The sequence below is a fragment of the Gymnoscopelus braueri genome (genome assembly GCF_963280865.1).
Source record: "Gymnoscopelus braueri genome assembly, chromosome: 2".
Classification (NCBI taxonomy): Eukaryota; Metazoa; Chordata; class Actinopteri; order Myctophiformes; family Myctophidae; genus Gymnoscopelus; species Gymnoscopelus braueri.
In genome coordinates, this window is record NC_137604.1 from 24,352,854 (window position 1) to 24,424,942 (window position 72,089).

At 40.9% G+C, this 72,089-nt stretch overlaps 4 protein-coding genes across 5 annotated transcripts in view; all 4 read right to left on the minus strand.

Moving 5' to 3' along the window:
* mast1a (microtubule associated serine/threonine kinase 1a) overlaps positions 1-7,042 on the minus strand; it is an 84,403-nt gene extending 77,361 nt beyond the window's left edge. For both annotated transcript variants that reach the window (XM_080451724.1, XM_080451723.1), the window contains exons 1-2: positions 6,926-7,042; positions 5,855-6,166 (exon numbers count right to left, since the gene is read on the minus strand). In XM_080451724.1, coding sequence (XP_080307850.1) covers positions 5,855-5,893 — 39 coding nt within the window. In that variant the 5' untranslated portion in view covers positions 5,894-6,166; positions 6,926-7,042. The remainder of the gene's footprint in view (positions 1-5,854; positions 6,167-6,925) is intronic.
* Positions 7,043-17,717: 10,675 nt separating this feature from the next.
* Positions 17,718-26,586, minus strand: rnaseh2a (ribonuclease H2, subunit A). Its single transcript, XM_080451173.1, has 9 exons — positions 26,487-26,586; positions 25,439-25,586; positions 24,374-24,445; positions 23,757-23,883; positions 22,637-22,724; positions 21,186-21,323; positions 19,249-19,336; positions 18,807-18,930; positions 17,718-18,264 (listed from the first exon to the last, which is right to left on the minus strand). The coding sequence occupies exons 2-9, from the start codon at positions 25,563-25,565 to the stop codon at positions 18,099-18,101; spliced, it is 930 nt and encodes a 309-aa protein (XP_080307299.1). The 5' UTR covers positions 25,566-25,586; positions 26,487-26,586; the 3' UTR covers positions 17,718-18,098.
* A 2,352-nt stretch (positions 26,587-28,938) lies between these two features.
* LOC308074868 (transcription factor SOX-10-like) lies at positions 28,939-33,531 on the minus strand. Its single transcript, XM_080414368.1, has 4 exons — positions 33,427-33,531; positions 32,254-32,983; positions 31,601-31,872; positions 28,939-31,226 (listed from the first exon to the last, which is right to left on the minus strand). The coding sequence occupies exons 2-4, from the start codon at positions 32,712-32,714 to the stop codon at positions 30,442-30,444; spliced, it is 1,518 nt and encodes a 505-aa protein (XP_080270494.1). The 5' UTR covers positions 32,715-32,983; positions 33,427-33,531; the 3' UTR covers positions 28,939-30,441.
* Positions 33,532-49,097: 15,566 nt separating this feature from the next.
* LOC308099631 (ATP-sensitive inward rectifier potassium channel 12-like) lies at positions 49,098-59,869 on the minus strand. The gene is made up of 3 exons (XM_080448368.1): positions 59,664-59,869; positions 51,706-51,884; positions 49,098-51,251 (listed from the first exon to the last, which is right to left on the minus strand). Exons 2-3 carry the CDS (start codon positions 51,795-51,797, stop codon positions 49,583-49,585), a joined length of 1,761 nt encoding a protein of 586 aa, XP_080304494.1. The 5' UTR covers positions 51,798-51,884; positions 59,664-59,869; the 3' UTR covers positions 49,098-49,582.
* Positions 59,870-72,089: the final 12,220 nt, after the last annotated feature.

A 72,089-nucleotide genomic window follows, 5' to 3' on the forward strand; every position in this document is an offset into this window, starting at 1 on the left:
GTTTTCCTAGACCTGGTTGCTTATTTCTCTCACAACATCTGGCAACGCTGGTGCAAGTCTGAAGTTGAACTCCGCCTCGTCTAAAGATAACAGATGCGGCTTCGCATCGCCTTGACAACTTACTGTTCTGTCTGGAAGCGGATCACGTAATAAATGCTCTCATGTGTAATGAGAATAAAGAAGTTTACAAGGTTTAACCCCATTACCAAATAAAAGGCTAATAAAACGTGGAAAGGATATATAAGCCTTTTCTAATGAACATTGCGCACCTTTACCGAGGTAAAAAGATGATGTTGAAAATAAATCCAGGGCATACAAGTGGAACGCTTCTTATCCGATTATGGACCAGAGCTTATTGATTAAATTAGTTAATTTTGGATATCACTGTCCTACGTCGGAATGGGGAATGGATCTTCTGGACACAGCTTTCATCCACTTTAGTTTCCTCATCAGATGGTAATATGTATTAGGCTGTTGTGTGTGGCGTTCATGTGATCAATCTACAGTAGCCTACAGTAGCTTTACAAATTAATACCGCGGCACGGACACTGATGCAAGTCAGTCCCTTCGCAGTTTCATTAAGGCATGATAGCCTATTTTCATTATTACATGACACTTTGTCTGAGATGGCCCGCTGGCAAACACTGAGGGGGACCTAATAATTCAGCTCTAAATGCGACTCATAGCCTAGAAAATAAATAAAAAGCGGTGGAATCTACATCATGTCTATATTATGCATAGGCTACAAGCAATACATCGTTTGACATTTATTTTTAATTTTTTATATATATGTGTTGACAAATGTTGGGCACATATATATTTTATTTGAGGTTTGCCACTGTTGTAATTGATTTTGGCATGAAGAATAAAGCATTCTAAAGACATACGCACATTTCAGCCCTGGTAAGACAGCCTCGGGGCTGACCTGAGAACGTGCGCACCTGACGCACAAAACGCAGACCAAAAAACGTTTATGAATCCGACTGCTGGTGTAGGATTTGTCCTAAATGCCGGTACGTACAAAATATGGCCGTAAATCCCTTTATGAATCGGGGCCATTGTACCTACATACTGCATATGTGCAACTATTACAGTTCATGTTTCAGCTTGAAAACCACTTAAGCACCAATGTTATACTTCGCCGATCAACAAGTGCACAATACATCGCGATGTGATGCGTTGTGAAGTTTTAGATCTGCTTTTTTTCATTGTGAACATTTTAGAATGTTTTAAATGTTGCGACACCAGGGTGGAAGTGGTTAAAAGAGTGGAACAACAGTGTAACTCACAGCATATAGTTACATACTGCATAGCACAGTCATGAAAGGAGATGGTAATTGTTATTGTATTAAGAGAGTCTGGGATTTCTTTATTGGCACTAAGCAAACCTTTAAATGAACTGCTTGATTTAGTTATTTACACAATGTTCCTCAGGTGATACCTCATTCCAAACAGGCCGTGAATTATTTAACTGTCAAAGGTGACAAATCATAGAAGTATTTGACGTGGAAAATAACTGTCGCTGTATGTACCATGACATATATGTCAAGCAACTACATCATAATGTGAAATGATTGTGGGTGAGGTGATAGAAAGTAAACAACAGAGCAATAGCAATGCCTGAATAATGGTTATTTAATGGATGGTCCTCTTCTGTTTTGCTGGAGTTGTGCCTGTGTGTGCCTCTCAATGATGGCAAACTGTGAAAACCATTTCCTGTCCTTCAGATTACTGATAAAAAGCCCATCACATTCACAGGTTTCCTGCTCTGTCTACAAATCACACACACACACACACACACACACACACACACACACACACACACACACACACACACAAATATGTGCATGAGTACACACAGGCGTACACACTATGACAATATCCATCTATGGGAGAATGGCTGAGCAGGTAATGTTGGATGTAGGTAATGTTTAACGCATCACCCTTTCTCTCACACGCACGCACGCACGCACGCACGCACGCACACACTTTTCTATACAACACAACAGAACACACCACACACACACACACGCACGCACGCACGCACACACACACACACACACACACACACACACACACACACACACACACACACACACACACACACACACACACACACACACACACACACACACACACTTCCTTGGAACACTCATTCTGTTATTCACATGCTCTGTGCCATTATTTGCAACTGCCAGTGTGTACAAATCATTCCTATGCTCCACAGTGCCCATTCCTTCATGAAATGACAAGGCCATTCCAAACAAATGAACACACTGTACAACTAAACTCTGTGAGCCAGGGAAGTGGACGTGACCTGAGGCATTTTTGTTTCTTTCCATGACTTTCTTGGCTTATTATTACACAAGGAGAAAACAAAGGCAATTTGCATAAAGGGCTCCTTTAGCATTAACCACATTAACCCTGGCATCCCTCAAATGTTTGAAAATGTCACACACAAAATATAGTTCAAACCCCTGTCATAGTCAAAAAGAGAAACTTTTGGTGAAAAAAGGCAAACATTCTGTGAAAATAACAGATTTGCAAGCTGAGCTTGTAGATCTGTTATTGCCTAACTGCCCAAAGGCCCGAACAAAGTAAAATAAGAAAATACAGGCAGAGGGAAGGGTTTCTGCAGATACAGACACCACCACATACTTTCTAGTGGGTCATAAGTGATGATGATTGAGATGTAGATCATTTGTTTGTTTTCTTTGATTGATATCTCTTCCCTCTTCCCCCCCCCCCTTCTTCTTCCCTTTCTTTTTTTCTATGGAAATAACAAAACGTTAGAACTTGCAAAATAACGAATTTCACCCACTTTTTTACTACAGTAAATCTGTGATGTGACAGTAAAGCTTATTCTGATTCTGCACCGAAAATGTCAATAATATTTGTAGGTGTAATAATCTGCTATCAGGTTTAACATAATTCCTTGAATTCAATGTTGATGACTTAGACCAAAAATGTATGGGGTGTTTTCATGTTATATCTCTGTCAAGAAGTTAGTTATTGAGTTGTAGCCTTTATTGGGTTTCTGTCCTGAGCAAATCAGCAGAGTGAATACACGGTGAATCCTCAAAAATAACGAGCTTCATTTGTCAACTGTGTCCCTCGTTTGAGTCAGATCTGTTAAATATAGCATTCACTGCTCCACTACAGAAATGTTGAAAGAAAGCAGTGAGTGAATGACAGTACTTGGCAAAGTGAGACGCTCCTCCTGGACTGATCACACACTTTCACTACCACTTACTGAAAATGGGCATACTGCCCAGAGCAAAATAGTAGAGATGCTAGTGTGTGTGTGTGTGTGTGTGTGTGTGTGTGTGTGTGTGTGTGTGTGTGTGTGTGTGTGTGTGTGTGTGTGTGTGTGTGTGTGTGTGTGTGTGTGTGTGCGTGTGTGTGTGTGTGTGTGTGTGTGTGTGTGTGTGTGTGTGTGTGGACATACACAGGTTGTATTAATATAACTTGATTCTTCTTCAGCTGAGAGACATCATGAGTTATGATAACATATGTAAGGCAAGCGTGTGGGTACAGTAATTGGGCACATGGGACTACGTACTGTAGTGTATGGTACCAGGGGATTATTGTATGTTGATTTTAAAAAAATGTCATCTCAAATGCTCTCTTCAAAAGAAAAATGCATTTAAAGTTTTACAAATGCACGGCATAGACATGCTACAAATAAGTGTGTTGCTACATGAAGTACACACTTGTCACAACAAAATGCAACAGACCATGAACAATTTGAGTTTAAATTTGAAAAACTAAAGAAAGAAAGAAAGACAGAAAGAAAGAAAGATTTAAATGATCACAGTTGGAGGCTGTAATTCCCTCATGAGCTCAGTTAACTGAAACTTGATTCATGCTTTGGCGACAAAAGTGTGTTGCTCAACAGAAATATATATTTTAAACTGAAAACAAAACCATTTTTTTCTAGTTGGAAAATATGTTATTTTGTCACATGGCGCTTTGTCGACAAAGCATACAAATACAGGCTTAAGCTTAGAGGAAGAAGAGTAGAAGCAGAGTAGACACAGTCAATCAAGTCAGACTCAAGCTTTCATACAGTAGCTCAAGAGTCTGACAGAGTTATAGTGAGGATGACAGCTCAAATACCAAATGCCATGCTGTCACAGACAGACAGACAGACAGACAGACAGACAGACAGACAGACAGACAGACAGACAGACAGACAGACAGACAGACAGACAGACAGACAGACAGACATAACAGAGAAGAGATAACTGCTGAAGGTGATCATGACAGAATGGCTCAGACTAGAAAGAGGTAAAAGTGACACTGACACTGAGTGAGTTGCTGTGATAGGAAAAGGATATCAAACGGAACACAACCACCCTAAAGACTAATCATTGTGTATATTCCGGCACTATACCTGCACCCAGTGATCTTGGTACATAGAAATTGACCTATCGAAGATTCTGACGTTCAAATGTACATATTTTTTGTTTTGATTGTATTGCTGTATTGTTGTATTATGCTTTCTGCTTTGGCAATGTAAACGTATGTTTTCTCATGCCAATAAAGCCCTTTGAATTGAATTGAATTGACACTGACATCGAACACGATTGCGAGTATACACAACTGCACATACAGACTCACATCTACTAGGCTGGCTAAAACGTTTTAACTTGATTACACACACAGTGAACATAAGCATTGTACTCCCCCACAATGACATAAAACCTATTAACATTAATTATTTCCTCCCACTCTTCAAATGTCTCTAGTGTGAAAGTGGATCTGTGCAGTAAAAAGGATGCAGATATTCTAATAGCCACTTAAATGGGGTCTAGTATGTAGCCCACAGCTGCTGCCTGCCTCCAGGCTGGGCTGCAACCCCCCCCCCCCCCCTCCAGCCCCTAGGCCCTTTCAGCCCACCCTGACCCGACTGCTGGTGGTTGGTCTTCCTCCCTGAGGGGACCCAGGACAGTTTGTCCACCATTAGACCTACTAATGGGCCACATCTTCAGCATTAGATCTCCTCAGTCTGAGATATGGATATCGACCACCTCAGTGGAAATGGAGAGGGGTGACGGGGTTGGTGCACATGTTCGTATAAGCATCATTGTGACTGCATACACACATTTCACTTGTGAACACACATGCCGACAGCCGACTGACAGACACACAGACGTGCACAAACTCAACGCATGCACTTTGCATCCAACTAAAAGCAATTAAACTCATATGCACTCTGCATCCGACTAAAACCACGGGCGTCAGTGGACTTACAAATGATTATATCTGCTTCCTCTGTGGGTGCATGAGACTGTCAAGTAGGTAGAGTGCATCATATGTTGTACATTGAGTGTATGTGTGTGTGACTGTGTGTGTGTGTGTGTGTGTGTGTGTGTGTGTGTGTGTGTGTGTGTGTGTGTGTGTGTGTGTGTGTGTGTGTGTGTGTGTGTGTGTGTGTGTGTGTGTATTAAAAAAATCAAGGATAAAGATTCAGCATGTGCATTCAACCACACAAACTATTGCTATTTTTTTTTATAAACCCCATTTACATTTTAGAATGTCATAGTAATTCGTCCTATTCATTTCTCTGCACCGCCCTCATATGTGGGCTTAGTTGCTGTATAGCCAACTCGCAATAACGTCCAGATTGCATATAACTTGTTGTTTCAAGTCTTGGATACATTCCTGATAGTTTATAAATGTATAATACAAAATATAAATGGTTATAAAGGGTAGGTACTGTAGCAGCCCTTTGGCTGACACAAACTGTGATTTCTATTAGAAACGGCGAAAAGTAGTTTCATCCCTCACTCAATAATAGCCTATAATATACGAAACTCCACCTCTAGAAATGATCCATAAGTGTTCTCACCTGTAGCCTCCGCCGTCGAATTATTCCGGAGTCATCCATGGCAGCAGGCTCTTAACACGGTTGGAGTTTACTTTGGTGGCCCTGATGTGGTTTCCAAGTGACATGGGCGTCCCCGCGTGGCTCTGCGCTGACAAACGTCTCTCCACTGGCTTTCACTGTGATGGCAGCCAGGATCCCATTCTGCCCGACCGGCTGACAGGCAGCAGAGTATATTGGAGACTACTATACTGACTAGGCTACTATCACTGTGGGAACTGCTGAATAAGCACCCCCCGCCTGGTGGGAGCAGCGTGCTCTGAATGCATAGTGCTGCTGCTGGAACAGAACAGAGATGCAGAGAGAGGAACCCCCAGTGAGTAGAGCTGACTACAATCTCACAGTCCAAAAGTTTGTCACACCAGAGCTGCGATCAAAAAGTTTGACGACGTTATTTTCTCTCGGCCCAGTTACCAGTGGCACATTATAACATGTAAATATAATAACAATGGCTATTTTAATACTAAATGCACCTCATACACTGGAGGACCTCAAAGCCCTGGGCTTTTTAATCCTTTTAGCATCCTTTTGTATAAATCTGTACCACTGTACTTTTTTGCAAACTGTTAATAAAGTATTTAATCAATCAATCAATCAATCAAAATTGCCGTCCGTGCAGCACCAAGCCGGGGATGGCAATTATACCCTTAATTGGCACCCTTTACCAATAGGATGGCAATTATACCCTTAATTGGCATCCTTTACCAATATAATTTCATGCCAGAGCAGGTGTAAAGCATTAGGCAACAATATAATAATCCTTATGCTAAGAGTCCAGGCACGGCAGGCAGGTTTGATATCATATCATTACAAATCACAACATTCATGCAATCTACACAATCTATGGACTAAGCCAAGCAACGATGGTGCATGTATATAAACATAATAATACACTAGGACAATTACAAAGGCTACACGCATCTCCAAAGCCATAACATAAGACACGAACGAGATCAATAGATTTGAATGCGACAGGGTTGTATCGTTTCAGTAATAATAACAGGCTACTCCGTCCCTATGGTAAAAGCGACATACGTTTGGTGCTGAAAACATATTCTCTTCTTAGCGTTTTCCGTCTTCTGCAGCAGAAATGTCTCCGCTTCTCGTGGTTTGTAGGAGAGCTGTTGTTTTTCACTACGGCGTAATGTTTTCATGTCGCGGTGTGTAATATTACACGCGTATCTCCAGCTCCAGCTCCAACCATCATGTCTACTTCCTACTGAACACAATCAAACGATGTTTAACCCCTCAACGACCACAGTCTTCACAATAAATGCACATCGAGATGTTCCTTTCAGATTATGTTACATGCCTGGCTGGTCATGCTTTGGGTCTATGTGGATTTAATTACGACGTGGATTTACAACATAACAAGTGGTGATGGTCTGCTGCTCCTTCATTTAAATTATACACATTAATTGAATTGCACTAAATTAGTCAACATTTTGCCTTTCAGCACCACACATAGGCTATTCTACATTCTGTCATGCGTGGCATTCATTCAATGCCATGTCATTTAACCACTTTCAACCTGGCGTCCCTATGTTGTGCATGTCATTATAGGCGAACATAAAACATAAAAAATATATATAAAATGTATTAAAAAACTTTTGAAAGTATAAAATAGGGTGGGCATAACAGGTTCTGACCCCAGGCCATGTCCCTGCTAAACACTCACCTAGCTACTGAAAATCAAGCCAGGTGCAACAAGAGAAATATCTTTTAGCCAACTCTCTGCAGATATGACCTATTTTTCTCCCAACTTATTGTTTTTAAAAAGAGTACAGACAGTAGCCTATTTTTAATTTCTGAAACAGAACATGCCTACATTGTCTAACAAGCTAGACAGCTATAGCCTACTAAGGGGAAAATATCAATAAACAAATGGGATAAGGCAATAGATACAGAAATTACAGAATTAGAGATGAAAAGAAATACATTGTAATAAAGTACAAATAAATATTACCTATGTGAATTTACATTCAGATCCCTATGTGCTAAATTATGCCCACTTGGTAAATTGTTCACCTTGTAATCTGAGTTAACCTTTCCATGTCTCGGATTTCTTATGTTTCTTATGTTTTTATTTTAACAAATGTGACAATAGTCAAGAATACAACAGCAATACTCAGCCACTGTTCATGGGTTGGAGAGAGATTAGATGACCTCATTCATTCTTGACCCAGTCATTGAGGGTTGCTATATAAAAAAAAGTTGTGAGGTGTCCCCTCACTTTTCTAATAAGTATTAATAAAAAGTACTAATAAAAAAGTCCTTTATAAAGGATCAAGAATGACTGAATACTGTATGTAGGCTAGTAATCACAGGTAACATCCCTTCTCTTGTCATCTAAATTGGCCTGTGGGGAAGTGATCATTGACTTATTGTGGAAGTTCTGTGAAATACACACTTGACTGTTATGGCAACATTAACAAAAGGCAAAGTCCACCACTATGTTCATAAGTTGTGTCATTGTCAGGATTACATTTCACTGTTAAACATTCTCACAAACTAGAGAGAGAGAGAGAGAGAGAGAGAGAGAGAGGCCGGCCAAAGGTGGGTGGCAGGATGGATCAATCTGTAGCGAGATGCTTGTGTTGGCTTGGGCGCGCACCAACGCAAACACCACCCACTCAAAAGGAGTCCGGGGGGAGGGGAGGGGGGGTGCAGCTGGTCCAATTCCAGGTTTATAGGACAGAGGCAGAGACTTAGAGGCTTTTAACATCATTGCCTTAATGCTCTCTGTCTCTCTGAGAAGACTGGTCTGGCAGCCTGGGACCCTCTCACCCTGGGATTTACTGCTGATAGATTGGTCTTGGTTCGACCAGAGCTGCTGCCACTCCTCTGGCTCTCTCACAACCACCCACCCACACACACACACACACACACACACACACACACACACACGCGCGCACGCACACGCACACGCACACGCACACGCACACACGCGCACGCTGCCTTGTGTGTACACACACACAAAACACATCTAATTTGTCTGTCGTCTTCCTTCTCCCTACTTATACATTATCACTCAAGATCTCACACAATCAGCACAAGTACAACTTGATTAGAAAATGTTATAAGAAGCAGTGATAGAATATGTTACAAATGGTATAGGCCTATCTGTAATAGGCAACAATTAGTAAAGATAGTGATGCATATGTAGGCCTACGGTATGCTATATGGGCATTGAAGTTAGTGATGGTTAGAAAATAAAGGCATTTTGGGAATGTTATAACATTGATGTAGCAAGGCTGCAACATCCAGAACTCTGAACCACTTTATTGTAGGAATACCAGGAACTGTTTTTTTCAAGATGCAAGAATATGAAACATACAGTAAGACAATAATAACAATTTACAAGATAAATAACGATGGGCAAATTACAATGTCAATTTGCAAACGTGTGAGAAGGAAGTAAAAACACACTGTAAAATCCTCAGTGTTATAATTGATTGATTGAAATTGATTGATTGAAATCGCACCTTCCATTTGTAACTCAAAATACGGGTCCATTTGGTTACATTTATACACTCTCTGAGTTAAATTAACACTGATGCTTTTAATATATGAAAAATGCACAATTTTAGGGCAAAATATAGTTCAGCAGTATTGTGGCGGGAGGGGTTGGTGGAGAGAGGGGTAGGCTAAGCCTTGAGCCTAGGTGTTATTGTTGAGGAGCTGGATAGCTGCAGGAAATAAGCTGTAGAGGTGAGGTGTTTACCAGGGACCTGCATTGTCTTCCAGATGGCAGTTTGGTGAAGAGGTGGATGCTGGGGTGAGTGGGAACATGGGGTCCAGCACGTCACATTTCATACAGAGAAACTCGGAGACCAGTGTTTCAGTGAGTCACCCCCGCCCTACTTTTTTCTTTAGTTTTTAGATGTATTGTTGCCATTTGTTAAGCTTTATTTCAGACAAGAGAATGTAGAAACACAGGAAACCAAAGGGCTGAGAGAGAGAGGAGAGAGGTGTGAGACAAGACAGAGGGTCGGATTCAAACCTGGGTCCTCGCACTTACTAGGCGCATATGATCTGTGCACTGGATGAGCCGCCAGGCATCCCAGCCCTCAATTTCTTGTCTCTCTATAAACAAGTCTGAAAAAAATAAAATAAAAATGGAGTTTGGGAAAATGACCTAGTTATCAGGTTGTTTGACGTTGACTCCAGCAAATGCAGCACTGTTCTCCTTATTAATATTAAATAATTTATGGAGGCACATTAATATTACATGTTTTTTGTTCATTACATGGAGGGGGTGGGGTATTAAAATGGGAATGTATTGTTTGCCAAAAGAGTCTTCTCTAATGGCCTGTTTCTGAGCCCCTAAAAGTGATGTCATACCTTTCCAAGGATGTACCAGGGGAGACTGGGAGTTAACGTCAGGCAAAACCTTCGCAGTCTGTGGAGATGTTGAATATACACGCAAATTTGTGACATCTATTCTAAGTGCCCTGATAGACCATGTAAGCCTATGTCATACAAGAGCTATGTCATCTCTAATGTCTTCATAGGCTTCTGTATACAGTATAACCACCTGACCTACCCAACTGCATGTATGTTTTTATTCTTTTTCGATTTGTAGAAGTGATTCTACAAATAGGGGAAGCTCTCTTTAAGCCTATCTATGTTTAGTTCTCTATAAGCCTATCTATTATTATTTTTTAACTCAGCAATAGCTGCAATAGCAGAAAGATGATGAGGCATGTTAATTAATTAGAAAGATGGGGGCGTTATATAGGTCCATTCTACATTTTATTATTACGTTGGGTGGCATATAGACCTACTTATTATTATCCTACAATTTAGCGAGACTAAAAAGCAGCACAATTACTTAAGATTAAACTTTAATTCATTGGAAAATCGGCCAGATGAGAAAGGGGGGAAATAACTATGAAAGGCAGCAGCAAACAGAAGGGTGTTTTAAAAGGCGAGGCGTTTATGTAATATAAGTATAAATATAATAAATACGTCGCGTCATCGCCTTGATATACAACTGCGTTAGCCTATGTTCTCATAGCAAACACTCAGGACGGCCGTGGGGGCGTGTTTGGACGCATCGCCGTCACTCAAGATGGCCGTGGGGGCGTGTTTGGGTTCAAGGGGCGCGGCCTTACCGGCTAGTGCGGTGTAATTTGGACACACGCGGGACAGACATTTTAAATCCTCGCCCCATAATAATAGTATATAGGCTATATTCTAGGCTACTAGATGTGAGGGCCAGGCTATTATGTGAGGGCCGCGTAGCAGCCCGAACCTCTAGTAGGCTTACAAAGGCATACCACTCACTCACTGTTTTCCTTATTTCTGTCTTCTATCACTTCTCTTAAAATCACCCATCTTATCTCAGTTCTCTTTCCTCTCCACCTCCTCCAATAATTCCACCCAAAATGGTTCTCTCCTTGGTAGCAGGTGACTTAAGGCCATTTAACCACTTAACCTTATACTTTGTCCTTCTTTTTTTTTACCTCAACACCAGATTTGTTTGCTGAAAAAATCTAGCTTAAATCTGCTATTTTCTCAGAAAGTTTGCCCCAAAAATGTATGGGGATGTTTTTTTGATGAACTGAATACATGTCCCCAGGACTTTTTGTGTTTAATGTCTACTGTACCATGTGCCGTTTACATTTCTGACTAATAAAGTACCCTCGTTGCTTCTTATTTTTACATGCATATTCCATGTTGTTTGTCCATCCTTCAGGTTACATCAGAGAGCGTCATCAACTTTCTCCTAAACCTTACCCACCAACTTGCCTGGCCTCCTCCATTTGTTCCTCCATGCCCTCACACCTCTGACTTATTCATGCACAGACCCTTTCCTCTCTCGCAACTCTACTTCCTGGAGCGTACTCTGAGTTGACACAACCCCTTCACCTCCCTTTCTCCTCCTCTCCACCCACCACCTCCCCCCCGTTTCTTATCCTGTGTAGAAGTGGGTCACAGACTACAGCTGTGCTAAAAGCCTGTTCCAGGAGGAGAAGCACCTCTGAATAAAACACCAGACCATGGCTAGTCTCAGTGGCCCATCATATACGTATACTCTATATACATATATATGCATATATTATATATAAACTGTCTATATAACACTAACTAGAGGTGAAGAACAGAGGGGGGTTCTACATAGGAGGCCCTATTCATCTTCATTGTAAGGATTGGCTTTTCCAGCCCTTGCTGTCTGTTTTATGCAAACATATTTCCACCAACATTTATCATACTAAAACCTCAGAGTATGCATTCATAAAACATCTTGGAATATGAGCTCTCATCTGAGACCAGCGTGCTGCTTTTAAAGTCTGTGTTTCTCAACCTTTGGGTCAGATCCACAAAATGGCTTGTAATATGATCGTTCAGGGTCACAACACAGGACAACTCTAATGGAAGACTATTGAGTTATGTATCCCATTTGATCCTGACTTCATGGTCAACATAAAATGTGGTTCCCAGAGCAAAACCAGTCATTAAAGTTATAATGAAGTTTAGGTTATCATGTGGCCTGGACAGTGATTTACGCTTCTCTTTTTCTAAAAGCACTGTCTATGTTTTCACTAATGACTGAATGCATATTAAATGCATATTGGTGGTGCACATTAATAATATGAAAAAGGTATGTAAGGCTTGATTAATGTGACTGTCATGGTGGTCACCTTCATAACCCAAATAAAGATGTGAAGAAAATGTGCTAATTTCTCAGCTTTAGCTGCGACTGCAGCATGCTAGCACATGTTTCAACCTCAATCATGCTCGATCTATGCTCTCTGATGACAATTGTACACATTCTGCAGGACACTGACGTATTTATGTCCTCATTTGATCCCTGTGCTGGATACAAGCAGCAGAGTAAAATCTAGGCCACATTCCAAACTGTGATATTATTTATTTTGTAAGGATTAAAAAAAGAACATCACTGGTTATGGGACTGTAGGGACACCTGGTGGTGAAGTTTTGTTATTACAATGAAACTAAGCCACCATCTGCGGAGGACAAGTAATGACAGTCATGACTTGATGTCAGTCAAGACATGTCAACACTCCTGAAAAAGCATGACACTGAGATCAGTTAATCTTCACACCACAGAGGAGACTGGCTAATATGGCTTAGTTTGTTCATCAAAAGTCAACAGATGCAGCTAAAAACCTAACTTTTAGTCCTGATTGTGTAATTTAGAGTGAAGACACATTGGCATCACTCATCTGACACACTACATGTATGTAGCTTACATACATGATGAAACGTATAATAGCCAGGTGAAAAGATATTGCATATTAAATAAATAAATAATGGGAAAAGGTCAAATTCTACAGTTAAATACTAAAAGAATATTCAACTCAGAAAAGAGCTATGTTCATAAACCTGCGAGTGCAACATTTTAAATGCCAAGTTAAGGCTTATGCATGGAAATTAATAAAGTCTTGAAAGGTCAATTAGAAAGATGATTTGCCATCTGATACTTTTGTCAAGACACTGCAGATTATCTATTATCTGATACTCAGCAACAGAATGGAATCAGTTTTACTTATGTTATTGTTTTGTTATAAATAGGAGGCATCGATCATCCCTTCCATTTTTGGAACTTCTTAGGCAATTTCAGCACATTAGGCCTCGTTTCAGCCTATCACATCAATTTACCATTTAAATGTTGCATGGCATTTAGAAGACACTTTATCCAGTTCAGCTTTCAAGTACATGGTAAGAGAAGTGAGCATCAACACAAGAACAAAATAGGCTACACAACAAACCTGGCATCTATGATCTATACTGTAACTATATACTGTATAACATAGCCTACTTAGCATCTGCCTGCTACAAGTATTCTATGTAGATCACATGGAGGGCTGGAAAATTGAGGGACTTGTGTGTATACTACAATGGTCAACATTGCCAGTCATTAGAGACACACAGAGAACATCCTACATGTTTGTTTTACTGTCACTGTCAGTGATCCACACATTGACAGTGCTTCTCCTATCTCTGGTCCATAGCATTAGAAGGAGTTCTCTCCTTCTAACGCTATGGACCAGAGCTATGCTTCTCCCATCTAACCAATTAAGACCTATTTTATCATTTACTGTACAATGGTGTTGTGCGGCACAAATAGCCGCTTGGCTAATTTCACTATAGGGATGCCAGGTTAAAAGTGATTAAAAGTTACCAGCATTAGCCTTGTGTTACCTCTCCTTCACTGAGGCTGTTACGCACACAGGCCTATGTTTATAGGCTGAAGGCCAACATAACAGGACTCATCTCTTTCACTGGGTCAAATTAAGGAACAAGGTGATGGATGGTTAGAACAATATGTGAGAGCAAAGACCTGACTCAAGAAAGCAGAGGTCAAGTCAAATAAGAACAAACCAATCCACCATCTCCTTCTCTGCATTTATTTCAAGGACATTTGGCGAATTCCTCTGACTAGTTCCAACTGTGATGTGACACTTCCATTCATGAACAGCCCTCCATGCTCTGATGTCAGCAGTGGAAAATAAGCAGCACAATCCTATTAGTGCAATTATGAGAGACAGCGTGAAAATTAACTGGGGCTATCTACAGCTTCTACCATGAGGATTAGAGACTTGGTACTCCATAGTCACCAGGTCACCACTTAACCATGTCACCACTTTATTCCTGGTGCAGGTACGCCGTCCTCAATCGGGCAAATAAATATATTAAAGACAGACTTAATTCCCATGTGTCCCCCCCCCCTCCCCATCATGATCTTACAAAGCAATATCTACTGTATGCATGAACATCTCTCCTCCAACGTCAGAAACTAGATACAACTGTAGACCTTGATGTCATGAGAGTTTAAGGCCAGAACTAATGCATAGTTTATAGTAGACAGTTACAGTATAAGACATTGAATATAGTGTGGATTCACAGAATGTTTGAGCTTTGAGCACCAGTTGTTTGCTTTGTTCTATGGCAGAGCAATTGACTTTGAATCAGAAAATGCATGCAATGTGCAATTATCCTGCTTGTTATCCTGGGTTTTCAGGCTGGGCAGGGTGAGGTTTACAATTTGAATCTTTAAAATATAGCTTCCTTCTCCTTTCTCTGCCCATGGGAGACAGATAATGTATGAAACTCAGCACGTATTGTCCTATAGTGCTACTCTCACTGTGTTAGGTCTGCTGCTTTTATTCTACATGGGCATGAATGGAAACCAGTCCCTGCCTGTTCAATTCCATAAATACATCCACATGGCCATCCAAGTGGAAGGTGCTGGTCATAGCTGACTAAGTCCAAACATACTGTATAATGAATTAGATAGCATTCCTATTTTGGGGGAACATCCAGAGGCAATAGCAGATCTACAAGCTCACAATGCGTTGTGAGCTCGTAGATCGGCTATTTTCGGCAAAGAGATTTGGTGTAGAGGGGAAAAAAGGAGACCAAGTGCAGAGCCAACTCGGGTCAAGTTTACAAAGTATAGAGGGTTTAAGTAGTTATCCTCAATAACAATATGTGCAGTCATACTACACTCATTGAAAAATGAAACAAAAGGGCTGACGTACTCATTTTGATGATACATTTAGTCCATTAGTGCATAATCAAACACAAACATGTGCACCTCGACACTGAAACTCAACTTATCAGTTCAACCACATGAACCCAAGCATCGCTATACTGTGTGGAACATTCGGTGAAAATAGAATATCTCCAAGCTAGTGGCACATTGTGAGCATTTTTCGGCAAAGATATTTAGTGTGGAGAGGAAATGGGTTGTAGGGGGCCTAGTATAGACCCCTGGTGGACTCCAGTCAACTAAGTATAGATGGTTTAAATGGATAACGCAATTATAGTATTCTTTAATTCCAAGTTTCTATCCAAGATTCTGTTCCACAGCAATCACAGAGGGAAACACATTCTGATGTGTGTGTCACTCATGACTGACTGCATGCTATGTTTCCTTAACCACTTAAATCCTATATACTTAGTTGACCAGAGTACCCCAGGGATGTATACTAGGCCCCTAATTTCCTTCCCTCTACACAAAATAATTCACTGAAAATAGCCAATATACAAGCTCACCACACATCGTGTTACGACGCGTTGAGCTTGTAGATCAGCTATTTTCACATAATGTTTGCCCCCAGAATAGGGACTCTATGGTTCTATGGTTTATGTGGTTGAGTATAATCTATTGATTATGATGTGTTTGTGGACCACCTATAAGGTCCCTATCCCCTGATCATCCTCATTCAGCCTCTGTGGGACAATGAGAGGGTGATCTAATAGCATTAAAAGCAGCAGTCTTTGACTGAAGAAGATCCCAGATTAGCCCTCTCCTGGTTGTTTACAACCCCACTGACATAGCAGGACACTGGTCTACTTTGGGGGATTTGATGAGTCCTTGGGGACGTTATATAAGAAACTAGAGCGAGAGACAGCCCCTGGCCAAGATTAGAAAGAACAGAACAGATCACACCACATGGACTACATGTGTCTGGTCAGAGAGATCCAGACATCACCAGCAGCAGACGCTGCAGGTCTACTTTCTGGAGTATAATTTTAGATAAAACTCTTGATTTACTGAACGGACGCTTCAGCTGTCAAGGACTCTTCGGTGTCTCGGCTTGTGGATTTTGTCTTCAGATTCTTGTCACACAGGCGTTGTCCTACAGAGCCATAACCATGGGACGTGTGACTCAGACAGTGACTGTCACAGCCTCTGAAAAAGACTCTTTCCAAAGGATGGCTTTGAGAGTCATCCCTAGAGGAGCCTCATCCCACTTTGTCGGGAGCTCCATCGTCATCCTGTCCTCTTTTGCGGTATCGACCCTGGCTATGAACTTTGGAAAGAAAATGCAGGAGTCCAGGAGGAAATCCACTGTGAGCTAGCATTCAGAGATGGAGAGATACACCTTGATTCGCATTTTGGATTTAACCAGGGAGTTAATTTACCAAGACATTCTTGATCATCACTAAATTATTATTATACATTGATGGATAATGCTGCATAGAAACCTGCCTTTTTTGTTGCCATGTTTTGATTGTACATAATTAGTTACGCGGTAACCCAAAAAATTGCTGAAGAGGGAATATTAGTAAAGTAAGATGGATCTATGTTTACATCGGATGTTCGACGTGTTGCTATATCAACGAAGCTCAATGGAAGTTCTGAGAACAACAACAATTTCTCAACCAAATGACGCTTGCAATGAAGTGCTTCGTTGGATATTGTAGATTATCCCAGGAGTCAATGGGAGACATACTTTTGTTGTAAATGTGTGTCGTTTCACTCACATTAAATTATATTTGTTGAAAAGGGAAAATGTGTTCCATAGTTGATGCTAAAATGGAGAATACTATTTCACATCACGTCTACTTTAATCTAAACTATAAAGCCAATAGAGAACGGAAAATGTTTAACATAGAAATGTGGAATGCATGATATACACAAAATGCCTTATTTCAAGTAATATAATTGTAATGTAATATAAAAATGCTCAATGACTAACAATTACCCATTAAGGAAGAGATTGTTAATGTACATTATCCAATATATTCTTAGTGTCCAGGGAAGGACAATGTAATCTCAGTGCCTGTGGAACAAATTGTCATTCAACAGTCTTTGCAAAGTTGTACCCTTTGCATTGACATAATATTTCATGTTTTAAATGGGATCCAATAAATGGCTGTGAAATATTTTCAAGTGGAACATTTCATACAAAGAGTGTAATTGTCCATATGGCCACTGGAGGACAGTGTTGGTATTCTAAACACCACCATTGCAACACAATCAGTTCACACATGACTATATAGGTGGCCTGTTTCTTATTGAAAATAAGTGCTATAAAGAGAGATACAGAAAAATAAAACAAAGTATTTAAAAAGTTGCTTTTATATATAAAACAAATATAGGAAAGAATACACGAAGCTATGTCAATTCAGGTTTGGACTGGATACAAAGAATACACAATGTTTCAGGAAGCACATCCATTCATGTCTGTGCTCAAGACTTATCTGTCTGAATGGACATTAATACGGTATGCATGTACCAATTGTATAGTTCAGATGCAGATTTTAACCACAAAGAATAGAGAAAACAATCGATTATCTCACAACACAATGTGAGCTGATGGATCTACCATTTCTGCTATTTTTGAAAATGTAGGACATTTTTGAAAAGTTTGCCCTAAATAGTGATGTCAGGGTTAATGTGACTAAGTGTTTCCGTGAGTGTGTGTGTGTGTGTGTGTGTTTTTCTTCACAGTGTGTCCAGGCTCAGTAGCTTCTTCTCAGTGAAAAAGCGGTGAGTCTTGTGGGTGGTGGTGTTCAGAGTGTTACCTCCTGCTGACCGGCTTAAATAGGACAACATGGACGCGTTGTTCTTAAGCGCTGCTCCCTTCTCCCCATCCTCGTCATCATCATCCCTGAGGACAAACATTTCAAAACAAGACCCATTTTATGCTCTGGGATATTACACATTCTGGGGTCGATTCATTTGTACAGACGTTCATTTTGTAACAGTTAAACCACATGAGCCTTAGCGTCCCTATTCTAGGCATATCATAATAGTTGAACATTCTGCGAAAATAGCAGATCTACAAGATCAAAACACATCAAGATGCGTTGAGCTTGTAGATTGACTATAGTGGAGAAGAGATGGAAAAAAGGAGGGGACCAAGTAACTAAGTAAATTTAAGTGGTTAAGCATGCCCTGGAAATCAAAGGCATCAGTTTCTATGACATCGACAGCCTAATTTAAATTTTGATCACATTTTGTTTGTTATGTTTTTTGGCTTCTACAAACTGTCCACAAACATTATGGATCGCTTTTCATTATTTATTGCTAAATGGGGGATAGAAAACTAATCGAATTTCACTGGTATTGCCGTTTTAAATTCTTCACTCCATGATCAGGCTCTCCCTCTCTCTCTCTCACGCAATGATTCAAGGACAATGTTTCCTTTACCAATGGACGGTGACAGCCTTGCTGTCCATCAGGGTCTGCGCTGTACTCCAGCTGAAGCGAACAAACTGTGGGTACCCAAACACTGGGTCCAGGTACTTCAACAGCCATGCTTTAGTCTTGGGGTCTGGAAATGAAGAAACAAGAGAAGAAACAAGTGAAGTCAGTGTATGTGTACCACTATACTCACAACTCCATGGGATACTCAAAAAATGATGTACCACGTTATCTTTTTCATTGTCCAACTCTCTTTTAGGGTCTTCCTTGAGTCACAAGAACACACAACAGAAAAAGATGGAATAATTGGTCACTCTTTTAATGCTTTCTTTTTGTTTTTTTCATATTTCAACAACACATGGTTCTTACTCAGAGGACAGACTTGGATTTACAGTACATGAGAGAAATTGGGAGTACTATCAGATTATTTTTTATTTATCCTACATACCTCCTGGATACCCTGAGCCATAGTCTGAATCAATCTCTCCAAGATCTTCTGGAAAATTCCAGCCTTTTACTGCATGATCCCTGGCCACCTGAGGAACAGGGCACAACATCAGAGCACATATTAATTTAATTTGAACTGACCTAAAATTTCAGTTTTCAGTGGCAGCCATGGTGGCTCCACAATCATCTTCTGTGACATTTGGCAAGTGACTTGGAATTCTACAGTATGTCAGCTGGATTTTAAATTTCTTGGCATCTGACCACTGCAAAATTAACCACTTAAACCCTATCTTATACTTTGATGTCTGTTTGAGGGGGGGGGATTCAGATATTTCACCTATAATCATATGCCAAACAGAAGGACAGCCAGTTTGAAAGTGGTTAAGAGAACACATTTGTATAAATGTCAATTTGCCATAATTCACAATTCATGAGAAGATGGGGGAGGGGTGACATGATGCTCACAACACGACCTCTTGTGACTAGACAAAATATATATCTATAGTGTACTGTAGGAGGACTATAGAACTGGAAATCTAGACAAAGAATTATAAAACTAAAAAGGCAGAGTGCTCTACCACTAGTCAAGTCACAGTACCATATACAGTATACTGTAGTGATACTATGGAAAACTTCTTAGATCACTGTTCTGCAATTTACACTGGGTAAAAAAGAAAGAAAGAAAGAAGCTAAAACAAAGCAATGTTTAGCTAACTTAATGTTCATTTTCAGCCACATTTGTTTTTAAATTAGACTGCTGGAGCACCGGGAAATTGAGTTTGGGGATACGGTCAACATTCAGGATGTCTTCAGCGCTGTTGGGAGAGTGCAACAGGAACATGTGCCTATAGAGGGAAAATAATGTCTTCTGCAAAATAATAACCAGATTTCAGAATTAAAATAGCCTGATACTGATGCATCTTTTAAAAGTATTACTGAAAGGTTCACATTAACAGGACCTTACAAAGCATCAAATTTGAAAACAGTAAACCTAAGTAAGGAACAATTGTGTACATCTGAATACCATATTGCTTTTAATCATTTCCTTTCCTTCATTTAGAAACTGATGATGCCACTGTCATTACAAGGTAGTGGAGAATCAAGGTAAGGTGTGACAAATCCTAAATTAGACGTAATTTTTTTTAAAGGAGTCAAATCCAATGTTTTATTAAAGGGTAAGACCACTTTGGTAGAGGTTTGGGTTGTGTAGTTACCTTGCCATGATGTAACCCCAAAGGTGGGCAAGAAATCAAAAATAATTGCTCCATCGATTAGAAATAGATAATTCAAAATATGCTCCTCATTGACTTACATTGTACGGTAAAACAGCTCTCAATGTCACTCTTTTAGCACATAAATGAACCCAAACATAGCTGATTCAGGCAATATAGAGCATCACCAAACCCAGTACTGTTTGTTTTTTTAATAAAAATGTCAACTTCCGGTATCATATGTTGTTGTATTGTGTGTAAGAAAGAAAATAAATAAACATATTGTTGAAAAAAAAAAAATGTCAACTTCCTGTTGATTTTACTATTTGAAAATCTGGATCCGGATCCGCGGATCCAGTCCAGGTTTTCTACTTATTAAAAATGGCAAAATCAACAGGAAGTTGACATTTTTATAAAAAAAAAAAACAGTACTGGGTTCGGTGATGTTCTATATTGTCTGAATCAACTTTGTTTGCGTTCGTTTATGTGCTAAAAGAGTGACTTTGAGAGCTGTTTTACCGTACAATTAAGTCAATGAGGAGCATATTTTGAATTATCAATTTCTAATCAATGGAGCAATTTTTTTTTCTTTCTTGCCCACCTTTGGAGTTACATCATGGCAAGGTAACTACAAAACCCAAACCTCTACCAAAGTGGTCTTGCCCTTTAAGGAGTCATGTACACAATGAGAGAGCAATGTAAAATATAGAGCATTTTGCTCTCTAACCTTGGCACAGATACTGGCAGCGCTGACAATAGGGAAGAGGGAGTCAGCTTTTGGCCTGACTGTCACATCAATGCCAGGGAACCGCTGGGAAAGCTTATCCTGGTACTTCTCTGCTGGGCCCACTGTATCCACAAACACCTACATAGTACCACAAGGGCAGAAGGAGAAAGGAGGGTAACATATAAGTAAGTAAGTAGTATGAAGTTCAGGATATGAGCGATTGTAAGTTTGTTAAAATAACTGCTTAATAGCTCTATATTCTAATAGTAATCATTGCTATAGACTGTTTGTTCAGTAACAGGTCTCTTTAGTAAACAGAATCCAATCAGGAGATAGATTTCATATAGGACACAGGATAAATAGATAAAAGAGCAGACAAAATTGGAAAGCAAATAATATCATACTTTCCTTCCTTCTATAAAATGAGGAAACCTCCGTCTGTCAGTATCCATTTTTCTCCTCAGTGTGTGACCAATCAATCTGAACTTGCACACGGCCATTGGCATATAAAGAGATTGACGATGCCCATTTTTCACTTTATTTTTATTTTGGGAGCTGCCCAACTTCTGCCAACTTGTTGATCACTTGATTTTATTCATGAACCTGATGAAGACCCATTGGGTCAAAATGTTGTTTGTTTAATAAATACACTGTGAGAGCATGTGTGCGGATAATTTTGTATTTTTTTTTTACTTGACTCTTTTATCCAGAACACATCAAAATACTCGGATGTGCATTAGCTATCCTTTAACCATTTGCATTTATTTTCTCATGGTTTTGGTAACGATTCAACATCAGGTAGTAAATGACCGGGTTGTCAGACAAAGCCAGGAGGATCAACTGAGCAGCGCTCATCTCCAAAAGTGTGCAGTCATGGTTGAGCTCTAAAAGTCTGTATATAGTTTGGGTGCGCACATCCCCAGGTATGGACAAGTAAAATTGAAGCTGATAAATGGGTTCGCTCTCCTGATTGGATGAAATTGGTGAGCTGAATATTCAGAGCCGTCTCTCCAGCTCTGAATATAGACCCCTTAACAGACGCCGTCACACTGATAAGAACCAGTATGCGCGCGCAGGCCGGCACCAAATGAAACCCATTCTGTCATGTCTCGCTAGGACGCCCCTCAGTAGCCGAACACACAAGAGCACACCAAAACAATTATGTTGGGAATGAATTGCATGAAACAATCACCTGTGCTTCCAGTCTCAATGTTGGTAAACAAATAATTGGTCTATTAGAGCTGGAGAGACAGGGAGACACCGGTTACTGAATAAACTAGCAATCACTAGCAATGATTGCTATAGGACTAGAGCTTTAACTTTTTGACAAAGAAACTTTTGTTTTAACCAAAGAAATTCACAGGACCTTTAACTTTTACTTTGGATTTTACCAAGTGGTGGTGTATTTGCACATTTATACAGCATTAGTGTATGAAATAAATTCTTCTTACCTCTGTGAGCTGTACTCCACAGTCCAATGCATGCTGCACCAAACCAATAGCTGCATCATGTGATAAGGCATTCAGGTTGTATTTTGTCCTGTGGAAAGCATAACATTTTTATCTGTGCATGTACAGTCTGTATTTTCACCCACCATGAAAGAAACAGTTCTACCAGTTGCCTTTTTATGACAACAAAACTCAAATTTGGAGTTGTGTGTGTGTGTGTGTGTGTGTATACAATTTTTTAAATAAGGAACGATGAGCATGTACATCCCCCTGGTAATCAGGTGCAGGGCAAACGGAAAGCCTGCATAAAAATACAAATATAGTCTGCACACGGTTAGTTAGCTCGCACTGTTTATTACAGATCAATGTTTCGATCGACATCCTGATGAAGTTTCATCCCAAATTTAGTTATTTGATTAATCAAACTTAGATTTCTTAATTGATATACTGTTTGCTGAGATAATACTTTGATCACAGATTGGATATCAAAGTGATCCCAATGCTGTTTGGGGGTTTTGAACTACTAATTCAAATCTGATCCACTCGGATAAGGATGAAAAGTTTTGAACTCTTGGGCCCTGAGGATAGAAATGTTGATTTGCAATAAATCGGAGGAGCTAGTAACAACAGTGTGCGGACTCTTTTTTTATACATGTTTCACCATGGTTCTGTGGATTTAAATCCCCTATGAGTAAAACTACAGACAATCACCCATGTTCGAGTCCCCATGAAAAAAAAGGGTCATTTTTATGGTTAAAGGGTTAGGGGTTAAGCAGTGGCGTGTTCTAGGTTTTTTCAGAGGGATACGATAATCATTCCCTGCACGACGTGCGCATGGTCGTGGAGATCAATGGATGAAAAGGTTAGTAGAGGGCTACGCTTGGCTAAGATTTTTTTCTGCAGGTGACACTACGTATATAGCGTAACACACCACTGGGGTTAAGGTTAAGGTTAGTGTTAGTTTTATAGTACAGGGTAGGGTTTGAGGTTATGGTTAAGTTAAGTATAAAAAAAAAAAGAGGCATTTTTTATGTAAAAAAATAAAAATCTGTTTTTTATGTAACCACAAAGATAGTAAGATGTGTGTGTGTGTGTGTGTGTGTGTGTGTGTGTGTGTGTGTACCTCTGTAACATGCTGGTAGAGATGGTATTGGGTGAAATAATCTGAATGGCCCAGCCCACATAGCTTTTGGCTTCATCTAGGTTCTTAAAAAGATTCTCTCGTTGTTCTTCTGTCAGAGTCTTTGAATCTGAAAGAAAAGCAAAGAAAAACAAATGTATCATGAGAAGTTTGAGCACCTCCACAAAGAACGCAAATATTACTCACAGATAAAGCAACGTAATGTTTTTATGGAACAAGGTTGATTTTTCACTGTATGAATGAGGCATCAACAATATAAATATTCAAAAGGTTTTGTTTTTTTATGCATTTTCGAGTTGTTTATTCGTCACACCCCCTGTGTTTAAAGACCTTTAATGAATTTGTAATACTTTATTAGTCAGAAATGTAAACAGCACAAGATACTGTCAGACATTTAGGCTAAAAGGATAACACAAAAAAAGTCATTTGCAGTGTAAAATTGCAGTGTACAAAGTAGATTCTACCATATCCATTGAACACATCCAGAAATGGAATAGGCCGGTCTCATTTATACTTTGTTGTTTTTGAGTTGAAAGATTTTCATTTGACGGTTGTGCAGTAAAATGTGGCTTAAATGTCGATAAGGCCAAGAGGATTACCTGCCACCTTCAGGCCTTTCATATCCTCCTTTCTGGATACTGGACAGTAACATATTCCGTATACCATGGGTCCTGCAAATCAATCAACATGACTATTAGAATGCTGATGTGTCCCAAATATCATGCCAGACCGTTGAGGCTGGTTTAACCTCTTGAACCCCAACACTGCCTATTCTGGGGGGGGGGACATTCGCCAGAAATAGCCGATCTACAATCTCACAACGCTGATCTGCTATTTCTGACAAAGACATTTGGTGTAGAAGGAAACAAGAGCAGACCAAGTACAGTTGCAACTCGGGTCCGTTTCACTAAGTATAGAGGGTTTAAGTGGTTAAGATAAGCTTTATTGGCCATGTTACACAAGGTGATAGGAATTGGTCTGTTTTCACAATCACATACAGTATCCCTGTATCCCTCTTTTACATGTGCAGTATACATGCACAGCAAAAACAAAGCAATACACAATACAGCTTGTGAGCCGCGCTCAGAATGACTAGGTAACAGCAAACCATAAATTAAAGATCTTCACTCAGAATTGACAATCACAGCCAAAGAAAACAATATAATTGAAAAAATAATGTAAAAAAAAGAAAACTTCTTCTTCTTTTAAAGTGTAGTGACAAGTTAGTTTTTCTGTAAAATAATTATGCATTGAGCACCCAAATTAGTTATTTTACAACAACATTCCCAGGCTGTGCAGTGTAAGGTGGTCTGAATAATGTAGATTTGACTGATGAAACAAAAAAATAGTTTTCAAACTCCAATTTAACTATTTTGAATTGGTATTTGAGGTAAAAGCAAGGTCTTATGCATATGCACAGCACACCTGAATAAGCTCAGAGACGGGTGCGTAGACGGGGATCAGATGTCTAGTATAAATAATAAAATAAAATGACCAGCACACCGTCTACACTTGCACCATAAGGACAACTTTATTTAGGCAACATTTCAGTCAACAGACCTTCGTCAGGCAGCTCTCTATTGACCGGTGTGCGACTGTGCGGTCCTTTTATTGTATTGGTATTTTAAAAAGTGAGCGTGGGAAATGCATCTAAATGGTCATACCCAGCACAGGCCCTCTGCCTGCCTCATCAATGCCCAAACAGCAATCTTCTGTCTTACAGATGTCTGGGATTTCTGAAGCCAGGCGACAGCTAACAGAGTTATCTGCCTCAAAGTCACCAAGATCCATGACTGCTGCTCTGGTTTCACACTGAAAGAAAACATACAGACAAAAAATACCAAGTTATTACTTACTACATACCATAACAGGAAAGTAGTAGACCTAATTATTTACCGTTTCATTTGTATCTTCATGTCCCTTGTGTCTGTCTAAAATTAGCTACATCTCTGACTCTATTGTGTGATTAACTCTGTAAAGTGTAAAAAGTGCGAAATAAATAACGTTTACTTACTAAATTGTGCATTTAACCCAAGCCTAGGTCACCATATGACTGTAAATGTCACATGTTAAAACCTGCTGCTGAGGTTGCATGATGTTCATTTAACTAGCCATGGATCACACGACGGTCGTCTGTCACGACCGACATGGATGAACTTCAACCTGGTGTTTGTACTTTCGTCATTTACGGACCATACATCTACACAAACGTTCAAATTTCAAAAATAAAGTGCTGACCCCATGGCCACAAATGCTTCAATTATGTACGGCCCCAGCAGTACCCGTATCATCCGTATTGTTAAATAAAAAGCATTTTAATCCAATCCGTGGCCATTTTCTCATAATGTATCAGAGTGCAAATGTGCAATACACCTCCCAACCCATAGGGTCACACAGTTGAAAGCATATGGTGAAAATACGGAGGAAATGGCCGGGGTAAGCATTTATATTTGAAATCTGAACGTTTATGTAGATGTACGGTCCGTAAATGGAGAAAGTGCAAACACTATGCTGAAGTTCATCCATGACTGTCATGATATGACAGTCATGTTTCAGGGCTACTCATTTAACATAACGAAGGCATGAACTTGTATAACTTAGTTGCCATACTAGTACCATTGCTTAATAAGTCATTAAGTATCGTTTATTAAATTAATGAAAACATAATGATAACTCCGCTTGCGGATAAAACAGAAAGCCAGTCATTCTCACCTTTATATGATTAAAGATGTCTCAAGTCGTGTATTGTTGTGGTGTGTGATGTTGCTCTTCTCCTTCACTGCTGGTGTGCTGCTGTGCTGTTCGTTTGGCGCCCCTGGAATGACGTAGTACACCAGTGTCCGCTGGGAAACGTAGTTGAATTCATTTTCCTGTAGCGTCTACGGTCTGCAGCTTTTTTCTGGCGTCCATAAAAATAAAAAAGTGAAGTTTTTGTGTTTCGTGGAAGAAAAATGTACCCAAACCTTTTTCAGGGTTTTTTATTTTATTATTTTAATTATTCTACAGTGTTTCATTAACTTAAAGTGCTAATAATAGTAGTAATAGTAGTCATTGTTATAGAGTGGTTGTTCAGTAACAGGGATCTCAATCTCAACATCTCTCCAGCTCTTTAGTAAACAGAAAATACATTTTCAGGTGGGTCACCCATTGCATCCAATGAGGAGAGAGAATCCATTCATCAGCTTCAATTTAATAGTGTTCCAATTAAAATTTTGTGTGCTCATTTGTTTTTAGTTTTTTCATTGCCACTATCCTGGGTGCTCTCTCCTGATTGGATGAAATTGGTATCCTGACCTGATTTTTTTGTTTTTGTTTAGAGATGGAGAAACAGTGAGTCCCCATAGTTACTGAACAAACACTCTAGCAATGTTTTCTATACAGAGCTATTTAACGCTTATTTTAACAAAAATAAAATAGCATTTACATCACCTCATTGAAAGGGCACTTTAGTTGAGTTTTGGGTTTTGTAGTTACCTTGCCATGATGTAACACCAAAGGTGGACAAGAAATCAAAAATAATAATACAAAAACAGTACTGGTTTGGTGTTGTTCTATATTGTCTGAATCAGCTTTGTTTGTGTCGTTTATGTGCTAAAAGAGTGACTTTGATAGCTGTTTTACTGTACAATGTCAAAGTCAACGAGGAGCATATTTTGAATGATCAATTTCTAATCAATGGAGCAATTATTGTTGATTTATTGTCCACCTTTGGAGTTACATCATGGCAAGTTAACTACACAACCCAAACCTCTACCAAAGTGGTCTTGCCCTTTAATCGACACATGGATTTAAAAGATTATGTCAACATAATCCAGTACCTACAAGGATAATTAGAATTTTACAGTTGAAAAACAATAATCTTGTCAATAAAAAAGTCTTCCCATAAGTCAACATTGGTTATGTTAAACAACACTACCCTAAGAAAATATTAGGCGTTTATAGGTTAGGCTAGCAGGGCCAAATATAGGACTGTATATGCATGACTCCCATGGGAGCAAATGTGTACACACACACAAACGCACACACACACACACACACACACACACACACACACACACACACACACACACACACACACACACACACACACACACACACACACGCACACACGCACACATGCACACCCATGCACACACACACACACACACACACACACACACACACACAGTCTTCTCTATTTCAGAATGCACATTACTGTATTCTGAAACACTGGTTCTCAATGTGGGGTCGGGTCGGTACAGGTCTGTAACTCTGAGAGTGTACAAATGGAACCAAACACTGAGGATTTTACAGTGTAGATTGGGGTCCCAGAGATTGAAAGAATCATATCAAATGGGGGTCCATGGCCTAACGCATGTCAAACTGGGGGTCCTTGAATTGGTTGACAAAAGCCTCTATACACTCAGGTCAATGCAAAACCCATGTGACCCTGTGCTGAACTACAGCAGAGCATGAGATAGAGCAGTGGTTCCCAAACTTTTTAGCTCGAGACCCAAAAGATATTTTTTTCCCTGGCCCCGGGACCCAAACAAGTGAAAATAGCTTTAAAATGTTTGAATTTGTTTTTATTTTATGAAAATGTTCGATTGAAATCTTTTGAAATACTATAAACAAAATGTAGGATACGAAAAATAAAGGGATATTTACTCGCGACCCAAAAATGGGTCCCGACCCACTGTTTGGGAAACACTGGGATATAGTGCACAAGGTGGTCAGAGAGAAGGGAGGCATACATGTATACTGAGCTGCCTCTGGCCCTTTACCCACAACCCCCCCCCCCCCTCTCCCTCCCTCTCTCCCTCCCTTCCTCCCTCGCCGTCAGCCTTCATACTGAATGGCTCTCTTGTCTTGCTGACTAACACACAGCCCCAGCCGATTAAATGTGGGAATTAGTAGTCGATTTTAGCCTACCAAAGACACAAACACAACCTTAAACAGCTTAGGATTGTGCTAGCACTGATGGCATTTGTTTTTACAGTTTGACTCGTCAGCAACGTTTTGTTTTTAAATTTGATTCATCCGCCACTAAATTCAATTTATTATGTCTTCTCCTCGAACATCAGCGTGGCAAACAAAAAAAGGTCTTGCACAGGTCTTTATAAATAAAATGATTTAATAGATGACAATATCAATAATATTTCAATATCGCTTTTTCTTGTAAGGAAGCAAAATACTCAGCAAATGTATAGCAAACACTGTACAAAACTATCCAGAATTATACAAAACTGAAAAAGCAAAGGTATGACACAATGCATTATTACTTGCATAAAATAACTAAATGGTAAGAGGGTCAGTATAAAATGATACAGTATGCATCATACAATACAGATAAAGCATGTGGTAATGACCATTATTCACATTGCAGAAGAGGAAGAGTGATATTTTGACACAATATGTAAAAAAAAAAGTTTGAAGAAAAAACAACGTGCTTTTGGCCTGCATGTAGCTCAGAACAGAACTACATGTGATTCTAATCCTTAAGTAAGACCCAAAGCGGGTCAGTTATCTCAAAAGATCAGTTGAGACTTGTACACATTCAAATCCAGAGTCTTAATCTAACTGTGAAAGTGTAAAACTGGACCCGGGGTCCATTTTTACACTTTCACAGATAAATTCAGGATTTGATGTGTACGAATGGATTTTACCTCAATTGGAGAAATCAAGTGTAATGCAACAAAGAGGTATACTGTATACTCCAAAGCATGAAAAAAGTCCAGTGACTAAACTGAAGGTTTAGTACTATGAGATTTATAATACCATCAACAATGTTTGATTAGGCACTGAAGATATTATTTTTCTATTGCTATTGGCACAATATGAATAAAGTCGAGGTAATATGATCGTTCCAAAACGGAGCAGTATGCATATAAGCTGAAATGTTTCTTAAAATTCCTCTTTCCCTCCCTTATTCCTTTTTTTCTCCTTAAATGGTTCTTCAGTTTAACAGAGTCAACGAAAAGATGGACAGAAATAACGTTACAGACTATCGAAATATGAAGAATGAAACTGAGTCACGACTATCTTTATCTGGGTCAATGAACAAACTCACTGAATATAATTTTGCAACAGAATAGTCTTTTCCCAAAGCAGTGGTGCAGATGCATAAATGTAATATCAACATCAGTCACAATAAAGTTACACCCTAAAACATCAACAAAAAGAGTACAAATTTTGCTACTCATATAAAATAACACTATGACGTCAAAAACATCTTTAGTTTGGTTAATATGATCTGATTATTTCAGCCTAATAACCCACCATTTCTGGGTCACATCATAGTCATTCATCAATCCAAAATCTATTCAGCTTCAACGTGCGCAATATTACAAACCTATTTCTCACTTAAACGCTTGCCTTATATCACTTGAAATGGCACACATTTGTTAGGGTTTATTTATTTTGATTGGCTATTGACCACGGCTTCTCAACTTGTTCTGTGTATTTGTATGTGGTTGTTTTCAGACCAACAAAACAACAAAAAACGTGCAAGGTCCCGTGGACGCACCTCACATTACATTGGCTAAACAAGTAAAAACTTCTAATATAACATCAATATGGCACCTGCGCGCACACACGCATACATACACACTCAACTCACGCACAGACGCACACAGAAACATACTTTCACACGCTTCCCATATTTCTCTCTGCCCTATACGTGTCTCCCTCAGGGTCTTGTGAGTGTGGTGTAGACAGGCTGCTCCCAGTGTGTGGGGCTGTGAGAGGGGGCCACGCCGGAGGGGTCTCCTATGGTAGTGTACAGGGGCCTCTGTGAGGGGCCCATGTAGGAGAAGGCTGAGTACAGCCCCGGGGCCTGGCTGGAGTGGGCATAGTAAGCCCCCGGTGCCTGATGCTCCCCATACTCAAATTGAGCCCTGGAGGCCAGAGAGGGGAAAGCAGAGCCATAGTGGGGGAGGCTGAGTGGGGCGTAGGTGACATGGGTGCCTGATGAAGGGGCCGAGGTGGTCTCGGCATAGTGGCTCCCAGAGGCTGACTCACTCTTGATTTGGCCCTTGGAAGGATCTGAGGATGGGGAAGCCTGCTGCTGCTGCTGCTGCTGTTTGGAAAGCCAGGCAGAGTGCCCGCTGGCGGCAGCTAGAGCATAGGCATATGACGTCGCAGAGGACCCAGGTCCAGAAGCGCCGGCTCCACTCTGGGGGTGACCATTTGGTGGAAGGTATTGGTCGAACTCATTTACGTCGAAGGGCTCAATATTGGACATCACTTCATGGCTAATCTCACCAATGTCCATTGTGCCAAAGTCAATGTGAGGCTTAGCACTTGATGATGAGGGGCCACCAGACCCCCCTTCTGCTCCGACCCCCAGAGCTCCTCTGGCCCCTCCCGACCCCCCGCCGCCGCCTCCCCCCTCCCTCTTGGTCTCCGCCAGCTTCCCAGATTGAAGCTCTGTCTTTGGGGTTGTGGGGGGAGTGGGTGGGCTGTGACCTTGACCTGTAAAAAAGGGTAAATTAGTCAAGTGAGTCGTCATATCAATTAAAGACATACCGGAGGTATACGCACCTCACGCACGTCACCTCTGCAACTATTTACTAGTTATTTGGTTTTTGATTTCTGTACAGCACTTTGGAAACCTTGAGTAAAATGTGCTATATAAATAAAGTGGATTGGATTGGATTGGATACAAAGTGATCAGAGTTATGACTCAAAAAATGTCTGATTCTACTTTTGTAACTACAGTATACGTTCAGTGTTGGGTGCTGCTAATTTGCTTTTGTTCTTAGTCATGCCTCTGTTGCACAGGAGACTATTGGAATGAAGCAGTTGTGAGTAATTATATAAAACAGAGACGGACGTGTGCGACATACCAGCAGGATGGTGGTGGTGGTGATGGTGGTGCAGATCACCCAGGGGAGAAGCAGCTCCTCCGTTGTGCTCAATGTGGAGGGTCTTGTAGTGGGACTGGGAGTGGCTAGCCTCTCCTTCACCCTGGCTGGCTTCACCCTCAGCATTAGTCCCAAGTTTGCCGTTCTTGCGTCTGCGGGGCTGGTATTTGTACTCAGGGTAGTCCTTCTTGTGCTGTTTCCTCAGCCTCTCCGCCTCCTCGATGAATGGCCTCTTGTCGCCCTCGTTCAGCAGCCTAGGGGAAGAGAAAACAGAGTGGTTTGAGGGTAGCTATTAAAAAGTAATATAGGCCTAACTGATGATGAATCATATATAGCAAATATAGCTACCACTTAAACCCCAGAATCGGTATTGTGGGGAAAGCTTTCGCTGAAAATAGCAGATCGACAAGCCTCGAGAGAAAGCTTTCCCCACAATAACAGAAAACAGAAAATACACTAGTATTGAGCCCTGAGGGACTCCGGTTACCCATATGGGGTTTAAGTGGTTAACATAGATTGTGCTTATTAAGCACAACAGCAAAGCCAATAATAGGTAGGCCTATAATTGTTGGACTTTAAGTGATTTAAAGTATTTACTTGACAGTGACACACTGACACACACACTCCATATATACCTCCACAGTTTCCCCAGGGTCTTGCTGAGCTCTGCGTTGTGCAGGTGGGGGTACTGGTCGGCCAGTTTCCGGCGCGCCGCCTGCGCCCACACCATGAAGGCGTTCATGGGCCTCTTCACGTGCGGCTTGCTCTTGTTGCCGTTGTTCACGCGCACGGGCATGGGCACGAGCGTCCAGTCATATCCGTCCAGAACCTGGCTGACCGCCTCGCGGATGCCGATGGGGAAACGGTCGTCGTTGTCCACTTTTTCTGATTTGGGCGTTATACTTCCGTCCTCGCCGTTCCCGCCCTCGGCGCCGCCGCCGCCGCACAGCGAGGTCATGCTGTGCGGCGACGGGCCGGTGAGAGGAGAGTCACCGCCACCTGTCGCACCGGAGTGCGTCGGTGACAGCGAGTGTCCGTCGTCAGAACCTCCTGGGCTCAGCTCCGCCTCGGATAGGCTGTGCTCCTCACCGGACATTTTTGTTTTCGATCAATGAATACAAAACCCAGATTAAAGGTGTGAAAAAAAAGGACTACAGTTGAACAAGATGCTTCTTCTGGCTCAACGCTTTCTCCGTCACTTGAAATTCTTTCCAGACAAACCCATGCTTGTGTGTAGAAAGAAAGAAAAAAAAAAGTAGGCTAGAAAAAATAAAAATAAAAAATACTTTCCACCGTTGGTCCGTGAAATGTGACAGTCCGTTTCACACACGTAGCCTATCCTTTCACTTGTGGGTTTCAGCACACCTAAAGGGTGGAATTGGGATATTTTCTTTTATAAATAAATAAATACATTGTGAAAGAGACAATTTAACACATTGGGAAATTGTAATTGTCATCGTGTAGGGCAGGCTAAATAAACGGCCCTGGTTTATGCATAGGCCTACACCAAAATGAATGGCAAAATTAACTTATTTAGTTTGCTTAATTGTGTTAATGTCAACTGCGCTCGGGCAGGTGGTGGCAATCTGCGTTTCAAATAACTACACAAAGTGCGACACAACTTAAACGAATAAATCAAATCCAAAAACAAGAATATTGTCCAATAGGCCTACATATTTTTGATTAAAAAAAAATAATCCTATGCCTATTTATTTTATTATATAAACTTGACCTAATAGTCACTAATCCGTGATATGGAAAGTTTGTTACACAGTAAAAAAAATACATTAAAAAATTACATAACTTACCAATTTCCAGCGTTTTAACACGAGATTTGGTTTTCCTCACTGTAGATGATCGGTGTGACGCTGGCGCTCGGTCCCCTGCCCCCTCGTTCGGTTTTGCCCCGGCGATGAATGGCTGCTCTGTGTCGCACACCGGAGCTTAAAGAGCGCCTTGTGAGAAGGAACGAAAAAAAAGTGATTGAAAGTGGAAAACATTCCCTTGGAGGCAGCATTCCAACACTGAGCACCACCCCTCTTGCGCACACGCTGATCTCGCATTGGTTCATCTCAATATTCTCCTCCTCGCTGACTGGCGGAGAGCAATACTGTCAATGCCCGTCTGTCCGTCACCATGAATATTTCTAATGAAAAGAGGTGAGATTTTAAGTGACTTAAGTGACTTTACAGTGCGCCCATTTAGAGCCAAAATAAGGCCAACTCTGTTGGACGGCGCTGACATGTTGTATCAAATAAATAAACAATCAGAAGAAGCGTTTTTTTGTGGTCAAATTATGTGACATTCTCAAATATCAGCATGGGATTGTTGTAGGCTATAAGTTTGTAAATAACCATACCTGCAGGGACGGATAGTGGAGGGTATCCGACTATCCGCAAACTCTACCACCGTTATTTTCGTTTGTGAAACACTTTACACGTTTTGTCAATCTTTTTTATGTTGATTGTTCCATAAAAAGAATCAGAATGCCCTCATAATCGCCTATTTGATGTTCGTATTTCGTCTTCAATGAATGTTGCACGGGCTTATGAGTCAGTGTTTGTTTTATGTAGGCCTCTACAAACAGAGTGAGTGGAATTATTTGTTCAGTTATCATTTATCTGACGTAGGCCTACAATAACATCTGACACATTTGTCTAAATATATTCTGATGTGAGGGAGAAGGCATGACACTTTTGATGGAGACAGATCATGGATGTAATATAGCCTAATGTTAACCAATTTAAGTCAATATTAGATGCTATATTGGCAATTTGAACCAGAATTATAATCCGAATTTGAATCTGCATTGAATGCTTTCTTGCAGCCTAATCCTGATTAAAATGTCTCTCAATCGACGGTAGAATATAGTTTTTTAATTTAGTTATATGATTAAATATCCAAATCAGTTTTGAATTTGAAGGTGAGCCAATAGCACATGATACACATCCCTTGAGAATTGTCCCAGACTGTTAACAAAATATTGTCAATCAAAAAAGGAGAGTGATTAGTCCATTTAAACTGTAATAAATAAATAAAATAAATAAAATAAATAAAATAAATAAAATAAATAAAATAAATAAAATAAATAAAATAAATAAAATAAATAAAATAAATAAAATAAATAAAATAAATAAAATAAATAAAATAAATAAAATAAATACACTCTGGTTCGGCTAGGTTTGAACTGTCAATGCTGGATGATCATCCACTGTCAATGCTGGATGATTGAATACAGTACATTTGTACATTTGTATTAAACATGGCCTGGGAATGTTTTTTACAGCATCTCTCTCTTCTTCTCCCTCTCTTTCTCTCGCACACTCCCTTCCTATCACACACGTACACACACACACAAACACACACACACACACACACACACACACACACACACACACACACACACACACACACACACACACACACACACACACGCACACACACACACACACACACACACACACACACACACACACACACTACACTACACACTACACACGCACACGACATGCACGCACACAATGCAACAATAACCCCTGTGTATCCCTTCTGCCTCTCATGTTGAATCCGTGTCTCAGTTTTCTCCCTCTCTCTCTCTCTTCTCTGTCTTTGCTCTCTTTGTCTCCATCTCAGGTGAATGGTAACCATGTGATCAAACGCCCAAGCCTCTCTCCATTAACCCTCGTAAATGAAAAAAAAGGGGAACAAAAAGCAGTTTTGTGCTGTAAACTTGGAAAAAAAAATTGATAACAGAGAGAGATGTGTGTGTGTCTTTCTCCCCTTATGTCTGAGCATAGACACTGGTCACACACATAGAAATACCCTGGACCAGACAGGACACAACATGCACGGATCTCTTCCAACCATCTCTTGTTTTATTTTCAAACAGCCTATACCCCAACACCTGGATCTGGGCCCTTGGTGACATACACTGCAGCGGGTGTGAAGGCCTGGTTTGGAGATGCATGGGGGATCTTTGCTTCACCCCCAACGGCGACACTTGGATCTTAAAGGCCTCGTAAACTTGATGTGAGTCTCTGTTTGTTCGCAGAGGATGTAATCAATAATAATAAGAATATGGGGTTGATTTGGCTTTTGGATAAATCCTCGGAGAAACGTGTGGCGGTGTCGTTCTGTGCTGGTTTTGAATTGTTCGTATATAGAATGATGGAGGACCTGTTGTGGTTTTGCGGACAGCGGTTTGTCCCTTCAGGGAGTGTGTGTCAGTATAGCCTCTATTAGCCCCGGGGGAATCTCCGTGATGGCGCTATGCGTTTCCAATGAACGAATAAATTAATTAGATATATAAACAACCTATATATACATATTTAATTAAAACAAATTTAGTCGATTTCAAAGGGACTTATATAAATTGCGGCCATTTGAAAATAGCCGATCTACAAGCTCACAATGCCTCACCATGGGAGGCATTGTGAGCTTGTAGATCTGCTATTTTCAAAAGATTTGTATACATTTTATACATTTGAAAACTTGTGAAATGGGACATTCTGCATTTCTATATCTATTGTGGTGCACAACGATTGTCAGTTAGAAGTGTTTGAAGTATATGCCTACGGGTGTATTTTCGTTCCCCCCCCAAAAAGTGCAGTTGTAATTACTTTTCTATGAGCCAAATCATAGGCCTATGCCAACATATTTATCTAATTTAGGCTACTTTTGTTGTATATTATAAAATAGCTTAAATTGGTCTTGGTGTTTTGCTGACCGTAAGAGTTTTACGACATTTAAAATGTCGTATTTCTAACAAACTCTCCATTAATTAACGTATAGGCAAGCCTGCATTGCCAAATATTCTTGCTTTAAGCAACACAATTTTGTCAATGTTCTCCATGAAAGTTAATGACTTTTGAAGTTTTAGAAATTTTGCAAGACCACATTGTCCTCAAACTCAAATATTTCACAAAGGCCTATACATTTAAAAAAGTTTTCATTATCAAATGCCCAAAATTTCTTCAGTATTCAGAATATCAAACAATCTTTAATGATCGAGTGCACTATACAAACGGGGTCAATCATTAAACTTTTCAAAACATGCCTGTGCTTTTTTAATTCTATAAAAGTTATTTCTTTAACGAATAAAATATTAACCTTAAGCATCATATAGTATTAGCTTTTTAGTATTAGCTTTTTCCATTCAGTGATAAAAAGTCTTTTCATTGTTTTGTAAATCAAATAGGCCAGCTTTAGAATGCCCTACATTTTTCTTTGCAGGCTATCTTATTAATTAATGTCTGTCTCAAATAGAATTTATGGGGAGTAAAGTCGCAGCTTTCTGTGTTCGACTCAGTCATGTTAAACTTAAACATAAAAGAGATGTAGCTATTTCTCATTTTGGTGAATTTGATAATTTTCATCAATTAAATGTAATTCCTGTATTTATATCCAGCTCACTATTATGTTGACATGTTTTGTAGACAATATTTGTCAGTGCTTCATGACTTCACCTTTTATTAAAAATGTCCACAACCAGATTTTAAAGAAAGGAGGGAAGTTATAGTTAGTAGAAACACCTGAGCACTGCCCACACTTTAGGGCCTGGTAACAATATCTCAAATATAGACAAAAATATATGGATGAACTTCAGCTTTTAAATAAGTAATTTTATTCTATACTTCAAGATAAAAACAGATACACATCAGGAACATTCTCAGTGTTAACCAGTGTTAACCCTTGTTAACCCTTGTTGACCCTTACAAGTCCATTTGGTTATTTGTAGCTACACCCAGAGTTACAAATGCATACATTAACATAGATGATTTTACTGTGTAGTAGAATTATAATAATTAAATAATAATAATAATAATGAGACTCTGCTCTGCGACTCTAAGATAAACGTCCACTATATCTCGTCAAGGCCCTGGGGGCAGCAAAGTGACTTGTTGGAAAATAGCGCTCACATGGTCCCACTAACCACAGACATACATACATCCCTGTAGCCTACTAACCTGCCATGTGACTGCCGTAATGGGCTCCTCTATAGCTGTCTGAAGCAGTGTGTCACAAGGCCCTCGCTCTTTCCGGGAGCTGTGGTGGGTAGAGGGGAGAGGATGGGAGGACAAGAACTCATGACTAGTTGAGAGGTCAAAGAGTCACCTCAGGTGCACGTGTGTGTGTGCGTGCGTGCGCACACACACACACACACACACACACACACACACACACACACACACACACACACACACACACACACACACACACACACACACACACACACACACACACACACACACACATGGATGGTGTTTTTATTATTATATTTAGTTGGACTAACATGTTAATGTATACTTTTCAATCACCTCTGCTTGGTATCTCTTCTATGTCATCAGTCACCTTTTTATAGCCTATATTGCAGATAACTAATTGCGTTTCTGCTTACTGCAAATTCGTGCAGTTGTCAGGTGATAGACAACTAAAGAAACAAACAAACAAGCAGACAAACAAACAAACAAACAAACAAACAAACAAACAAACAAACAAACAAACAAAGATGAGGGATGAGAAAGTTAGAGTTAGTGGTGGTGGAAGAAGTAGGCTACGCAATGGAGAAATACTCTTTTGAAAGTAAAATTCCTGTATTCAAAAATAATAGTACAAAAGTATTGGCATCACAACATACTTACAATACCAAACATAGAATACACATTATACAGAATCGCCCATTTCACAATCACAATAATGGATTGTAATTGCTAATGCGAAAATGTGTTGCTGGGTATAGCTGAACCTATAATAAAACATAATTTATCAACTAATGAATGTTTTGTATTAATAATATAAATCTGCAAAGTAACTAAAAATAATGTTTTTCTATGCGATGTAGTGGAGTAGAAGTATGAATGAAGTATATTTTGTTACTTTCCACGATGGCACTTAGAGTGTGTTGCCCTTTTGCATAGGTCATAATCCATCCCCAGGGAAATTCCTGAAATCTGACAATGGACAGAAAAAGAGAGAAAACGTGCGCAAGAGGGAAGTAGATAAGAGAAACATGCAACGGTCAAATATTCACAGTCTGGGTCAAATTCTGCATTAAACTGTTGTATAATTGGGTGAAAGCCATTCATTCCTGTCTCAATGGGTACATTGGATAGAAATGAATGGTGCTGTTTGTCCCAAATGATGAACTCAGTAATAGCTCCTAAATTATACGGCATGAATGGCACATAATGGAAGCATTAGCATATTTACCTCTAGTTTCACATATAACTTTTCTGCCAGAGTGTCTCAGTGTACTAAAGCGTACTAAAATCTTGATGGTTGCCTATATGCTTTATTCCATGTTTATTGCCCCCAACGTTCAAGGTGCTTCTTTTTCTTCTGCTATGAGTTTCTTCTCCATGTTACAGTTAACACTTGGCAACACTGTGTATAATCATGAATGCATTAGTATTGGGTTACAGAGTGTATCAATCAGAAATCCATTACAGAATGCCAGTGCCTTGCAGGGTTTGATTCAGAACATGGTGGGTCCAGCTCTAGGGGGAATTCCAAGTAAAGGGCCGTTTACACTGAGCACTATAACTAGTACTAACTAAATATAGTTTCGAAAATCGTTCTAGTTCACATCGTTCTAAAAGTGGATGGCAGAGTTCACCAACTACTAAAGAAATACAATGGTGAACGATATAGTTATAGTTATCGTTATAGTTATAGTGCTCAGTGTGAACGGCCCTTAACTCAAAGAGAATTATGCTGAACCTCCATGGAACTCAAATATTTCTACTCCATTTATTTTACAATCTGTTGTTCATCTCATCAACACTTCCACAAATCACTTACTCTCCCTGTACACCTGACCTATATATAGCAAAACCCTGAGTGTTAAATTTAACTCGAGACCCTCAAGGGTCATTTTTACTTAATGTGCAGCGAGCGGTTTAAAAAAGCTCCACTGACCAAAAGGCGTTGCTGTCCTCTATGCTTTGAAAATGGATCTGCTATCCTGGGCCCAGGGTCGCCATGGGTCATGGATGGTCATAATAAGCATAGATCACAGAATTACTTGTCTGGACTGGAGGCTATCTTAGGTATTCTCACGCTGGGATAGAAAAATGTAGAGTGGAAAATGGATGAAACACATTATGATAGTTTAGCGCAGAGCCTCATATACGGGCCTACAGCTTGAGCTTGAGTGCTGTCACACTCAGGGCCTTTCTGGAACACAGTGAAAACACAGTGAACACAGGAAAATCAGCAGTGTTAATTTAACTAGAGTGTGAAATGAACTTAAATGGACCTATAAGTGTAGGAGGTGCACCTGGAGACAAATTCTTTAATCAGATTCTGTGTAGACATTTCTGGCACAAAAGTGCAGTACTGAGTGAGGGAGATGCTTGAGTCAGACATGTTTCAAAGTTAGGATGCAGCATCCAATCAAACTAATACATTGAATTGATGATTCAAAAACAAATGTTGTCTATATTCAAAAACAGGAAAAAAGATTTAGAGAGCTTGTAGGTCTGCCTTTTTCGCTATATTTGCACCACACCGTCGTACAATGAAAATGAAATAGGGCTTAAGCGGATAATCAGGCAAATGGATTAAGTCGATCATAAAAAAGCTATTAGATTTGTTTTGCGTCAGTTCATTGATATAATAACAAATATTTAAAAAACATGCTTCTCAATGAATCGAAAAAGTAATCGATAGAATAATTGATAAGAAGATAATCGATTGTCGCAGCCCTATTCAAAATGAACACTTGCCTTATCCGTCATATTGTATTTTATGAGTGGATGTGTCTTACAACCTGTGATTTAGTGAGATGTCCCCCACATCAGGGATGAAATGAGTGATTCTGCTATCTGACCTTTGTCTTCTCCTGTCGACTATTTTCGCCCAGTGAATTAGTGCAGCTGCGCAACACTTAAATGGGTCCCCCCTTTTTTTTCTTGTACGAGTGTCTGTGACCAGCCATGAATCCTCTCTTTGTGTTCCGTCTGCAGAATTCCCCCCCTCCGCTTAGTTTCTTGCCTTCTTCGTCTTTTTTTTATATTTTGGACAGGGGAGGGGGCTGAGCTGAGGTTGGGTTGGCTGAGGTTGCGATGGTGGTGGTGGTACTGGTGAGGTGGTGGTGGTGGTGGTGGTGGAGGAGGAGGAGGAGGAGGGGGTAACTAGTTGGACCACATTCCTGTGCAGCTGTGGAGGCTGGTGGAGGGTGGGAGGCAGGAGCAGAGGGTGATGGAGGGTATAGCAGGATCATCATTGCATTGCAGGGCATCATGAATGGCCTATTGTCTGGGCTCTGCTGTGTCCACGTCTCCCTGCGCTGGCCACAGCCACTACCTCGGTCATAGCATGGGAGACAGGGTTAACGAGGACGAGAGTGAAGGAAAGAAAGAGGAGGAGACGCGGGGAGAAATATACGAGTGACTCTATGGCATTTCAGGAAGAATATAGGAGAAGGCTCATTTAGAGGGAAATAAGGAAACAGGAGAGAGAGGGATAGGGAGAGAGACACAGAGAGAGGGAGACAAAGGGAGAAGGAGAAAGAGAGAGAGAGAGAGAGAGAGAGAGAGAGAGAGAGAGAGAGAGAGAGAGAGAGAGAGAGAGAGAGAGAGAGAGAGAGAGAGAGAGAGAGAAAACAAAATGGAGTTATGCATCTGACTCAAATAACAATCGATGTTGAATCTCAGGGTATGATGATGACGATGATGATGATGATGGTGGTGGTATGACGAAGAAGATGATGATGGGAAAGAAGGACAATAGTGGCATTTGAATTATGACTCTGTGACTGACTGTTTCACCCCTTTGTCATATGTGCCAGCTCACAGGGTCAGTCATGGCAATGGCATGTTGTCACAAGTCTTGGACGTTAATAGTTAAACTAGCCAGACTCACAAGACCCGTTTCGTGCAATGCACTAATGATGGCATGCAGCAAAAAAACAATACAAATCAACTGTTGGAATTGCTATCTGTTTTCGTAAAAGGCCCTAAGCATTTTGTATCGCTTGAAGATCAGACTATAACTCTCTATTGGTCACGGATCGTAGTAGCTACTACTGAGACACCAGTTCCACGACATTACTCGCCAGCAGAGTTGCTGTTTCAGTTAGAAGAAGAATGGCTTTGTTTTGGACTTGCCGATTAGGCCTATATAAAAGATATTGCTAAGATTTTACTCAGTTTATGTTTCATGGTTTTATAAATATGAAACTGAAACTGTGTATCTCCCTTTGTTTCTATATTTTGATTTATGCTGCATCTCTTTAGTCATGTAATATTGTAAAACTAATTTAATGTGCCACTGTTTATTGTGGATAAGAGAAACTGTTTGAATATGTATGTTTATTGCATTTTTCTAATGTTTTTATCTTTTTATGTTTTGTATATGCTGCATTTCATTTTGTATTTTTCCAAATGGCTAAACCTTTACTAAAATACACCAAACATGAGAGAACAATATTACAAACCAAAAGCAGATCTGGTTTATGCAGTTCCACAACTGAATCGCTTAGAATCAACTTTATTGTCGCATCACAGGTTTACAGGTGTAAAGAAGTGTAATGGTGAAGGTGAAAAATCGTTTTTGTGCAAGCTCCATCGTTTTTGTTATTTTCAGAAAGAGAAAAAAAGAAGTAGGGACAGGGAAAGCAAGGAAATCAAACCAAATATATGTAGTATCTACATATATATACACAGCATATCCAGCTAGTACAGTATGTATGAGGTTAGACATAAGGTGCATTAACACAGCAGCAGCTATAATATTAGACACTAAGTTGCAAAAGAGTATCAGCACATTGTACATGAGTTAAGGTACAAAGATAGTATCAGCGCACTGTCAGGTTCAACCACATAGTCCACAAAGGGCGGTAACTTTCACAGGTACAATCCACAATAAAGGATTAAGCTCCATTACACTATGGAGTCTCTTGCTGAAAAGAACCGATTTTCAAGCTAACCAAAACAGATATCTTTGGCTAGAGACACTTGTACTACCGAGTAGAAATTTGGCTTAATGGCTCTGCTATGATAAAGACTGTAGACAGGTGCATTTACTCACTCACACTCACGCTCACGCACGCACGCACGCACGCACGCACGCACGCACGCACGCACGCACGCACGCACGCACGCACGCACGCACGCACGCACGCACGCACGCACGCACGCACGCACGCACGCACGCACGCACGCACAAACACGCACGCACACACACACACACACACACACACACACACACACACACACACACACACACACACACACACACACACACACACACACACACACACACACACACACACACACACACACACACACACACACACACACACACACACATACAAACAGGTGCCTTCATTAAGACGTGTGATGAGTGGTTTAGAAATGGGGGATAATAATGCTGTCAGATCTGCTCTCCACCTGCATGACCTTTGACTCCAATAACACTGAAATCTGAATCTTGGTTGAACAGCGGTAATGAATAATTTGTAGCATTGAGTTTTACTTGCTTCAGTTGCTTGGAGTAACAGATATGTTTTGTGAATTGAGGATATTGATTGATTGATTGAAATTTTTATTAGGCAAAAGAATGTAAAACAACACAGTTACATTAATAATGCTTTTGTCTAAAAGGTCCGGCCAAAAAAGTCCTTGCGGACTTGTTTCCGTTGGGGTCCTTGAGTTAATTTCATAGACATATATAGTAGCAACCAAACAGTTCAAAAATCAACAATTTCAGGTCATTTCTCCATCAGTGAGAAGTACAGTTTATTTTTTTATTTGTATTCTTTATTGAGTCAAAACATGTTGAGACAATACCTAATACAGCTGTTAACAGACATTTTTTCCCAAAACGTTTTATTTTTTTGTGTGTGCATATAATTATGTAAAAACTCTTCACCTATACAAAAAGTGAGAAGTACACGTAATTGACAAATGTCAATTACGATTAATCTACCACTATATTATTAGAACAATGTTTAAAAAATGAAAATAAGCTGTGGCACTTTTAAGGAGAAGTAGAATGTACTTAGGTGAGTCTTTGTAGAGAGATAAAATAACCCTTTGACAAAGTAGATCCTCTTTCTGGAATAGGACTCTTCAATTACAGTTCACCTGCTCACGTTGCCCGTTGTTAACTTTTCCCAGGAGGGAAGATTTTCACTTTGGATGTGGATGTGTGAAATGTCTCATGTTACTCAATTACCTGATTCTTATGTGATCTCTGATCTTGCAAATAAAGCAATACTGGTGTTAAGGAAAACGTTGCGTCTTGATTTCAAATAATGTGATATCTGTCCGGAGCGATACTTTAAAGTTGGGCAATATCATCAGTAAAGTGAGACATGAGAAAATGTCTCAAACCGTGGAGGGAGAGGAGAGAGAGAGAGAGAGAGAGAGAGAGAGAGAGAGAGAGAGAGAGAGAGAGAGAGAGACAGAGAGAGAGAGAGAGAGAGAGAGAGAGAGAGAGAGAGAGAGAGAGAGAGAGAGCATCAACTGACTTGCAATCATGAGTTTTCCTCAGAACATTCAATTAGTCTGTGTGAGCGGGAGAGAAGGCCTGAGGGCTCCGTGGGCAAGATGCCCGCATGAAAGACTCTGTTGTTGGCTGAGCAGAGATAAAAGGGAATGGAACAGAAAGATATAGTTGGGGGATTTTCAGCCAGAGAGAGAGGGAGGGAGAGAGAGAGAGAGAGAGAGAGAGAGAGAGAGAGAGAGAGAGAGAGAGAGAGAGAGAGTCACAGACAGGGAGACAGGGAGAGAAAAATAGAAAATATGGAGATTTATTGCATTCTTCGTCTCCATCATTTTTCTTCCTCTTCTCTTGAATGCTCATATATTCTGCATATTATGAGCAGCCTCATTATTCATTTGTGTGGAAAGAATTATGCATTATGTCGGTTCCTCACTCACCATAAAAGCATAGCCTACTACGCAATACAGAAAGAGTGACTGACGAATGAATTAGATGAGATTTGTGCAACACTGATGACAAACATCCACACAGACGTCAGATATGCTTCGAAGAGAGGTGGACAGGTGACCAACAGGCTGACAGGCATCCTATGACAGGTTGACAAACAGAAACTGTAGGCAGGCAGAAAGGAGACCTACATTACATTACATTACATTAGACCTACAAAGTCAAATCCACAATTTATAACTCCGAGAGTGTACAAATGTGACCGAATTTGGTCCCATTTATACACTCTCTCGAGTTATATGGACTTTACTGTGAACAGACAAGCAGAGGGACCAACGGTCAGACTGTTGACCAGAAGATGCTTCTTGTCCTGTGGTGGTTCCCATCCCAGTTAGAGCCGGTCCTACTCTGCAGCGCCGTAAACAATGGTCCTCTGTCCTGCCAGGGAGCTGCTTCTTCACAGCTTCGCAAGACGCAGCAACAGCTCATTCTGGAATCAAAAGATTCCCCCAAACCACAGCACTTAGGGCCTAAATACTGTCCCCTGCCGTGAGGACACAGTTTCCACCACTGGCTTCTGCATACGTACGTAGCCCCGGGGAACGAACCGCCACCAAGGCCGGAGAGGGCAAGACCTACAAAGGGAACTACTCGCACGCACGCACGCACGCACACACGCACGCACACACACACACACACACACACACACACAGCCCTTACAAGGGTCACAAAGGTCACACAGCTGCTTTTTATGGACACTGATGACAGAGAGTGTGACGATCTGCCCAATTAACCGACATAAAGGGTAATTAACTGGCATAAAGGGGACAGGAGGAGAAGAAGAAAGGGGTGACGGAAGAAACATGGGGAGATTGGATGAAGGGGAAATGGCTCGTTAGACAGAAGATGAGAGGACATTTAACAATATTAAACCAAGAGGTGATTAGATTATATGAGAAGGAGATGATAGGGAAATCTGAGAAGGGGAGTTCCCCTTTATTTATTCATCTATACTTGGTAAGTGCAACATTTCTAAGCAGAGTTGCTACCTGGCTTGGCAGCAATTCAGAAGGTTAAGCTGAGAAATAAGGCAAAGCTCAGTGCAATGAGCAGAGAGAAGTTCTAGGGAAGGTAAATAAGGATGCATGATGGCACTTCTTGACATAATTGATTACATTCACCACTATAGACTTGTGGAATTGTGCATGAAAATGACAATTTCTCTGCCTACTACAGTCCTCACTGTCAAAGTGAAACAATAACCCAAGACATATGAGCCATAGATTAAGTACATTGAGATTTGACACTATTATATACCTTGTAGAGTTGTAACAGAGAGTCGTACATTTATTCTGCATAATCTACCTGAATACACACTTCCTAAGATTAAATACATTACTGGAAAAAATACATTATGTAATTATGTACTCATCGTTATGTCAGCTGAATCCAAAGCTATAACCAGTTCTTTATAATTCAAAAAAGGTCAAACATTTACACATGCACATCCAGACATCGGGTGTGTAAACACAGTAGACCATGCACTAAATAATGGTGTAATTAAATATAGTTATATTTCCACTCACAATGTGATCATTTGGCTTCAGAAGACTTGAACTGACTTGGATGAGTTGTATGGAGTGTTTTTAAGTTCATGTTTTAGGGAACTTTAAAGAACAGGTTACTGATTTTGGTTGTTTTGGAGAATCGGCTATGGAGTTGCACAACAAACCTCCCTGTGTGTAGACAAACTTCACCTGTGTTTCCAGTGGCATGATGAGGATACTGACCTGAAGTAGATACTGACAGAGTGACAGAACATTCATTTTTACCTTTAACTGGAACATAATAACTACAGTAGGCAGTATACAGTACACAGTATACTGATAATAACATTGTATTTAACTTTGGTAGAACTTTGTGTTGTATGATGAAAGTGTCAAAATATTGACCATCATCTTTATCCGTTGCTACTGTGATCTGTGAACAAACTAACCAAAGTAGCCATTCTCACTCTGTTTTGGATAGCAAAACAGGGCTCAAGATCACGCACAGAATGGATTTAGCCTCTCTCTGCCTTTGTCTCATTCTCTCCGTCTCTCTCTGAATTGACAGAGAGTGCTCTGTCAATTCAGTTCAATTCAGTTCAATTCAATTCAATTCAATTCAATTAAAAGGGGCTTTATTGGCATGAGAAAACATATGCTTACATTGCCAAAGCAAAAGTGGAACAAAACAATCAAAACAAAACAATGTATGTACAATTGAATAGGAATAAAGAAATGTATAAACAGAGCTGTGTTACATTGCAAGTGCAACTTAGAGAAAACTTTTCTTTCAAAACCATAAGAATTGTACATTTGCTGCCAGAAATAGTTATACATCCACTTAGGAAAGGTTAGCTTGGGATAAACCTTTGAAACAAATGAGAGCAGTATTTCAATGTTTTGCATTCACTTTGTATAAACCCTTCCCCTTGGGACAAATAGCATTTAAAGGTATAGTTGCTCTGTTTGTATGTATTTCTATATATATATATATATATATATATATATATATATATATATACACGCACACACACACTGTATATAGTATAAACCTGTATGTTTATATTTACAATTAGTATTTACAAGGACGGTTATAGAAAGCAAAAGTTATAAAACATATTTCTACTCCAGGCATAGTATGTTAAATACATATGCAGATACAGGTCTCCAAAAAGAATATTTTATGCAGTCAACATTGTGGTGCTATGACCCGCCACTTGAGGGAGCCCATACAACAATAATAACAACAACAACAACTGTCTGTCCTCTTGCCTTGCAATGGACTCCAGCGCCCCCTAACGCTTTTCATGGTAAGTACCTTAGCGCTGTCCCTCTCTCCCTGTCTCTCTTGTCTCTACACCAGCGGTTCTCAACCGGTGGGTCGGGACCACCAGGTGGTCCCCACATGATTTTGGAGGGGTCCCCAGGTGACAGTGAAGTGACAATTTTACTTCATCAAAAGTAATCAACAAACTATACTATAAAAACTGATCAAACATTGGCCAAATTGTCAAATAATTTAAGAAAGAGACAAAAAATGAAAATAGCTGATCTACGAGCTTGTTGATTTGCTATTTTCTAAATATTTATCTGTGGAACTGAGTCAAACTAAATGTAGTAATACCTCAGCTCCTACTTTGCTCCTGCAAGTGCAATTCAAATATGATTATTTGGGGGGCCACAGCCTGAAAAGGTTGAGAACCACTGCTCTACACTACAGTATGTCTGTCTGTGTTATTCTCTCTTTCCTCTCCACCTCCCTATTTAATGCCTCACAGTCCTGTCTGTCCTTCCTCCGCGTCAGCTGTCCTTGTCCACATGCTATACATGTCCAACAGCCTACATCTTGTCTATTTCTATCTGTCCTTCAGTCTCTGGTGCCCATGCTCAGACACACACTCACGCACGTGTGCACACACACACACACACACACACACACACACACACACACACACACACACACACACACACACACACACACACACACACACACACACACACACACACACACACACACACACACACACACACACACACACACACACACACACACACACACACACAGCCAAAACAGAAATAATCTTGGCTGTGACATTAAAAGTGTTGTGCTGTGACACTGTTTTTTAATTCTGGATAATACTACCCCAGTTTGGGCTCTCTCTGGCTGAGGAATGACTCATGAGCAAGGCAGGTGGGTTGGGATTATAGATTTGTCCTTGTTACAAGGATATTAGAGGAACTTCCCTGCTGCTTTGAACGGAGATCAAGCCGGCCAATAAGACAGCATTTCACCGGAGTGATCAAAACAGGTGGCCGTCAACACAGGTACTGGGTTGACCTCTGACACCGAGCCAGTGTTCTATGAGGGAAGTGAACGTGAGTCAAGCAGAACAGCAGACGCTGTCGTTTCACTAGGTGCTTTTTATTTATACAAAACAGGAACTATTACAAATTATCCATATATCTCTTATCATTGCTGTCGGGCAGAAACCTTGTTTCTCCATATTACAACATTATACGTTGTTTTTTTCTTTCCGGTAAAGTAATGCCCTACTTCGTCACACACTACAGTGTCACAGAAAAGTAGCAATTCGTCATGCATTGTGAGCTTGTAGATCTGCTATTTTGCTATTTTCGATTTTGTTTTAAGTGACAGTAAAAGTGGTTAAGTGTGTCTGTGGGTTTTATGAATATTGAACCAATGAAAAGTATACATATTACATACAAGGTTTCTATCCGACAGTGATGTTATGATAAAATTCGGAATAAAGTGCTTTTTCTTCATTTACATGGTATAGTTAGATTCACTATCTAAGTGCTAGGATTCAGAGAGATGTTTCAGCATCGTTGTAGCTGTTTTCAACCCTTCCTCCATGCAGTATTTATTATGAATATTAAGGAAAGATGACATTTATCAAACAAAACAGTAACCACACTCAAACAGTAAGACAGAGCGGCCATAGGTTTTTAAATACAGAAGAAATCATATATTTATTTGTACACTGAGAAAATAAATGATGTACATGTTGGCAGAGCACACATTCACCTTCACTTTATGGACATTTTCATTCATCATTTTTGCCTTTATATTACATTTTGGTCTAATAATCATTAAAGAAAACAACAAAAGCTCATCATATTTACAAAATGAGAATGGAAATCAGAAACCAGAAAAATCAGACCCCTTCCCCAACAACCTTAATTCCATAGACCACACACAAAGCCATGCTGAATAAAAGTATAATCAATGTGACTTCAAAGAAGGCCCAATGCAGTTACTCCTGGAGTGTTGTATGTACTACTGATTCGTGTTGTAATTAAACATAGACAATACTTAGTAACAAATTATTATTATTATTTAAAAAATAAAACATTTCTCTTTCTGTGAACGTGCAATCTACTTTCCTCAGTTTTCTTTCGTAGACTACATCAAAACTTTGGTGGATACCCACAGACAGGCTGAAAACACAAATCAAAGGGCACATAGTTTATTCCAGTCTTTGACTATTATAGACACGCTTCAAACTCCTGATTCTTTGCTCACATACAAAGGCAGAGCCGGATGCAGTCTGTCATAGCTAATTTGGCTCTCTATGTCCAGCACGCACAGCATCTCCACTGTCTGCTCCTCCACAAACAATCCTACGTGCGCCTCACCTCTCTCTTCTCTCTCCCGATCACCCCTTCCGCTCAGGTTCCCCATGTCGTCCTTTGCCATCTTGGTCTCCTCCACCTCCTCATCCTCCCCACAGCACAAGGCCACCTCGTTCTCGTAGCAGAAGGCGCTGGGAGAGTGCGGGGCCAGAAGGTTGCGCGTCCTCCGTGGGCCGAACGGTGACGGTGACCGTGAGAAGGTAGCGGTGGAAGATGAGGACTGGCTCCCTCGGCCAGACATGTGGCTCAGCTCCCTGGCGCTGCTGTGAGGTGTGGACTGCACCTCGTATGTCTTGTGGAAGCGGGAATAGTCCACATGGTAGCGGTCGCCCTTCTCAAAGATCAAGGGTTCAAAGCGATGGCCCCATAAGACCTCTCTGGCCAGGTAGGAGGTGCGTGCCTGAGTGGTCATGGCCGTGGCCTCCACCATCCCCTCCAGGATCACTATGATCTCAAAGTCCTCTTTCTGCAGGTCGGCGCGGCTCAGTCCGTACAAAGGGCTGTTCTCGTTGATCTCGTGGACGACCACCAGCGGCATCACCAGAAACAGCCGATCCAGCCCGTCATCATAGCCCACGTCGATGTCCGTCTGCTCCAACGGGAGGTACTCGCCCTCTCTCGTCACGTGCGGCCGAAGGAACTGCGCACGCACGTGGGCCTCGACGATGTGGCTCTTGCGCATGTTCCCGAGCCGCCACATGAGGCACAGCTTGCCGTCTCGCATTGCGATCACAGCGTGGTGCGAGAACAGCAGCGTCTGCGCCCGCTTCTTGGGCCGCACCATCTTGGCCATGATGGTGCCGATCATGAAGGAGTCAATGATGCAACCCACGATGGACTGAACCACCACGGTAATCACAGCGACCGGGCATTCCTCCGTCACACAGCGGAAGCCATATCCAATGGTTGTCTGGGTCTCTATGGAGAAGAGGAATGCTCCCAGCAAGCCCTGGACGTGAAGGATGCACGGGCGCCAGTCTTCTCCTCTTCCCTCCTGGACGTCCACGGGCTCCTCTCCACCCGCGGGGCCAAGGAGGGCAAAGTCCCCGTGGGCCAGGGCCACCCCCCAGAACACCAGCCCGAACAGCAGCCATGACAGAAGGAACGCGGCGGTGAAGAGCATCAGCATGTAGCGCCAGCGGATGTCCACACAGGTGGTGAATATGTCGGCCAGGTAGCGCCGCGGCTTGTCCTCCATGTTGTTGAACACCACGTTGCACTGGCCGTTCTTCCTCACAAAGCGGCTGCGAAGGCGACTCGGTCCCAGATCCAAACCCAAGTGGCACGACGGGGACGTGCGGCGGGTGTGAACGACGGGTTCATTGTTCACTCTCAAGGATAATACCCCTGCTCCTTCCTCGGTGCCTTGACACTCTCCTCCTCCTCCTCCTCCTCCTCCTTCTCCACCTCCCCCTCCTCCTTCACCACCTGCCCGGAGCCCCGTCAGTGAGTGCTGCATCAGAGGACCGTGGCCGTTGTGAAGGCCCAGGGTGGAGATCTTTAGGGCATCTTCATCTGTAGATACAATGCTGTATCTGGTAAAAAAAAACGAATGAATAAATAAAACAGGTGAGAAAAAGTGTAAGGAGATCATTCACATCCATTAGTAAGTAATGTTAATCCTTTATGCCCAATACTTTATTACACGGCAGTGACGCAAAAATAGTCGATCTACAAGCTCTGCTATTTAAAAAAATATATATAAACAATGACATGCTGAAATAGGGACGCCAGGTTGAAAGTGGTTAAATAAGGCATTTGTTAGCAGGGAGTGTTGGGCGGTAGGAGTAGGACGGAGGCCCCAAGTCCTCCCGGTGGGGGCTCCTCACTGGCAGGTGCGTCAGTAGGATACAACAGCAATGACAATACAGAAATGTATGTGACTGGGAATGACACAATTGGCATAACGACTACATTGGGGATAAAAAAAAGGGGATAAAAAGCACACACAGACACAAAAACAGTTGTTGTCATGACTCTCATCTGTACCTGTTGAGTTGCACTGCTTCCATGGTGCTGCTGATTATCAGGCTGTGTCTGCAAGGGCAGTAATGCAGGTTGGGGCGGGCAGTTCCAACCATTAAAATAGAGGAGGCAAGCAATGAGGCAGTATGTGCTCAGGTCTGTCTTACAGGAGGTACCAGCTCTGGGCCCTGATGATGCATCTTCTGAGAATAAAACAACAACATCAACAACAACGTTACTTGCTAAATTTATTCCCTGTTCAAAAGTAATTCCTGATGAAAATCATATAGGATCGAAACATTGACCAGCAGCAATAAAAATAAATGGAGCTGAGAACCAGCGTGCAGACTATTTTCATTTTGACTGTTGATATAGTTTTTTCTCCAGCACCTGGATTAAAGATTGGATGTGCATGCACCTTCTGCTTTGTTCAAATGTAATCTCAACCAGGCAAATACAGGGTTATGGGAGCATGTTCCGGTCCCCCGGGGAGGGGAATGTTTTTTACTACATCATCCAGCTGATGGCTACTCAGATGGCTCTGATGAGCGCATGGTGGGAACTGTTTGGGGTTAAGTGTCTTGCTCAGGGACACTTGAACATGTGGGCTGGGGTTGAACTGGTGATCTTCTGATTCCTAGACCGCCTCTCTACCCACTCAGCTACAGCCACCACCCCTTAAACAAGGCTAACTCCTGGACGTGTGCCACAAAACCATCACCAGTATTGGAAATCCCTAACTGCAGATTATGTCCATATCCTGTGCATAAAGCTGCCACAACATTTATGTGTAATGAAAGCCTATTGATTGGGTCCCCACTACCAGTTAGCCTTAGGGACCTGCATGCCATGGGGCTGGAAAACCAGACGGGCATTGGAGGGGGAAAAGGTCAAAATGAAGAGATGAATGAAGTGGTAATGTACAATCAATCTGCTATTTGGCCGGACGACAGTAAGCTGGCAGACAGGAGGACCGAAAAGCATCAGGTTGCATAACAGGCAGGACTCACATGCAAGACAACATTTCAGTTTAGGTTTCAGTTGTGGGTAGAAAAAGATTACCTTCACTGACGTAAGGTATTTGAGGATTATCTGATGTCTACATTTTAAGAACCCTAGTGTCCCTATTCTGGTGCGAACATCCAGCGAATATAGCAGATCTTAACAGACTCACAATGTGTTGCGATGTGACGGATTGTGAGCTTGTAAATATTTTCGGCGAAGAGATCTGGTCTAGAGGTAAATACCAGCGGACCTTGTATAGAGCCCTGGGGCACCCCGGTCAACTAATATAGGGTTTAAGTGGTTAAAAGATAGTGTTTTAGCCGGGGCAGCTGGCGTAGCGGTCCGGGCATCTAGGCTCAATGTAGCCTGACAGCGTGTCGTGGGTTCGAGTCCCGATCCCGAAAGCCTCCCCATCTCTCTCTCTTTTTTTTTTAAGATAAAGAAGATGCTGAGATACAATGCATATTACTGTAGAATGCACATTATGAAAGTGCAGAAAAATTAGCAAAAAAGCAACCCCATGCATACATTCATACACACACACACACACACACACACACACACACACACACACACACACACACACACACACACACACACACACACACACACACACACACACACATTTGAATACTTTTATTTGGATCTACATAATTACAGTAGCATACAAGATCCACATTTTTTTTGAAGAGGGTTTCAAACGAAGGCATGGCCAGACACTGTATGCAATATATTTAAAACACAGTGGGATAATATGCATGCAGAGCAGTGATTATAATTTAACACCAGGCAACAATATATATAAAAAAAAATGTTAGTCCACTCAAGGATAGACAAAGCACCGCCTCTTCCAGATAGAGAGGCTGCCGATCACTGCAGAGACTGAGCAGTACTTGGCCAGTCTTTTTGCAGCGACACACACACACACACACACACACACACACACACACACACACACACACACACACACACACACACACACACACACACACACACACACACACAAAAACACCCAGATTCGGATGGTATTTTGGGTCACGTGGCACGCACTGCTGATGACCCTTCCATACTGTACTTCTTCCATATACTGTATATCCAGGACAGATGTTGTAACTTGGCATCTAAATGACGAGATTAAAATGCATAACCAATCAAATAGTCACAAGATGACAGGATTATATAAGCTTGGTAACATTCGCAGCTTGGCAAATGACATCAACTCTATGTGACATCATCAACTTATCTTAAAGGGCGCTTAAAGGACCATATACCGGTGTGACTGTGACTCATGGTGGTATACTTAACATTACTGCAGACCCCTAGTCTTTGTAGCCAGAGGATCATAGTTCCGCCTACTGATATGACTGGTGACATTTAAATGTTGTTATGTGGAAAAAATAAATTAAAATAAAATAACAGCATCACATAACTAATGCAGACTTTAGGGCTTTCTTCATATAGGACGTAATTATTAGAATTGGTTTTCAAAGCCGTGACCGCAGCAGCCCATTCATTACATTTAGATTTACGCTAAAGAGATCTCTGATCGTCTGGCTGCACGAGACTACTGCCGGACAATTCCCAAAGCAGATCATAGTTTGTAAAAATTTTCAGGAAGTCAAATAAACTTACAGAGACTTGAAAATTGGATCAAGGACCCCCAAATGAATATATTGGCCGTGGACCCCCATCTGAAAATATTTTGTGCCAGGCTAAAATGTTAAAAGCATTCAAAATGTTTCACATTTTCACAGATCTACAAGCTCATGTGAGTTTTGTATTTTCAAATAGAGATAAAGTAGTTGATTTTGATGTTATTAACACATTTTACTGGGGACCCCCTGGAACCCCCTCAAGGACAGCTGGGGTCCTTAATGGAATCCATAATGGGATAGAGGATTAATAGGTTGTCAGGCAATGATGTTATCGCTGTTGGGAATTCTGTTCATCATTAACCACATGAACCCTAGCGTTCCTATTTTAGGGGCGAACATTCAGCAAAAATAGCAGATCTACAAGCCCACAATGCGATGCATTGTGAGCTTGTAGCTATTTTCAGCGAAGACATTTGGTGTAGAGGGGAAAAAAGGAGCGGACAATTATAGAGCCCTGAGGGACCCCAGTCAACCAAGTACAGTAAATAGGGTTTTGCAAGCAAAACTTGTAAAAACTCTTTAAAGTTCAGACTGAATTACCTCTAAGAATGTATTTTCAGTGTAGTATAAATATCTCTCTGTACTGTAGGTCTTCAAGGCCCAATACATCAATGCAGTGACTGGCCCCCGTAGAATCACATGCTATTCTCATTTTTGTGCCTCTGCCGGCGACAGCCGTGGCTGGAGGCATTACGTTTTCCGATTGTCTGTCCATGCGTCTGTACGCCGCCCCAACCTCGTGAACGCAATGTTGTAGGAATGCCTGGAGGATATCTCATGACTTTTGGCACAAACATCCACTTGGACTCAAGGATGAACTGATGAAGAAGTATGTGTTCAAAGGTCAAAGGTCAAGTTTACTGTGACCTCACAAAACATGTTTTTGGCCATAACTCAAGAAATTATATTACTAATTATTTAACATACCAAATTTCACCCAAATGTCTAATCGGATAAAATGATCAAATTAATAGTATGTTGGTCAAAGGTCAAGGTCACAGGGAACTCACATCCATCCCATTCTCATGAACACAACATCTCAGGAACGCGAGAATTACACTACATCCGTGGGATGCTTTCCAGCAGGGGCCTCAGTGCGGCTGCAGAGTTCATGTGCAGGGCTGGGCTGAAACAGTGAAACTCCCCCCTGCCCCCCGTTGACAAAACGTCCCCCCTGCCCCCCGTTGACAAAACGCCCCCCCCCCCCCCCCGTTGACAAACTTTGAATTTCGGTCCCAGTCCGGCCCTGTTCCATATGCCTCAAGATGACACAGACGTTTCAGGTATCCGGCCGTCATCAGTGTGTGGCAGTGTACTTTTATTTCTGAGTGTGACCCTCCTCACTTTGATTTGTCAAAATATACACATAACACCCTTCTGGACGGACGTAAGCTGCATCTGGTTGGTGGAGCCATATGGCCATGATGCAGTATTTGTGGTTTCCATTGTGATCATAGTGTTTTTAGTTTGTTTCACTCTGAAATCAAATTATTGCACTGTAATTCAACCACTGTCAATATTTCACACCTAAACCTAGCATTTACATGTATTTTGGGGATCTAAATAGTTTGTTTATGTGACATTAGATGGGGCAAAGAAAATACAAAAAGAAAGAAAACAAGAAAATCAATTGCATGATACATGTTTATTGGGCTAGATCAAGGTGGTTTGAGTTCTTGTAGAGTATATATATATATTTTTTTTAAATGGCAGAACCGCCTATTCCCTGCTGCCATGAAGCATTACTCCCTGTGGGAGAGCTGTGGTAATTAATGGTTAAAGGTAGTTATTAGCGTCTCCATAGGAACCTCTCTCCCCTTTCTTCAGAGATTCTTCTCTGTGTTGAGTGAACACATGGTCAGAGGATTGTTATGTGATACTAGGGATGGGCAGCTAACCCAAAATATATCAAAACCCATATTTAGAAACAATATACAACTTAATCTTGCTCTTGTAGGTTCATCGAATAATCCAGAAGCAGGGTTTCTTAATATAATGTTTTTAAAAGTTTGCATACGTATATCAACGAATCGACACAAAAAAATATGAATCGATTTTTTTATAATCAACTATATGTATTAGTCTGATTAACCACCGTATTATACTTCATTGTACAATGATGGCGTACAAAAATAGCTGATCTACAAGCTCACAATGCATCACATCGTGACGCATTGTGAGCTTGTAGATCAGCTATTTTCACTATATATATATTCCCCCCCCCCTAATAATTGTTCACTAATCGTAATCGAGGCAAAAGTTTGTCATATTGCCCAGCCCAATGTGATACTATTGTGATTTCACTTGAATGGCCCACAGATCACCACAATTCACACATGGCCCGGTGAACATACACAGGTGTACACACATGCAAATGCATGCAGGTACAAATGTTGGATGCACCTGCATGCGTGCACCACACACACGCACGCACGCACGCACGCACGCACGCACGCACGCACGCACGCACGCACGCACGCACGCACGCACGCACGCACGCACGCACGCACGCACGCACACACGCACACACGCACACACGCACACACGCACGCACACACGCACACACGCACACACGCACACACGCACACACACACACACACACACACACACACACACACAAATAGTGTTCAAAGTTCGAATACAGCACATGTACTGTATTGTCTAATGTTGTTCTTTATTTGTTTGGCACTTTCTACTAATGCACTCCACAGTCTGTTGAGAGGAGTGCAAGTAACTAATAATAAGGTTCGAGAACGTCACTGTCAGTTTGACGTATACGCTTTATTCAACAGCGTCAGAGGAGCCAAATCAATGTACAGTACAGTATAATCCCATTGTATGGGAATTGTCATAAATGTGTGTTTGTGTCTGCCAAGGATTGGAGGCCTATGTCAAAACATGAGATTATACAATTCCCTTAATCTCCCAATACAAACACTACAAACAACAACATGAAAGGTACAGATTAAAATCATCGTTACAGTTGGATTGGATGAATTAACACTGAGGATTTTACAGCGTAGATGGCCGTCAATGTGCGCTCCCGGTTTAAGACCCTATAAGACCTTAATCTGTGATCTGATGATCTTGAAAAGGAGGGAAATAAGGAAGGATTGAAAGAAGGAGGGAGAGAAGGTTGGAAGGGATGAAGAGGGAGGGAAGTTACAAGTGGAAGGAATGAAGAAAGAAAGGAAAATGGAAAGAAATGAGAGCGACTCAGCATACAAGTACTGCAACCGCTTCTCAAGGAGAAGTAGAAGAAACAAGCGCATGTGGATGAAACGATTATGACACCACAGGATGACGCTGCAATATATGCATTGTCATTAATAAGTATAAGGAGCAAGTTTTTTTCTGTTCCATAAGTGCCTTTTGCCAAGAGTTTGTACTGTAAACAGAATTCCTTTTTTACCACTTAAACCCTAAACACTATTAGACCGCACCTCACCCCCTAGCACTCCTCTCTCCTTGTATCCCTGCTTAAGATAGATGTTTGTTTACATTGCAGATATATCTTGGTCACTTGTTCTCATGTTTTTGTTACTTACTGTACTGTAAACCACAAATGTAAAAATTGTTATTAAGATAGCATGCTGTTTAGACACATTGTTTACCTGGTATCCTAGTTTATTTGAGGCCCTGCTGTACATTGTTTTCTCTGCACTCTACTTATGTGACCATTTACCTTATTGTTTATTGACTAGTGTTCATGCTTACTCTGTTTATTCCGATCTCGCACTTGTAAGTCGCTTTGGATAAAGGTGTCTGCTACTGCAAGTGCCTAAATTGTACTACAGAACATGCCGGGGTCCCACAGGGGTCTTCTTGGTCCTTTCCTTTTTTAATCTACACCAAATGTCTTCGTGAACATAGGTGAGCTTGTAGATCTGCTATTTTCTGCAATTGTTTTCATATTTTCGTCGAATGTGAGCCTATTATGATGTGTCCAGAGTAGGGACGCTAGGGTTCATGTGGCATCACGCTCTTTTGGTTCTTGTGCTCTTGTGCAGAATGGGACAATATAGGCCATCATCTGCGGATGAATCAGCTCATGTAGGCTATATGTTCATGCAATATGTTGTTTAATATTTACGCTTCCTTCATGATATACACCTCCACAAGAGACAAAATTCAAGTTAACATTTTGTGCAGGAACAGGTAACCTGTCGCTCGCCATAACTGCTTTGCGACACGGTCGTATGATGACGTAATAAATCAGGCTTAAGGTGAAATCATCTATTAGACTATGGACAGTACACAGCTGGAGGGACAAGAGGGCAAGAGGGAGAAGATTGAGTACTGCAAAACATCTGCCCATCTTACTAGACCTCCCTGCAGACATGCAAGTATTTACTGTGTTGCCTGTGAGAAAATATCTTTTCAAAACATTTTGTTGGGGAATTTTGAGCACATTTTTTTAAATGGTAAAGCACATGGTTTGCCTCAAAGAATGAAAATGAATGAACATTCTACTTTATTCTAATTATATTCTACTACAAGCCACCTCATTGGGCTGGGGCCATGGGGGGTTCGGTTCTGACATCAGCCTAAAGGATATTCTATTTGTTTGACATTATTTTGGTTTGTTAATTATTTTTCACCCTCACATTATTTACAGCTGAGCCTGAGTTGCTTGGGGTTGTTATTCTGGTAGACCACCCACAGACATGGAGTATGATGACATAATGGTGTCAACATCTAAAGGTTGTGAGTTTGCCCAGAAGGAGATAATTGTTGCACCGGCATGGATGGAAACCAATCACGTTGGATAAAATAAATAAATCAAGATCTTTGTCATTGAGGTGTTGGGTGACAATGAACACTCAAATAACGTTCTTAAGAAACAGTCATGGAATAAGTACTTAGATTATTTACTTAAGTACCACAACGTAGAAATTAGTAGCCTATAAAAATGCAAATTTCTCAATCATATTGTTGAATTGTAATTAGTCTAGTATTACCTTAATGTGTTCATCACTTTATTGTTGCAGCCAGTAAAAATGGGGCTGAACTAAACTTTATGTGCTGCTGGGCAGACTAACCTATAATCAGTTAAAGTGTGTTTTGTAATAATAACCACAACTGCAAAGTAACTAGCAATTAAGCTGTCAAATAATTGTAGTGGAGTTAAAACATTTGCCTCAGAGATGTTTACTAGTATAAAGTAGCCTATCAAAAATGGAACGACTCAAATAAAGTAAAAGTACCTTGAAATTGTACTTAAGTACAGTACTTGAGTAAATGTGCTTAGTTACTTTTCCACCACTGTAAGGAATAACAGAAAAGAAAACAAAGTATTGCCTATAGATTTAACTCACTTACCTTTTGTTTAGAGGCTACTTGAAAAATAATGCTGACATCATCCTAAAAATATCTGAATCCTTGTTTGTGAGCTTTCCTGCATATGTTTACAAGGCAAAAATTGATTTAATGAAACTGCACCCCAGTTGCACTTTCACAAATATTGATAGCTGTCCGTTCTTCATGTCTTTTTGCACCATAGTCCTTAATCATGGATCACACTTCTCCGTTCAGCTATGCACGAACTTGACTCTCCCTCAGACACCATTGCACCGTGTGCATCTCTTCTCTCCATGTCCCTGACAGTGTGTGTGTGGGTGAGAGAGAGAGAGAGAGAGAGAGAGAGAGAGAGAGAGAGAGAGAGAGAGAGAGAGAGAGAGAGAGAGAGAGAGAGAGAGAGAGAGAGAGAGAGAGAGAGAGAAAGAGAGAGAGAAAGATAGAGAGAGAGAGAAAGAGTGAGAGAGAGAGAGAAAGAGAGAGAGAAAGATAGAGAGAGAGAGAGAGAGAGAGAGAGAGAGAGAGAGAGAGAGAGAGAGAGAGAGAGGCGGGAGGAAGGGAATGGATGAGGCTGCTTGTCACTCTGATTATGTTTCTATTTATATATATGCTATTGTGTCCCCGTCCCCGAGTGTAGGTGTGCAGCATATAATTTGGACCATGTACTCCATGTAGCCTACAGATGTTTTATTGCCATTCATGATGTAAGGCCAGTTATGTTGTTTATTTGCTATATATATTGCTCTTTGTTATAGATCGGTTGTTTCAAGCATCTTCATGTCAGTCAACATGGATGCCCAAACTGATGTGCATTTGGCTGCGGGCCACCCATTTGAAAAGATTTTGTGCCAGGGACCACATTTTTGAATAGCTGAAAAATAAAATATTGCTTAGGCAAGGACCCCCAGGGTCCTTGAGGGGCTTCCAGGGGTCCCCAACAAATTGAGGATCCAGATTAACAACTTTAACCCTATTTTATACTTTGGCAAAAATAGCAGATCTAAGAGCTCACAACGCATCGCATTGTAGATCTGCTATTTTGGAAACATTTTGAAAAATCTCGAACAATTTGTGAACATTTTAGAATATTTTTCTTTTAACAACACAAATCTTCTCTCATAAGGGTCCCTGGCGCATCATCCTTTCAGCCAAATACATATACATTGAGATGAAAATGTTTGACAACCAAAGTCTTACATAACTGGATTAAAGAATGAAATGAATGAACAATACAGGTCTCTGGAGGACGACAGTGGCTAGCACACTGGAGGGAATGAAAAGCTTGTTATAACCACGATGAACCGCTCTGACATATTCAGATAGGTGGAAGAGAGTAGGATAATTACCATGACCTCTGTAGCTTCCAATAATTCACTGCTTGTTCCTTTTCCCTGCTAGACTGTCACTGTTACTTAGACTCCAGCACCACCACCCTGCTAACAACAACCACACTGTCAAATGTTGGAGCAAAAGAAAAGTGGCAGGTCTATGTCATGAAAAGCATTAGGTCTAAGCTGTTTGCATCAAATTAAATTTGTTTTGGTTTTGTTGTTATTTTGTGGACAAGTTGCACAGACCAATGTAGCCTATAGTTATGTCAGATGTGTCTTATTGGATTTGATGAAAGGCTCAAGTAAATTCTTACCAAGTGGCTTAGCATCATTCATTTCTCTTAGTATATAGATAGTCATTGTCCTCAATCGTCCCCAAGCCTTCCCATGCTGTGGTGACAGATGAAGTCAGATTTATTTTATGTGAGACTTGTATTTTGTCTAACAGACCACGGATTATGCAACACAGTGATCCGTCATCACTTACTGCACTCAGTCACCATGGGCTTCGACTTATACTAGGCCTATGTTATATATCAGGACCTTTAAAGGGGTATTTCACTTTAAAATACTTCTGCAAAAATAAAAATAAACTTAACACAATAAAATGTAAAGTATCAGAAAAATAATCAGAAACGGGGATGTGTGTTTTAAATTAGCGTTATTAACATTTGAATGGACTTATATAGTGAGGTGTATCTGATCCAATGAATATAAAAGATAAACATTTTTGACCAAGCAACTTAATTGTCTGGGGTGCACACAAAAGCCTAAAGTTAAAAAATACAGTTAAAATGACCCCAGAAGTGTTTTAAAGTGAAATATCTCTGTAAGTAATATGGACTGTACATAAAATGGAGTCTCTAATGCCTAATGTATCCTCTGTTGTACGATGATGTCATGCACAAATGTAGATCAGCTATTTTCGGTCTACGAGAAAGTATAGATCGGGTTTGGCAGTGGCATTGGTGTCACACTGAGATGATCTGTGCAGACCTACAGCTCTAATGGTCTAGTTCAGGGATTCTCAAACAGTGGGGAATCCGTGAGGATATTCCAAGTGGGCCCCCAAATAATTGGCAAAACTCTAAGATATAATGTTAATGTAACATACAAAATGTAAGTAAAATATTTTTTTTTCTTCTTTAAAACCTTGTAAAAACACAATCGATTGATAGAGCATTAAAATAAACATGCTCTAAAAATGCACACGGCTGCACCCATCTGACCACTTAACACAGCAACCGAATGGCTGCCGCTGCCGTGTGGTCGGATCAAGTGGGCCCTGATCCAGAAAATGTTGAGAGCCACTTGTCTAGTAGTTAGTATACCCTTCCCGCAGCAATTCTTAGCAGGGTAATAGCTCCTGTCTGTGTCTGTCTTTCTGTCTGTGAGCAAAATCACGTGATGACGGGTGGGAAATTAGGTGGGAAGGATCAGTAGGATGCCCCGAAGAGACGAGTAACTTTTTGATCAAAGAGGTCAAAGGTCGAGGTCAAACTGACATAATCGGTCATACCAAAACCACTCACGCTTGGCATAATGGATCCATCAAAGTCTGTTAGTCAGTCATATGTCACGCAATGTGTGAACGGCAGTGTGACTAAGTGCATTTACATGAGTAGGCTACTGTAAGCTACTTAAGTACATTTCCAGAGTATCAGTACTTTACTTTTTGGGATATTTATGACTTTCACACCACTATTTCAAATATAGTGAAAATCGCCGCCGTGATGCGACGCATTTTGAGCTTGTAGATCTGTTATTTTCACTATTATTGAAAAACCTATTCTCCGTTTCAATGCAGCAATGCATTGTTATTAAAAATATCAACTTGTACTTTTGAATACTTAAGTATTTTTTAAGAGTAAGTAGTCCGTACTTTAACTCAAGTACAAATTTGACTTTCACTTGTGGTTGAGTAATATTTGACCAGGAGTATCTTTACTTTGACAAGTACTGTTGTTGAGTACTTTGTCCACCACTGGCCACGTGTGAACCAAAAATGTCAGCTCAGGGTAAGCATCACTCCATGGTTTCTCATTTCTTTGAGAGGTTATTGGCAATTAGACACAACTCTATAGTTTCTATGGAAACCAGTTTTTGTGTTTCCTATTTTGTCCCTCTCCCTTACTCTCTCTCTCTCTCGCACGCACGCACGCACGCACGCACACGCACACGCACGCACGCACGCACACGCACGCACACACACAGTCAGTCAGTCAGTCAGTCAAACACACATTAATTCCCTCCTCTCACATAAATAAACACTCTCTCCCCAAGCATGTTATGTTAGAAAGCCTTTTCTCTGAGAGTAGATTGGTGTTGCAGAGAGAGGGAATCTAAATGAATTAGTGGGGGGGGGGGGGGGCTTGTACAACACCTTGTACCCACTGTGAGTTGGTCACGACTCACGCCTGTACAGCACCCTGTACCTGAGTTGGTCATGCCTTATAACACCCTGCACCCACTGTGAGCTGGGCAGAGCACAGACCACCAGTGCCAGAGGGGAATGCTTAGTTCCAGGACTGGGAACATAAATGTTCACCGCTCTCTCTCTCTCTCTCTCTCTCTCTCTCTCTCTCTCTCTCTCTCTCTCTCTCTCTCTCTCTCTCTCTCTCTCTCTCTCTCTCTCTCTCTCTCTCTCTCTCTCTCTCTCTCTCTCTCTCTCTCTCTCTCTCTCTCTCTCTCTCTCTCTTTCCAAGTCAAGTGAATGGCAGAGTTCACACAGACTATGAAAAAATATAATGGTGAACGATATAGTTATCTTTATAGTTATAGTGTTCGGTGTGAATGGCACTTGGTAAGATGGGTGGAAAGGTATGTAAGATAGATTCATAGAGTCATTATAAACAAGTTTGAATGGAATTAAACTTGTTTCTGATCACAGTTTGGCGCAGCTGACTGGAGGACTCAGTGATAGGCTAACTGCAGGGAAGCATGAAAATAGCCTTGGATTTCAGCAGGTTTCCCTTAGGATATTTTAAACCAGACCCTCTAAACAATATGAAGGGTAATGTAAAGTAAGGTGACGGGAAGACCACCCTCACTGGCAAAATGACCATCCCTGTGACAAAGTATGAGTCTGAAACAGTGTGAATGCCTGTTTAGAAACAGCACAATCTTTCTGAAGGCACTACTGTATTTCTGTCCCAGTAGTAACCATTTAGTATCCTTACCACTCCCTACACAAATATAAGTATACGCACATGCACGGCTTACACACACACACACACACACACACACACACACACACACACACACACACACACACACACACACACACACACACACACACACACACACACACACACACACACACACACACACACACACACACACACACACACACACACACACACACACACACACACACACACACACAAACTTCTCTAACTTCACTTTGTTTTATTGATTTCTTCCCAACATACAGAAGAAAAACATTCTTGACACATGTACAGCTGCTGGTCAAGTTCTTTTGGAATGTCAGCTGATGTGAGTTATTTTCTGTCGCGGCGGGTTTCTCTGTTAAAACCTAATTTGACGACTGACTTTAAAATGAAAATCAGTTGTTTACATGGAGCGTCACAGCTGTACGACAAGTATAAATGAGCCCTGGCTTCCTTGGTTGATGACTCCCCCCTTTATGCCTTTAGAGCCAATTTGGTTAGAAGCAGGCAGCCGGCTCATTTCTCACTTTCAAAGCAGATCCAGGTCAACATGTTTTTAGAAATGCAGGCTGGGGGGGAGGCAGTGACAGGCCAATCACTCCCCATGGATGAATTTACTCTAAATAAGTAATGCATTTAGTGTATTTTTAACACCAGAAGTGCCAAAATGTAATTTCTGCCTGCTATGTTTTTCCACTTCGAATGAACCACTTTGGAAGTCTAGATGGTTTAAGTGGTTAATACATGTGTGATTTATCAGTTCAGACATACAAAACAAAGACATCAATATTATTTCACCTATTTCAATAAAAATGTTAAATATTTAATTACTGAGCATATTCACCATCATTGAGATGATGTTGCATATTCTTAGAAATTATGATGATCTCATGGATATACAGGTTGCAACAATTACTGATTTTGTGGTGATATGACATGATAAACTGCATGCTATCTGCATGAAACAGAATAAATACTATGAATATAGAAAATATTAGGGCTGGTTTTACCTGAGAATGTAAAAGAGTGCTTTGGGTTATACTGTATATAGAGGCTGTTCTGCATCCATTAAGTATCCCAGAGTAGGAGTGCTGGTAAAGATCAATAGTTGCCTTGGGGTAGGGTTACGATTAGGTCAGGAGTGCCAGATGGGATTGATCTCATATTTATATGGGACATGATTTTTTTTTCATAAAGATTATTTTTAAAACCATGTACTCCACTTGATAGTGGAGAGTGGAGAGAGAACAGGGGACCAGAAAGATGGGAGTGACTGAGAGAGAGGATGTCATATTGCCTATGGGCCACAGGTTTTCAATGTGGGATCCGCTGCTTTTTTATTATATGTAAAATTATTATATGTTTTAATATCAATTCATAAGAAGGCTTAACCACTGACAACCAGGCGTCCCTATGTGGGGCATTTCATTATCATCAAAGTTTTTTCAAAAATAACGAAAATAGGCGACCTAGAATGTAATTCATTATTTGTCACTGTATATTTATATATACTGTATATAATGGGCATTTTACATGATGTGTACTTCTACTATTTTAGGTATGTTTTGCGCAACGTGAAATTTGTCCTTATCATCAGGAGCAGTGAGCAGCAGCCACTCAGGGACACACATTGACACAATGCTGGCCTGGTCTCGTGGAATCGTACCTTGGACAACCAGGGGCTCTGGTTCCCCAGGTGGGCTCACTAACCACTCAGCTATGGCCACCCTATAGAAAAGCATGGTGTGAGCAATAGGGGGACACTACACTATTTGGGGGTCCTTGGCATGTATGTCAGAGTTTGGGAACCCCTGATGTAGGCCATCATGACCTGAACTGACATTAGTATGAGGCCATCACAAACGTGCCTCAGCCTGTCAACAAGTCAAGCAGCATGTGACATCCCCTGACTTTAATAAGGATAAACACTGACAATTGGCAAAGGAAGCACTCTTATCTTCAGTACTCAAGAGAAAACTGGCCAGGCCTAGAATCGTACCTGGACCAACTGGGGACTGCGTTCCCCCAGGCAGGCTCTCTCACCATTCAGCTATGGCGCCCTCAATTACTTTGCAGATTAGAATATTATTACAAATCATTATCATTTTTATTATCTATCTAGCAGCACACAATAATTAAAGCTCCACCTTTACCAGCTGCAACAATAAAGCGATGAACACATTAATGGTCAATAACCAGTCGAATAAGATTATGCAGGTATATGATCCTGAAATGGGCATTTTACATGATGAGTACTTTTACTTTTGCTATTTTAAGTATGTTTTGATGCTTTTGTACTCTTAAGATTTTTGAATGCAGGACTTTTACTTGTAACAAAGTATTTTACATTGTGGTATTTCTAGTCATAGATCTGGAAGAGTCCCTCTTCCACCACTGATCATAATAGTGGATGTCTTCTTTGATATTCTTTATGGTACTAGTTAGTCACAGTCACGTAGAACACGTATTATATTAAAAACTAATTTCAGGGCCCGGATGTCTGGCGTAGCGGTCCGGGCACCTAGGCTCAATGTAGCCTGACAGCGTGTTGCGGGTTCGAGTCCTGATCCCGACGGCCTTTGCTGTGTGTCACTCTCCATCTCTCTCTCCCCATTTCCCAAAACATTTCAGCAGTGATTCTTTGAATAGTTTTGGCATTCTTACGAGTATGAAGTTGTGTGTCGAACTTTTCCAATCACATTTCCATGGATACTGAATCTGATCTCCTCTCTCATTAGTGCCACTGTTGCCGGAGCAACTGAGTGTAGCTATGCAACTGTGACTCTGTAAAAGGTTTAAGGCAAAAATAAATCCACCAAATTATCATCAGTGTCGATCTTGTTGAGTGTGTTATGTAATTAGGTCTTTAAAGGCATAGAGGAATAAACTAAACTTTCTTTCCCTACAATTACTCACACCGCAATTAATCATCACAAACTTTCAACATGGCTTCATTTAATACTCAAGCAACTTCACCTGACAAATCCTCACCTATTTTCTAATTCTAGCTGCTCCGGAGGGGAGCAGCTAGTACCTGTACATAAATAAAGAACCTTGAACCTCAATACATCTAAATACAAATCAGTTCAGTGAATCTCTGATGAACAGTCAGCTATTTTAATTTCTCTGTGTACCTGTGTGTAATCTGTGTGTGAGTGTGTGAGTGTGTGCGTGCGTGAGTGCGTGTGTGCGTGTGTGTGTGTGTGTGTGTGAGTGTGAGTGTGTGAGTGTGTGGTGTATGCGTGAGTGTGTGTGTGTGTGTGTGTGTGTGTGTGTGTGTGTGTGTGTGTGTGTGTGTGTGTGTGTGTGTGTGTGTGTGTGTGTGTGAGTGCGTGTGTGTGCGTGTGTGTGTGTGTGTGTGTGTGTGTGTGTGTGTGTGTGTGTGTGTGTGTGTGTGTGTGTGTGTGTGTGTGTGTGTGTGTGTGTGTGTGTGTGTGTGTGTGTGTGTGTGTGTATGTGTGCGAGTGCGCGCGTGCGTGTGTCATTGGCGCCCTCTGGTGGCTTATTTGAACACTAATATTCCCACTGGACCTATGGTGGACTAAGTATTTTGTCATCAGATGCAAAATTAAGCAAAAAGAACATGCAGCCCTCACAAAAAAGTGTACTCATGGGAGTTATTACAGAAAATAAAGTTGTGCGTCTTCATTTGTTTGCACAAGTTTTGAAAAAACACAAATAACTTACCTGACAATAACCAACGTAGTAACACAATGTAACCATTCCTTCCTGCCTAAAACAAACAACTCATGGGTACCAAGGCTACTAGTACTTCCTGCCAAACTCAAGGCCTTCGGGGGTAGACTATATAACTCTATGGGCCAGACCAACTCTATGGGGCAGACCCACAACACCCCCTTCGGTGTCACCCAAAGCTTTTCTCACTATATATGCTACTTCAGGGATGAACTGGGAGGTCTTCCTGAGCTCTGTGGAAAGCTGCGTGCTCAGGAGTGTGTGCTGGGTTTCAAAACCCATGCTGACTTTGTCCTGCTGACAAACATAAACATGGCAAAGTCAGCCAAGAAGGTCTCCATCTTCCTGGAGGAAGTGGCCCATAAGTTGAAGCCATTGGGAGACAAGGAGAGAGAGATCCTCCTCAAACTAAAGGAGGAGTGTCATAAGAGAGGTCTGCCGTTCAATGGAGACCTGTATGAATTCCATACTTCATGGCCCAGGTGTTGGAGAACCAGTACGGAGTGAATCACAACCAGTTGATTAAGTATTTTCCGATAAAGGTTGTGACCCAGGTTCTGTTGGTCATCTGCCAGGACCTGCTGGGTCTGTCGTTCAATCCGGTGGACAGCGCGCCCCTGTGTGGCATGATGTCACTCTGTACTGCATCACCGACTGCTCCTCTGGACAGGCAATCGGACAGTTCTACTTTGACCTGTTCCACAGAGAGGGAAAGGTGCACCGTGAATCGTGATGCAGCTTGTTTTGAGTTGCTGCCCTGCTGTCTGCTCTCTGATGGGAGCAGACAGATGTCTGTCGTTGCCATGATGGCCAATTTCAGTAGACCCATCCCTACTGAAGCACATAGAGGTGGAGACATACTTCCATGAGTTTGGTCACCTCATGCAACCTCTGTGCTTATAGGTTGGCGTAGAGGGGGTCTTTGTAGGCGCCGTACCAGATGATGAGAACTGGGTTTGGTAGAAGGAACCACTTCAGAGAATATCCAAACAATAGGAGCTCCAATTCCTGACGACCTGTTGGACAAACTCATCAAGTCTCACCCCACAAACACCGGTATGGTCACCCTGATGCAGATAGTCTTGGCTAAACTGGACCAGGCTCTTCACACTGGTTTGGACCCGGCTGAGGAATACATCAGGCTCAGCAAAAGATTCCCTGCTTGCCAAGGGACCAATATGCCAGCTACCTTTGACTACTTGGCAGATGGCTATGCTGCCCAGTACTATAGATACCTGTGGAATGAGGTGTTCTCCATGGACATGTTCTACACCCGTTTCAAACAGGAGGGAATCATGAATCCTAAGGTGGGTTTGGACTACAAAAACTGCAGTCTGAGGCCTGATGGTTTTGAGTATGGCTATAAGATGCTGAAGAACTTCTTGGGTTGTGATCCCAATCAGGAAGCGTTCCTCATAAGCAAAGAACTAACAGTAAAAAAATAGAATTAGAGGTCAGCTTTACTTGCATTATGTACATTTTTCAGTACTTATACTTCTACTCCACTACATCTCTCTTGAGAAATAACCTAATTCTGCATAATGAGTACTTTTACTTTTGGTACTTTATTTTGATCTAAAAACTTTTGTAGTTTTACTCGTCACAAAGTATCTCTTCACTGTTCTATTGCAACTTTTACTAAAAAAGCACTAATAACTTTATATTATTATTTTTCCCGCATTGTAGAAAATAAGCCTAAAGATAGGAACATATTGATCAACAGTGAATACAAATACATTTCTAGTTAAACTTTAATCAATCAAATCAATCAATAAATAAATAAATAATATACACAACTAGAAGATGTGCTCCTCGGAGCACAGGTCTCCGCCAGGTCAGGTTGCAGCACGTCCTGCAAAGCTTAGCCTATGGGCGGTGCCGGAGATTAGCTGGTGACAGACGGACACACACACACACACACACACACACACACACACACACACACACACACACACGGACGGACGGACAGGGGGTAAAACATACTCCCCCCCATACCTTCGGCCTGGCGGAGACAATGAATCACCTCTCTACACAAGCCCATAATTTGTGCATGTAATGTCAGACAGCTATGATGTCATATTATCGTGACATCAGGCATGTCCATATTTGGGCATAATTCAGGCACTTAAGTACTGTGACATAACTACTGTTGCCTTGATTTGCACTGAAGGCGGGGATTATACCCATAATCATGGGCATAATCTGTCCACAATCTGGGCGCATACAGCTGCTTTCCACCTATATCCAATTCTGGTGGCCGTAATTTTCGCTTCATAGTTTTGGGATAGTGGTATATCTCAATTCTTGGGGTTCCAAGAAAGTAAAATAAAGACGTCTCAATTTCTTTCTGTTGGGTTTGGTTTGAGTAATTCAAATAATTAACTAATTATTCTAGTTAACGTAGAAATATATGAGTCTACTCATATTACCATGGTGCAGTCATGCAACCTTTGCTCATTAGCATAATGTGCATACATTATGCAACAATAAGGTAATAATCAAGAAATTGCTGATTTCTTTAAATTTTACTCATCTTAGTCTATGTTTACATGTTCAGAACGTATTATCTTTCCATAACTAAACCATGCAACCTTTTGTCGTTATACTACTAACTAAGGCACTACTACATTGTTACCCATATCAGCTACACTGCATTGTTTCCATGGCGATCTCTCTGGGGTTGCATTGTTAGAGCGGCCATCTGTATAACTAGCCCACCATAGGACATCTGTTGATTGAAGAAAGTCATATGGTTCACTCTGTACAGATGATGATATTTGATAGGCCACAGTCCCCATATTGAGTTCAAGTGAGAACCAATGAATGTTTTCTTCATGAAAAAAGACCCCAGTGTGAATGTTCCTCTTGATCACTCTTAGCCAGGTCTGCAGCAGTAGCTGAGCTTTTTAAGAAGGGTCTTTGCCTGGAAACAATATCAGTACCTTTGTGCTCAAATGAAGAATATGGAAAAAGTTTGTAAGGTAGATGATCTTCTTTCTCCCTATGGACTCTTATATTTGCATGTTCTTCTTGACATAGATAAATTAAGCTTGGGACTGGATGAGTATTCAGTGTCACAATTTTCTGGTCAGAGCTGTAAAGGTATCCCATGAATAGTGGTGTGTGTTTCACTTAAAAAGCTATCTAAGTAATTATGGTTAGCCTCAAAGAATGCTTAAAAACTACTTAGATGATGTCGCTGTGTCACTAGCGTTTCGAGCGTTTCGAGAGTTGTAATCGTAAAAACTATGTGATACTTTTCGCTATATGTCTCTGATGTTACACTCAGATCTATTGTACACCTAAAATAAATAATTCCACCATGAATATCTGTACTACACTTGTCCTACTGTTAACATTTTGTTACAACAAATTCAATGTTTGTTGTGAAAGTGCCTTTTACGTGGTTACTGAAATGTACATGCACGGCTATCAAGGGGCTTGGTGGCAAAGATCATATTAGTTCCAGTGAAAATCAATAAGACACAGCATAAGCAAAGTGCTAAGGTCTATCTGAGTTACCTGTCTGTGTACTTTAAGGCATGACAAAAACAGCGAACATCCAAGGAGGAGGAACATGGCCCTACCATGTGGGGATCATTACTGTAACCAATTCCAGCCTAACACCTTTGACCCATCTCGCTGTGGCTCCTGCCTGCGGCCAGTCCACATGCACCTGACCGCTAGCACTGCTGCAGGTGCACAACAGGTGAGTTAACATGGCAAAGGTTTCAGTCCATATGCTTGAAGATACAGTAACGTTATCCACAATCACCCCTATTCTGGGCATGTCATACTAGGTGAAAATAGATGAACATTCTGAAAGAATATAAGATCTACAAGGCCAGCTGTTTTTCCGCTATTGACATACATGAACTATATAAAGCTAAATTCCAAGTGAGACCAGATTGCAAATTGAGTAATGGTGAAGACAGATTTTAGGTCATTACTGCTATATAGTAGGTTAAGCATTATGAATGAAAAAAGAACAGTATCAAAAGTAAACTCTAACATTTTAATTAATTAAGTAAATAAATAAAATAAAGCAGCGTGACTCAGACTCTTGGTCAAATCATTGCATAGCAGCAGATATCAAATATGTAAGAAGTGTGTGGAGGTTATTCACAGTCATATGTACATAGCGTGATAGTGCTAGTGTAATGGGAGCCTACAGTATGTGACTGACATGGTGATACAGTAGGGCCCAGCATCTGTTCAGCAGCCTGGTGCAGGGGCAGCAATCACATACTAAC

Excerpts from the sequence above, each read along its gene's own strand:
- LOC308074868 (XM_080414368.1), bottom strand. The coding sequence starts at position 32,714 with ATGTCCGGTGAGGAGCACAGCCTATCCGAGGCGGAGCTGAGCCCAGGA. Across the intron at positions 31,873-32,253 it reads ACCCTGGGGAAACTGTGGAG|GCTGCTGAACGAGGGCGACA; the intron begins GTATATATGGAG and ends CTCTTCCCCTAG. Across the intron at positions 31,227-31,600 it reads CCACCACCACCATCCTGCTG|GTCAAGGTCACAGCCCACCC; the intron begins GTATGTCGCACA and ends CCTTTTTTACAG.
- LOC308099631 (XM_080448368.1), bottom strand. The coding sequence starts at position 51,797 with ATGGTTGGAACTGCCCGCCCCAACCTGCATTACTGCCCTTGCAGACAC. Across the intron at positions 51,252-51,705 it reads GAAGCAGTGCAACTCAACAG|ATACAGCATTGTATCTACAG; the intron begins GTACAGATGAGA and ends TTTTTTTACCAG.
- rnaseh2a (XM_080451173.1), bottom strand. The coding sequence starts at position 25,565 with ATGGATCTTGGTGACTTTGAGGCAGATAACTCTGTTAGCTGTCGCCTG. Across the intron at positions 19,337-21,185 it reads CTGCCAGTATCTGTGCCAAG|GTGGCCAGGGATCATGCAGT; the intron begins GTTAGAGAGCAA and ends CCTGTTCCTCAG. Across the intron at positions 18,931-19,248 it reads TGGCTCAGGGTATCCAGGAG|ACCCCAAGACTAAAGCATGG; the intron begins GTATGTAGGATA and ends CTTCATTTCCAG.